The following is a 70,628-nucleotide window of genomic DNA, read 5'->3' on the forward strand; positions in this document are numbered from 1 at the left end:
AAAGGAAGAACAGAAGGGTATACAGAATGAAATAAAAAAAGATATACAGGGAAAAAAAACAGTGATGGGAAGGAAGCTGGGATTCAAAACAACAATTTGGAACAAAGAAGAAACAAGCATTCAACCAGAACAAAATGAAGAAACAAGAATTCAAAAAAATGAGGAGAGTTTAAGAAGACTCTATGAACATTAAAATGACAACAAACTCACAACTATCAACAAATGAATCTGAAAAATAAACACAGAAGCAAACTAACCAGAAAAGGAACAGAATCATAGGTATGGGGATCTTTTGGAGGGTTATCAGCTGAGAGGGGGGTGGGATAGAAAGGGGGACATTTTGCAGGGATTAAGAAGCATAATTGGTAGGAACAAACTAGTTTTGGGGATGTTAGGAATAGTGTAGGAAAGGGTGAAATTTAAGAACTTACATGCACAATACATAAATATGAACAAAGTGGGGATTGCTAGAGGTAAGGGGAGGTACCAGGAAGAGGGGGGGCAAAAGGAAAAAATTGGGACAACTGTAATAGCATAATCAATAAAATATACCAGAAAAAAAGTGTTGGGGGTAGGGGTAAGATCCAGGCAGAAATGAAGGTTCCATTAAGTGAAATAAAGAAAAATCTAGAGGGAACCGATAGTGACTGGGATGAAGCCAAGAATCAAATCAATGATTTGGAACATAAGGAAGAAAGAAGCATACAATCAAAGCAGCAACAAGAAATAATTTAAAAAAAAAAAAAAAACAAGGATAGGCTAAGTGGCCCTGTGGCATCTCCAAACGTACAAATATCTGAATAATAGGGGTGCCAAAAGAAAAGAGGAAGAAATTGAAAACTTTTTGGAAGAAATAATGAAAGAAAACTTCTCTAATATGACGAAGGAAATAGACATACAAATCCAGAAGCACAGCGAGTCCCAAGCAAGTTGGACCCAAACGGGACCACACCAAGACACATCATAATTAAAATGCCAAAGGTTAAAGATAAAGAGGGAATCTTAAAAGCAGCAAGAGAAAAGCAGTTAGTTACCTACAGGGGAGTTCCCCTAAGACTGTCAGCTGATTTCTCAAAAGAAACTTTGTAGGCTAGAGGAAACTGGCAAGAAGTATCCAAAGTGATGAAAAACAAGGACCTACAACCTAAAGTACTCTATCCAGCAAAGACAGATAAAGTGCTTTCCAGACAAGGTAAAATTAAAGGAGTTAATCATCACCAAGCCATTATTAAATGAAATGTTAAAGAGAACTATATAAGAAAAAGACGAAGATCAAAACTATGAATATTAAAATGGCAACAAATTCACAACTATCAACTACTGAATCTAAAAAACAGACTTAAGCAAACAAGCAGAACAGGAACAGAATCATAGATATGGAGATCATTTGGAAGGTTATCAGCTGGGAAGGGGAAGAGGGAGGATGGGAGTAAAGGTGCAGGGATCAAGAAGTACAAATTGGTAGGTACAGAAGAGACACAGGGATTTTACAAATAGTATAGGAAATGGAGTAGCCAAAGAACTTATATGCATGACCCATGGACATGAACTAAAGGGGAAATTGCTGGAGGGAATGGGGGTACTGGGTAGAGGGGGGAAAGGGAGAAAAACTGGGGCAACTGTAACAGCATAATCAATAAAATATATTTAAAAAATAAAACTAGGGCATCGAAGTGATACAGGTTTTGCTTTCATCTCTGCTGCCTCTCCTTGGGTTATATAGCCTTGCGGAAATTATTTAACTTTTTCATTCAAGAAACATACCATGTGCATAAATTCTAAAGACAGAGAGAATAAAAATAATCCCTTGTCCAGAAGCTTACAGACTAGAGGAAGAGACCAATAAATTAATTTTTACAATATGATAAACACTATCATAGTCAAGCACAGGGACAATAAAGGGGCATGAGAGAGATGTTTAACCTAGCCTGCGGGCAGACAGAGTAGCTAGCCTCTTAGGATAATATTGTATAGTATATATTACCCTTCTCTATACTCTGATGCTGAATCTCTAATGTCTTGAAGTAATAAAATTAAGGGCAATTATTATTTTCTAGTCTAGTGCTGTCCCATAGAAATGTAATATCTACATAAGTAATTTTGTATTTTCTAGTAATCATATTAAGTAAAAAGAAACAAGTGAAATTTTGAAAATGTATTTATAACCAACATATCTAAAATAGTATCATTTTAACATGTATTGAGATACTGTATATTCTTCTGTAAAAGGTCGTTGAAATTTATTGTGTATTTTACACTTGCCACATATCTGTATTAAGACCAAGTCACATCGTAAGTACTCAAAAGCCGGTCTAGGCACTACAATATTAGACAACAGAGATCTATTTTGGACCTATGGTTTCCAGTATTTTCAAGTATGAAGACTTCTTAAAATATTTTGAGGATATCTGTATTATAATTTGACACTTTTAATAGTTTTTGATTGATAAATCATATTGAGAAGCTCTATGAATAAATTTAACGTTTTTCCATGTATATTTATTTTACATTAACAGAGTCTACATAAATTTGGAAAATGGTACCACAGGATATCCAGCATATCATAGTATGATATGATGTAATATGCTTAAACTAATTTGAATTAGAATTTGGCCTGACAAGAGAGATGAATGACTATTTTCAGGCATGACTTAAGTTCTATTGTATTCATTCCTAATACTACAATAAGTAAAGCTGACATAGCACTTTTTGAGAGGTTCCTTATAGAGATGATTCAGATATTCAGGTGGCAGGATGATTACCAAGCTAAAGAATTTAGTCCTAAGGTCTTTTTCAGTTTATGGTGATAATTAATGTGAGTTCTCCTCCCAACTCTTTCACTTACCAGTCAAGACCTTAGGCAATATACTTAACCTCTCTCTAAGCCTCACTTTTTTTCATCTTTAAAAAACAAGAAAAGTATCTACTTAATATTTGAGCATTCTGAGCACCTTATATATATCACTTTTTTATATCCTTACCAACATCTTATGAGATGTTGCTTTATTATCCTCACTTCACACAGATGCACGCAGAGGCACAGGCTGTTAAATAATTTGCCCAAGATTGCTCAGCTGTGATCTGAACCTAAGGCCTGCACTTTTAATCCCTGTGCTGTACTGCCTTTTATAAATTGCAACAAGTCTAAAATAAGATAATATATATAGACATTTAGTACATGCACGTTCAATAAGTGTCAGTTTTATTATTTTTTAAAAGGATTCTAATGCCAATACTTTGCCTTTTTAAGATGTTCTTTCCTAAATTGAAATACCTTGCTTGATCATTCAGAAAACAGTTCCAAGTCCTACCAACTACCTGAATCTTTTTTTAACTGAGTTGATTTTTCTAAAAATTCCTTTTGATTTCTAAAGTTGGCCCATGATACCCTATCAATTATTTTCCCTTCATAATTCACCAACAGTGGTAATTAAAGAGAAAGAAATCTCTCACACTCCACCCCCACTCACAGAATGTCATTTATTCAATAGGGACTTATTCTATGCCAGGCTCTGCCCTAGGTGCTAGACATTTACTGGTGAACAAAACATGGTTCTTTTTCACATTTCAATAATAGAATATGACATTACACAAGTATAAAAATACAAATTATGTTAAGTTTTATAAAAAATAAAAAGGCCATTTGAAAGGCAGTCTAAGGGATATGACTTAGTAGGGAAAGTCAGAGAAAAACCAGAACAGTATAAGGGGAAATACTTGGCGGGGGGCTGGAGGGCATCTCTGAGGGGTAACATCTAGGCTAAGTGAAACCTGAAGAATGAGTAGGACTTTGCCAGGGAAAGATTGACTGAAAGACCATTCCAGTCAAAGACCCTGAAGCGAAAATGCTAGTCATGTTTAGAAACTGAGAAAGCCAAAGTAGCTGGGAAATAGTGAGCAAAGGGGAAGTGAAAGAAAATGAGGTTGAATACTATGCAGGGCTATGTCAGAATCTGATAAGGAGCAAGTATATTGTGCAATTTGAGAAAAATACCTATTATTTGCACAAATTCTGGGAATTAGACCTTGCCTAACTTGTTGACTAGAGAAGGGTTGGGTGTGGACACAGTTTTAAAAAAAAGGAGCAATACTAATTCACTGATAGTGTTTCAAGCATATTAATGTTGCTTCTAAAATAGTGAATTCCTTAAATATCACATCTGATAGTTTTGCCTGGAATTTTGTTAGTAAACATCCACACTGTCTGCTATGATGTGCAAAATGTCAAAAGAAGGCAAACATGGTGGAGTGATATTGCCTGTGGCCACAAAGGAACTTAATAGCTAATGTTATCAAGTAATATAAGGAAATGAATAAAAAGCGTACCGGGTGGAAGTTATAACGAGCATGGCCTAAGTATGAAATTAGGCCTGCTGCAAAAAAATCTAAATTATAACATTTATTATATATTGTATATTGAGGGTTAAAGTATCTACTCAGTTAAGGGAACTGACGGCCAGGTTGGATGGGGAGTGAAGTTGGAGAGAATCAAATGAATTAATGCACCCCAAAACAGTGCCTTACATATCAGCAAATGGAGCTACCAGTATTATCTATGGTGATTTATTTCTTCTGAAACAAAATTTCAGTTTAATACTTAGAGAAATAAGGAAACATTTAAATAAATAAGTTGGTTATGTTAGCTATAAATGACTAAAATGAGAAATGAACAAGTTTTACAATGGAGATAGAAAAGTTCAAATAGATATTATGTGTAGTATGCAATAAGAACCAGATACCAGATAAACATAGATGTTACAAAAAGGCATGTTCTATCTGAATATTTCTCCAATAGCCAAGTTACACATCATCTAAGCCAGGGGTCCCCAACCCTGGGGCTATGGACTGGTACTATTTCTTGGCCTGTTAGGAACTGGGCAGCGAGGGAAGCTCACCTGAGCTGTGACTCCTGTTTCCGTGCCCCCCTTACCAGGTCCACAGCAGGAGGTGAGAGGTAGGGAGCAAGTGAATGACACCCAACTCCGCCTTTCCCTTGGAAAAAATGGTCGCTGGAGCCAAAAAGGTTGGAGATTGCTGACCTATGCAATATTACCCCAATTTAGCCTAGTACCCCAAAAGGACCATGTGGTTAGCATGTGTCTAACCAACTGAACCTTTTAAGAGGTAAAATCAGTGACAACCCAAAGAAATAGTCTCCCAGTGTCAGAATAAGGAGATGGATTCTCTCTCCCTTACTTTCTCTGTAAAACCCTAGCAAACATCTAGAACTGGTTTAGATTTGGCCTATGCTTGTCCCCCTGCCCCCCACCAAGTATTTCCCCTTATACTGTTTCTTCAGGTTTTAAAACCCTAATAACTCCATAGAAAACAAAGGATAGAGAATTAAGAATTGGATGTGGTACCAAAAAATGCATAGGAGGAACTTTTGCTGCACTGACAGTACAGAACAAATTTATTTATAAGAAAGAGCTGTTGGATCCAAGAGCTGCTACCCAGTGTACTTTCTAAGTCCCAGAATTAATACCAAAGAGGTGAGAAATAAAACTAGAGACTTTCCCCAATGGGTAGGGTTGGCATGAGACTTTCCAAATGAATCAATAGGTAAATGAAGAGACACTGAGAGGATTATTTGATTTCATTTCAGACATCCCACTGAATCCCACTGATGAAAGCCAGGTGTGGCTGGCCCCTGTGCTCTACAAGTGTAAATGATGAAGCATCTTAAAGGGATCTAACCTGTAGTTCAATATTGAAGAGGTTTTAAGTTGGTAAGGAAGGAGGAGACTGGGATTGACTAAATTATCCAATGTCATAAAAATAAAGATAGTAAGAACAAGAGTAACTCTGATTGCTTTATTAAAATATTCCTCACAGGATTCTTTACAAAAACACCATTTTCATAGTCATTGAACAAATACCAAGACCTTCTATATAGGACACTGATTGAAAAAGGCAGATGATCCATGTTCTTGGTTCATAATACAACTCCCAAATATTTAAAATCCTGAAGTTTAATTTAAAAATCTTATATTTTACTTCACTTACAATTTCAGTAGTGCTGAAATTTTGATTTAGTATTGTACTTGTAGTGCTGTCCCTATTTCTTTGTTTGCAAGAACAAAAGCTTATCATTGTTTTGCTATCTGAAATATATCTATGTTTTAGCTATATTAATATAAATATATGTGTAAAAACAAAAGTTTCTGAGTTGTAAATAAATTTTTTAAATTATGGAAACCAAATCAAAATAAAGGTTAAAATTATAAGACATTTACTCCATTAATTCCAAAGTTTTGGACCATCTTCATGAAAGAAATGTACGCACTGTACCCTTGATTGTACCTCTACAAATAGGACATTTTCTTAGAGAAGGGGCACAATCTTTACATACTGCTAGATGACCACAAGGAATAAAAACTATAGACACTTCTTTGTCCATGCACACTTTACATGTTCTTTCTTCTTGCAGTCTCCTCAATTGTTCTTCCATTGGTAAATCTAAAAAGAGAAACATTTTTAATAAAAGGAAATTTGCTGCATCTCCCTCAATAAAAACCAAGAAAATAAAAATAATGTTTTCTACTAGTTTAAATCATTAATACTATTTTACCTGAAACATTTTCTGTGGGAATATACTTTATGTCCTGTTGCACTAAGGGAGAAAAGGAAAAAGCATTACTATGGTAAGTAAGGTTATTTAGCCAAAGAGTATATATATTTTTAAAATTTTTATTGTCATTTTATTACAGTTGTCCCAATTTTTCCCCTTTGCCCTCCTCTGCCCAGCGCACTCCTGCAGAGTATATGTTTAAACTAACAATTTAAATGGACAAATACAATAAATAATTGTTTTAATGTTAAGGCAACAAGTCTTTTGTGCAATTAATAGTTTATAAATTAGATTGGATTTTTTCAATAATCACAAATTATTAATAACACCATATTTTTAATTGACCTAGAAGATTCTCAAAACCAATTTTCCAGCACTCACCAAATAAACGCTTGTATAATATGGGGTCAATTTCTTGTAGAGAGTTTCTGAGTATGGTGGCTGCAAAATTTCCTTTTACTATAATAGTGTCAATCAGTTCTCTTGCTTGCAAATACGTCTGTGTTTTCTGTTTAATAACATCATGTTCTTGTTCATTAATAACTTTGGCACTTAGTAGACTATCCAGGATTGGAAGCACACAAGTCAAATGTTGAAAAAGTGCCATTCTATTTTTCCGGATACATGATAGATCATCTTTGTAAAAAAGAAAGCAAACACAAACATGTTCAATCTCTCTTCACAAACTTCCATATCTACACATATAACTGAATGAAAAACAACTATAATTCATAATAACGGACTGAAGTCGATTGCTAGGTTTGGGTATACCTGATCGCCTGTGCCTAATAATAATGCTACTTATTATAAGGCCTAACACTGAGCATTGTGGTAAGCACTATATGTGTATTTACTCATTTCATCTTCACAACAGCTCTTTAAGGTAGATACTAGTATCTTAATTTAACAGATGAGAAAACAGAGAGGCACAATGTGGCAAGTAAGTTACTAGAGGACACACAACTAGCAAAAGTCAAACAAAGGCAGTTTGACATCATAATCTGTGCTCTTAACCATTTGGCAATACTGCTAAGCCTTTAACCAAATAAAATTAAAAACCCAATAAAATTAAAATTCTAATTTAATCTAGTTAAACTGGGAAAAAAATAAAATCAAGAAAATTAAAATGATAAAACATTTTTTTCTTAAATTATCATTTACCTTTAAAATTCCATTTTAAGATGAAATTTTAATTATTACTATTTCCCCAAATTAGATATGATATTACCATCACCTAAATATTTTGTAGTAAAAGGGGAAAGACATAGCATTTTGAAAACTAAATCCTACTTGTAATGACACATCCTTGTCCTTTAGGAGCACTGTATTCTCCTTCAAGATCAGATTTTGTATCTATTGGTAAATGTTTCCTATTTTGAAACTCTGAAACTTTATTATCTGTTTGGAAAATGACTTATGACTCTAATAATTAATTAGTTATATAGTTTTACCATGATCCATAGAGCTATTTCTATCAAATAACTAATAATAGAAGTTGGGTTGTCTAGTGAAAAATTATTTGGGAAGGATGATAGATTTTCAGAAACACTGACTTTGGCAAGTAATAGGACACAAAAATAGAACATTTAATAAAGAATAAAATGTAGGGCTTAGTCAAAAAGTCAAGGTTAGCAACACACATTTTGAAGATAATTGAAACTCTGAGAATAAATGAGAAAGGACCAGAACCTAGAACAGTGTCTAGCACAAGGTCAATGCTCCATAAATATATGTTGAACAAACGAACAACCAAGCCTTGGTAATTTAAAGAGCAATGGGAACAAAGAAGTAATAACCAGAGTGGGAGAATAAATAGAACTTAGTTTATTCTGTTAAATTATCTATGTTAGAGAAAGAGTGATATATAAAAAAGTTAAAATATAATTTACAGTCGATGTTTAATTATATTAGTTTTTCAATCTAAAATTAATTTTTATAATTATATTTTAATTAACCTAGTGGAATAAATTCTCTGAAATTTTTGAGATTTCTAAAATTGGATTGCTAGTAGCTAAGAAAAGAAAGACTCATTTCAAACTCATAGACTGTATTCTGGCTTATAAGAGGTGAAAATGCCTTTGAAAGATATTATTCTGGAAAAATACCCTAACTGCCTCTTTATTGACACACCTGTCAAGAAATTACCCGCTATTCTTGGGAAACTATAAAACAATCAGTAACCTAAATGGAAGTATTTTCATTCACTCATTCAAAAAAGATTTCTTGAGTGCAGACACTGTGCTGGGTAGTATTGATATAATGCTGAGCTGAGAAGCTAAGGGATCTTTTGACAATGTAAATTATTGTATATTGTTGACTTGGGGTTATATCTGAAGACTTTGTTGATTTTATTTGGAGGAAATATAAATATTTTATAGCTGGATGGCTTTAGACTTCATGGGATCTATAAACAATTGTGGAGATAGGTATTCTTTTCTTTGAGCAATCGTTCACTGTTGACCGATGGCCAAGACTGAGAAAACTACAGGAAGGACTTGCAGCCTGATCTTCACTTCTCAGTGAAAAAGAGAACTTGAGTAGGGTTGACAAAGATGAATTTGGATGATTTTTCTGCTGAATTGGTGGTATATAGGACTGAATAATTCACACTTAGGTAAGTATATAATACTGTATTACAATAGTCTGATAAGTTTGCCTGGGTTGGCCAGAAGACAAAGCCACCTTTGTGGGCAGGAGTAGGTTTATTCATGAATCAAGTGGACAATCTATCTTACTGTCACTCAACCTAGGAAGAAATAGATTCCACAGGTCTTGGACAAGGATAAGGGGTAACTTCTTTTCTCCTTCTGAGCTTAGTGGATAATTGGGGACCTGAGCTTTGATAAGGGAAAACATGCTTGGGACTTCCTAGTCATTTGTATAAACTGGCCAGAGCTATGCAGAGATGAACCAGAAGTTAGGAAGAAAGATTCATGAGGATGGGCTTAGAGGCACCAAGAGAGGTTACATATAGTTACAGTTGTTAATTGCTATTTGTGCTATAGTGTCTTTCTGTTATCCCTAAATCTCCAGGAAGAGCTTGTTAAAGGTTGCAGTCTGTTTTTAGCTGTGTTGATAGGACCCTCAGATCTGGTTCATGTTGGGGAAAGACTGGAAAAGGGGAGATCATTTCTCTTTGTCTAGGCCACAGTAATGAGAACAGTCAGAGCAACCAGATGAGACTGGACATGCTCCCAGGGAGAGAGTTTTTGTGAAAGGCAATATAGTAAAGGCAACAGAGTAGCAGACAAAGCTACTATGGAAGGACATGGGTAGTTGTCTTGAGAGAATGTGAAACAGTATCCTAGGGCTCCCCTAAATACTACAGGGACACTAGGAAGGGAAACTTAGCTCTTGGGTAGGCAGGTGAGAGACTTAACCATAATTTGTAAACTAATTTATACCTACACACTAAGACATAGTGTTATGCTAATATTAAAATTAATAATTGTCCCTGATCCCACCCCAAATGGGAGTGAGCAACTAGCCTAGGGTTAAAAATATGCCTTGACTAATTATATACACAGTCAATTACCCAGAGTAAAAATATAAATTAAGGAAAAGCAGGAAAAATGCTTGCTTTTCAATATATTCATTTTCAATTTACTAAGCAATTCAAATATGTTTTAATGTGAAGACATTTTTCAGAATACTGAGCATAAGAAAAATCTGATTGATTGGCTATGAAAATATTTTCAGTAACATATACAGTGGCATCAAATTCTTATAGAGACTGTACTAATTAATATGTATACCTGATTCTTCTTCCTCAGCTGCTCTTTCTTTCTCCTCTTCCCTTATTTCATCTTCAGCATTAAGTAAATCTAATACAAGATCACTGACGACTTTATAATTCTCTCCAGTTGTTAGGATTTTACTCTGAACTGTCTGTTTTATCAGCCTTCTACTGAAGCCCATTTCCAAGGCAGCTTTAACCACGGGTGTATTCATCATGACTGCATCTTCTGAATGGTTTTCTCCAGGTCCATAATGAATAACTATATGGAATAAAGAATTTAACATATATTGGGATAATCTGAATATTTTCAAAATTGAAAGTTATTACAATTATCAAAAGCATAATGCCCCCAAAATATGTAGGCACTATTTTTTAAAAAAATATTTTATTTATTTTAGAGAGAGGCGAAGGGAGGGGGAAAGAGAGGGAGAGAAACGTCAATGTGTGGTTGTCTTTCGCACACCCCCAACTGGGGATCTGGCCTGTAACCCAGGCATGTGCCCTGACTGGGAATCGAACCAGTGACCTTTCAGTTCGCAGGCCGGCGCTCAGTCCACTCAGCCACACCAGCCAGGGCTGTAGGCACTATTTTGTATTACTAGCTTTGTTAAATTTAAAATAATGAGCCTGGCCAGTGTGGCTTAGCCGGCTGGGCATCGTCCCACAAACCAAAAGGTCACCAGTGTAATTCCCAGTCGGGGCGCATGCCTGGGTTGCAGGCTTGGTGCCCAGTTGGTGCTCTTTCACATCGATGTTTCTCTCCCTCTCTTAACCCCCCGCCCCCTCTCGCTAAAATAAAAAATAAAATTTACTTAAAATAATGATATACATTTGAATCACCAGAATAAGAATATGGAATATTGTATTCGGATACAAAATATGCATGATCTAGCATAACTATGAATGGGAGAAAGAAATGGAATGTCAGGGATCACCCACAGCAGAATAGAGGTTCTTTTTTCCCATGTTGAATGAAAAAATGAGCTTTCTAAATCAAATAGATTTCACATATTTTCAAAAGAGACCATTGTCCTCACTCACCTTCATTACTGCAATGGCCTCTTTCAGTACTGCTCCCATTTAGTTCATTCTCAACATTGCAATTAGAGCGACTTTTTAAAATCCCAAACCTGCTTGTGTCACACTCCTTTAGTTCCATCAACAATTTCATTGTTCTTAGGATAACATTTGATTGTGGATTGTAAGATCTCACACCTTATCTGGACCCGGTTTACATCTTCACCCTCTTCTCTCGCCTCTTGTTCATTCGCACTCAACACTCTAGCCCAGAAGTCACAAATTGCGCCTGCAGTTCTAATACTCTTATGCTGGCCTGATTCATTCATTTACCTGTCTGCAAATCCTACATCTGGCCATACAGAATTTGGTTCATTCCTTCAAATGTGCCTGTTATCTTTTGTCACTTAAGTCTTTCACGTGCTATTCTGTCTGCCTGGAATATCCTTTCCCCCGATTTGTCACTTGGTTAACTCCTACTCTTCCCTTTAATTCTGTGATAAGACAAATACCTCTTCTAATCTGAAGACTTTTCTGATCTTCCAAATTCTGGGTTAATTGTCCCTCATTCATTTTCATAGTACTTAACTTTCCCACCACATCCCTCTCTCTAATCTGTGTATTTATCTCTATCCCTTCACCAATTAGGTCATGAGAACAGGAATTATGTTGATCATGTTCTCTATTCTATCCTCAGAATAGCAAATATACAATAAATATTTATCGAATTGAATTAAATACTAGATAATAGAGTAGAAGAGTTTGTTCAAATATTGGCTCCATCACCTTTTTAGGTTTAAGGTGATGGGCAGATCGCTTAACATCTCTGAGCCTCCGGGTCACTATTGAAAAATAGAGCCACCCTCTTCCATTTCATAAAAAGGATAAGTGAGCAATTGAAAGTCATAGTGCATCTGTTTCTAAATGGTCTGAGAACAAGAGTTAGACTGGATGTATGTAGTTTTCAAAATAACAGCTCCTCAAGCCCCACCCTTAGATACTATGATTCAGTTCAGTAAGTTTGAAATGGAGGCTAGAAATTGGTAATATTTTTTAAAGTTCCTTAGGCAATTATGATATGCCCTAAAGTTTGAGAAATACCAACTTATTTAAAAAGCACTTTAATTTATAAATCAAACAAAAATGTACATTATAACTATTATCAAATTTCAATCTTAATAGTACCAAGTGGTTATATTTAAAAGCGGCAATTATTATCATTATACATACTTGGTGACTCTGCATTTTCACCTTCTGAGTTGTCTGAAGTAGATAAGAGCTACAGGGGAAAAAAAGTATAAAAATTAAAATATAAATCTTACCCTGTCCATTGCAAAAAAAAAAAAAGAATCAAGAGACCTATTTTATTCAACTTATTGCACACTGACTTGCTTATTGACAATATAATTGTTCATGTCAAAAGCACTATTTCATTTACATGTAGCAGTAATTTCCTAAGACATAAACTAATAAAATTTCTTTGTGTATGTGTGTGTGTATATTAACAAGTAAATTCCATTTTCATTTATTTGCCTTTCATCCCAAAGATCTTACATTTCCTGGGTCATCCTTTGGAATAAGTTGGACCTTTAAAGTTCCATTTACTATGGCTAGAAAGTGTTTGATCCTCAAACTGCTAAATAAATTCTTATTTGCTTTTCCAGGAAGATTAGAAAGAGCAATCTCTAATCTCTAATCTCTTTCTCAAATCTTTTTTAAGAAAAATTAATAGAGTAAACCATTATAATTCTATTATCCCATCCAATTTTTTCCTCAAATAATTTTCTTGCAACTTTATTAGAAAAATACTTAAAGAGAAACATAATTTAAATATTATTTTTCAGGAGATTTTAAATTCTGGATCTGTTTGTATCTTAAGAATAGTATCTCTAAATCACACTGGGTATTATAAAAAAGAAAATGTATTTTTAGAGCAGTCAAGTACTATTCTGTAATTATTAGAAAATAAGTTATCTGTTGTTAACCAATTATTTTAAAAAAATTAAGTTCCTACCTGTTCAAGTAGATAAGGGTAACTGGCTTGAATTCGACTGATGAACTCTTGTCCTTTAACTCGTATCAAGTACTCACACCTAAAATGTAAACAAAATTAAGTTTGGGGAGTTATTTTAATCTGACCTTTTGTAGACTGGTAATATTTTTAAATGACATAAATATACATATAACTGCTTGATTATTCATTCAGCATATGGGAAGTGGTAAGAGATACTGAAATCAAAGGCAACATGATGTAAACAAGAGAAAGGCTATAATGGTAATTTCCCAAGGCTGATGAGGATATGAGCCACAGAACTCTCAGTCTACGGTCAATGAGTTAGGCGGTCTCCACTCAGAGCTCCTAGCTGCTCTCTTCAACTATTCTAGGGTTCCTAAAATCACTCTGAACATTAAGAGCAGAGCCAAAAAGACAGGTGAGAAGTTCTCTCATAATTTATATTGTTGATAAATAAGCTTCATATGTTTAAAAAATGAAAATATACAAAGAAGGACAAGAGAGAAAGAATGAGGAAGGTGAACAAATTTTCTAATATGTCAGGTATTCACAGGTTTAACATTTCCTAGAGAGTACATATCCATTGTCAAATTTAAGTGCAAAATGAATTCATGATAATAGCAAAGCAAATTTACCATTCCTTTTATCTATTCACAAAATTACCAGAATGGAAAGTTAGCAACGCTTTTCTTAAAAGACCTATGTAAAGTGTTTTTTATAATCTTCATAATTTTTGAAATCTGAAACATCTGGGGAGTACAAAGTTTCTGTAAATGAAGATGCAGTATTATAATTTTAAATAACATATGTAAGGAAAAGAAGTTAGGATACCAAGGTTAGTAATCAACATTAAAAATACTAAAACTTTTGACCATGAAAAATATAATTATAGGCCACATGATTTTGATTTAAAAGAAAAGGAAACTCATTAAACAAGTATGGAATAACCAAAAGTGTTAAGATGTGACATTAAAATGCTATGTAATGATCAAAACAGAAGAGATGGGTCTATATTTACCCTGATCACCCTATTTAATATTGCAATCTGCCTGGTGCTCCTCATCTCCCTACCCTGCTCTCTTTTTTTCTTTTTATCCATAGTACTTATTATTTTCAACATGCTACATAACTTACTTATTAAGTTTATAGTGTCTGCCCTCTCCTGCTGTAAAAATCAGCTTATGATACCAGAAGTCTTGGTTTTGTCCCACTGAGTATTTTAAGCACCTGGAACAATGCCTGGCAATAGATGACCAATTAATATTATTGAATGTTGAACAAACAGAAATATATGCAAACATAATGTTAACTGAAAAAAAGCTTCAAAACAGTATATACAATATCTAATTCATGTAGTAAAATTATATACATTTATCTATATATACACATATGCATAAAGAGATTCTGGAGGGATGTTCACTAAATGTTAACTAGTCCTCTTTAGGTTGTGAGTTCTGGACATTTTTATTTTTTGTTTCTGTACTTGTCTACAACATGTGATTCTGGTTTTATAATGAGCATATATTATTTTAAAATAAATATTAATTACACAAAAATTCCTAAACCTATTTCTTCCTTGTCTTAAATTTTCATCAAAATCTTTTAAGTAATTATGTATTTGTGAAACAAAGAAGAAAGTAACAGCTGATTATAAGGTACACATATATAACCCATCTCGTGATAATCAACCCATTTGCAAAGAGAATTTCAAAACAATTACCTTGGAAACCATTTGGCATGTTCCACCCATGGGTCATCTCCAGGTTCCCAACACCTCAGTCCGCCATCACAGCAAAAGCATTTGACATCATCATTATAACCTAAAATTAATTTTGGACCACAACTTATAAATACATATAATTTGCCTACTAAAATGTATAAAACAGGTTGGATTTTTGAATTAGTATTATTAGATTATGTTTCTTACCCATATAATAAAAACCGGCACTTGCAAGCTGCTTAGGATGAACTGGAACACTCATGGGCCAGTTACAGAATGTTCTAAAACGGGCTGCCTGCGTCTGCATGCTCAGATTAGAAACACTGTATCTTGAAGTGTCTTGAGGCTGACTTTCTAAAAATGGGCATTTGGGGAAATGTCTCAGGTGTTCTGACATAGCATCATCATTTGGTTCCCAATTGCTCAATTTTCCACCACAGGCAAAACAAGCAACTCTGTCTCCAGGTCCTATGTAGTAAAAACCTGCTTTTGCCAGATCTGTTGGTGACAGAAAGGTCAATGGCCACATCTGGAAAGTAAGTAATCTGGCGTTTTCAGTATTCATTAGGCAATGGTTGGGACTTCTCAAGGCAGAAATATCTTGATTTGCTTCAGAATTTACAGGACTTGAGGGAAAGCTTGAATAAGAACCACTGAAATAACCAACGTTTTCTGAACTTGGAAGTAATAAATGTGTGGAATTTGTTACTGAAGAAGGCAAATTAAGCTGAGAGGTGGCTCCCAAAATGGTACCTGAATTTAGTTTCTGAACAAAGCTACAGCTTGGATACAACTTTTTATGCTTTTCAATAGGGTTGTCTCCTTGTTTCCAGTTATCCAGCATCAGGCCACAACAGAAGCACTTGACCTTGTCATTCACACCAGTGTAATAAAAACCAGCACGAGCAAGACTCCTTTCGGACACAGGAACACCAGTGGGGAAAGTCGAATATGTAGACATTCGGAATAGTTCACATGAAAAGTCGTATTTCAATTCAAACATGTTGGCGTTTTTCATCAAATTTGACAAGAATTCACTATCTTCTACTATGTTCATGAAAAAATGGATGGGGAGGAAAAGGGACTAGCCTTTCTCTAGGGAGGTAGTTTTGTGCATGACTTAATTTTTGTTAGTTTTAGCACTAGGTCGAACACCTAGAATGGGAAATCTTCTGTTCCCTTTTCTCCTGTCTTCAGGGTTTCAGCACAGTGAGATTAAAATCCTATACTGATACATCTCAGGGGACAATTGTGCATAAGAGCACCTTTATAACATGACACAATGTAAACATGATGCTACACAGTACCTTGTGATGAAAATTAAAACCCTTCTTAAAAGTGTAGAGTGCTTTAGGTCATCAAGATGCCATTTAGTGTCAGGAATTCCTCAGGTAGGTCAACTTCTCCACTAGAATGCTTCAGTGACATTCAGCCATCCTAAAGATAAAATGTTAACTAACACAGCTAGCTTGCTTTCATGGGGGAAAGTTATGCTCTATAAGTACTCTACAGAAAAAAGTATTCAAACTATGTTTATTTTGCTTTATTTAAATTGTGAAACTTGGTAGCCAGGAAAAACATTAAGAGGAAAATAATGCATTACCATATTTCACTGATTATAAGATGTATGTTTTAATATATCTGGTATCAAGGGGTATCTTGCAATTAATGCCATATCACATTTAATTAACAGAATTTTTATTTCTAGAGGTATATAAAATAATGATATACCTTATAATTGGTGACATCTTCGATTCAGTGAAATATGATACATCCCAAATCTTGCTCAAATTAAGTAATTTTTCTTCCTACAATCACTTTAACAGGGAGAACAAATCAATCTAAAATTTTCTTCCAGATAGAGCTTAAGTAGTAACAGAACTGACTGATACATCCAAAGTCCTGGTTTAAGATTTATTAAATAATAATTATTTCCCATAGACAGTAAGGAACCTGGTTGCTTCATAATAGTGATATCATTAAATCTTAGCAAGTTAGACATTCTATCTTAAATGAATTATCAGAGATGAATGTATTTGCTCAACAGGTCTTTTAAACTCAGCTTCATGCCATTGAGAGCCAGTATCAAATCTTCTACTCAGATAGTGGATTTATTTTTAAAACAGTCAAAAATCAAGAGTGCTGAGTCTATAGGCTAAGTGGGATAAGCAAATGGTACAAATATGGCTTTGGTCAAAAATTATTTCACAGATAGCATACCTTGAACTGGGATTTATCAAGAAAAATAAATAAATTTATTTTGTCACAATCTACTCCTTTTGAACAACAAAGATCTTCTAAAAAATTAGAATATCTCATTATGAATAGCTTTTAGTGAATAGGTTCTGAATCAATAGTATCAGCAATGACCAATAAACAAGTCATTACGGTCTTTCTAGCAGTGATTTGCAAGCATGATTTCCTGGCCCTACAAATGTTGGGATTTTTCTTCCTTCCTTTTTTGTTAACTTTATTTTTTTAATTAATTAATTTTGAAGGGGACCCCCAATCTGTTTTTTTGTTTTTTTTTAACGCTAGGATTTTCTACTGCAGACGTTAAAGCTTTGTTTCCAGGTGGCAAAAGAAACATATCTCAAAGGTGAGTTATTATGTCTAATTTCATCTTTCCTTTCACTGGTCAAATTTTATACATTGTTATAAAAAACTTCTTGGTGTTTATTATCTCCGTAAATTTTCTTTCTGAATAAGTTTGTTCCTTTATTAAAATGTAACTGTCAAGCCATCATTCTTATTCTTACCATTCTCAGAGATAATAACCCATTTGAACAAACTAAATTTTAGACTTTTCAAATACTAATGGTCTCATAATGGTTAGATTTCTTCACCAATCATCAAATTCATCTTTCCTACTTTCTCTAAATCTGTTGTACCTATTAAAAAGTTTTGTTTTGGACATTTCTTTGTCATTGTAGAAGTCAAAGTTCTCATTTGCATTCTCTAATCTAGCAGAAGGCTGAATATAAGCTCTTTGTGTCAGATAACTGTCATTCATTTTTAATCCTTAACAAACACAAGCACTTCTTTTTACTCTACACAGCAGCCAGTGGGAGACTGCCCAGCCAGTTTTCAAGAGCGCTTCAACAATGTGTCCCAAGGGCAATTACTTCTCCACAGTCAAATTCAAAATCAAACTCAATATTGCTTTATGGTTATACCTCATAGAATTAGATCATATTTTTAAAATTAAAACATTCTTTGGTTGCCACAAACTCTAGTTAACTACTTAATTTGTTGATTCATGCACAAAACTACCTCCCATAGATTAGACTAAGTCCCTTTAAAGGTTTTAGGCCTCCATTCTGAGCTGTTTTGATTTATAGAAAAAATCTGGGAAAAATCTAGAAGTAGAACAGTTCACCTCTTTGGTAAAACCTGATTAAGAAAAAAAAAAGAAAAGACAGTTTTAAAGGTCAAATAATTCACAGAAGTAACAAAACAACTTTTAAAAAACCACATTTTCTCCAAAATAGAGCACTAGTATTTCCTGATTGTGCACTGTATGCCAGGTACTGTACTAGGCACAGCAGAGGCCAAGAAATCCCAGACAAAAACCAGAGAGCCCAAACTGGGAGCCAGTAGAGGGATTATGTCTGGCTTGCACAGAACTGAACTATATTTTACTAAGTTTTTTAACTTTTTTATTTTGAAATTAATTTATACTTAGAAAAACCTTACAAAAATAACAGTTCTCACATACTGTGTACTCGACTTCCCCAAAGTTAACATCTTACATAACCATAGTACAACTATAGGAACCAGGAAATTAACATTGATACAATGCTGCTAATTAATCTGCATGCCTTAAATGAATTTCACCAGTTTTCCAAATAAGTACCTTTTTGAACCACAGTATTTTTAGAAGTTTTAATTAAAAAGTAAGGAATTTCCCATAACATTCTAGATTCCAGCTTCTCTTGACAAATCTGCACCCCCTGAGCCTATAACCCCACATGACCACAATCAGCCAGCTCTGAGCAGCAACTGTACCTTTTAGAGAGGGCACATGCTTTCCATTTTGGCACCATACCTTGACTCCCTGACATGGAGATTCACTGTCAGTTGCTATCACAGTGAGCTGTAACAATTTATTTTCTTACAGTAGAATTATAAGGAAAGTGAAACTGTTCTAATGCCTGTATCTATCAAAAGTAACAAAAATGAAAGGTAGACAAAGGGGAACATGTGTTTAGAGAAAAATTAGAGCACCATATTTCTTTGTGAAAAGGAAGAATATTCCTACATGGTACATATGTAAATCAAGTGTGTTTTTGTTTAAAAGAGACACCCATGGTTCATTTACATCACCAAACCTCCTACACAGTCTTTAGCCTAAATAAGCTTTGGTGAGGAAACAAGGCATATGTCTGTGGATATTTAGGCAATAGTTCTAACATAAATATACAGAAATATGCCTAGATGCCAACACTGGATCAATTCGAACTTTGTCTTAATCATTTCCAATACTCAGACCTCCAAAAGCTGCTAGGGGCTATCTGGAAGCTTGCAGACTGGGACCTACACGACTTCCAAGGCACCCACCTTAGCTGGCCCTGCGTCACCTCTAACAATTCCACTTATCCCTCGTCAGCTCCCTACCCCACTGCCCTGTGCAACTCTTCTAAACCTTTATTTCTTCCTCAAAGTTCTCCTCCACTACTCTCCATCCTGCTTTGAGTAAATAGCAGTGCCTTCTATTTCTCAAAGAAAAGAGACATCACCGAGCAGTGATCCTTTGACATTCTCAAATCCATGCCTTTCGCTCACAGCCCACTTGCTACTTTAGAAACCAACACTTGCCCCTTTACAGGTCCCATCCTCTCCCACTACCTTGGAAATCTTGCCCTTAACCACATCCTCCTCATTTGTTCAACTCCCACTCTCTGTTGCTCTTTTCCTTCAATATCACAAGCATGCTTAAGTCTGTCCCAGCTCTCAAATAAAAACAAACCAAAAAATAAATAAAAATCGTCTTTGAACCTCACTTTCCACTCTAGCAACCATCCTGCATCTCACTTTCTTTTCACAGCCAAGTGAATTGAACAGGTTTCCACGGTTATGATCTCCCACTACAATTGGCTTTAGCCTGCACTACTTAAAACTAATCTCATTATTAATAAAACCAATAGCTCTTTTGCCAAAACCAATGGAAATTTTTGTCTGAGTGTCCATTTCCTCTTAAAAATACCCTCTTGGATTTCTATTACCACTCTATTGGAATTCCTCTTTCCTTTCTTGTGGTTCCTTTGCAGTTTGACTGAAGTCCCCAACTTCTCCTTTTACTCTTATAATTTCCAGTGGGCAACCTCCCTCAGTGCTGTTGGGTGTCTCTACCCTCTTGGGCACTTAGCATATCCATGTCTCTTGACAGCGGAGGATATTTGCCTTTTTTCTTCTCTTTTCCTGCTTCGCTATGGACTGTGAACTCCTTCAGATCATAACCATGTTTCAACAATGTATCAGCCCTCCCAAACACAGTATCTACACAGCCTGGGATCTAATGAAGACACTCAGACATTTTGTTGAAATATTAGCAAACTTGACCGAGCCCTCCATGACCACAATACCCCTCATTTGCATGGTATTAAGGACATCAATTTTATATTAATGACCACAGTGTCTGCCCAGTGATGGTTCAATACCAGGCTTTGGAGTCAGACATCTTGGGCTTCCAATATCATTCAGTCTCCCCCACCAGGGTGTGTAACGCTTGGGCAAGTAAATCTCCCTGAGCCCAAGTTTCCTCATAGTTAATAGAGCTGATTATGGTAGCTGCTTCTTAAGATTGTGAGAACACCTGTAAAGTCTTGGGGGGGGGCGGGCTAGCATATACTAGGTATTAACAACACCTAATAATAGCAATAAATAATAGCAAACTAAGTTATTATTGTTAGTTACTTAGCATCAGACAGATGCCTCCAGCCCTTTCCTTTACTCATTAGAGGACTAAAGAATTCAGATGCTGGGAAACCTAAAATATTCCCCTCAGCCCAAACTAAGTATAGTGGACAAAAGGGTTTTGGATGAGTGTGACGTACCTTGCACACCTTCCTCCAAAGAAGCCCCTTTTTCCCCTAATGTGGGACATTGAAAAATTAATACCTGCCTTTTGTCATCTAGTGGTTATGGATTGAATGATGCCTTTTAATCCTGTTGCCAAATCTGTTGCCCCCAGAGTACAACAAGAATGCCAGCCTGTTAAACCGAGCATGCCATTGTCCGGGGACAGCCAACTGACCTGGAGTCTGCACGATCCTTCCCCATGTGGGAAGGCCACCCTCCCCTCCATACCCCAACTCTTATTAGGAATTTCTGGACCCAAGGGTAGGTAGAATGATGCCCATGTCCAGTTTGAAGCAGCTAGAGGAGTTCAGGACCTTCACCCACTGTTCTTTATAAGATTAGAAAGGGTCTGAAGTCTGAGAGGGGGGGATTGTTATTTTTTAATGCTATAAAAAATTAATTTTTTAAAAAATATACTAATATAGGAAAGGGTGAAGCCAGGGAACTTACATGCATGACCCATGGACATGAACTAAGGGGGGTGAGATTGCTGGGGAAGGGAGGGTGCTGGGCAGAGGGGAGCAAAAGGGGAAAACGTTGTAACTACTCTAACAATATAATCAATAAAATATGCTTTAAAAAAAAAGAATTCCCATGCTGATCACAGGAAAACTATCAAAAATTGGCTTTCTGCCACCACGTGGGAACATTCTTCCATTTATTCATTAAATATTTTACTGAGTTCTTATAATGCAAAGCTCTGCTTTAGGCTCAGTTCTGAAGCTTATTTGGCATAGTCAAATACTTGCTGATACCTCTTGGCAAGCAAATTAAAACAGATAGCAAAGCTTCCCCAATCCCAAAAGTAAAACAGAACTGCGCTCCAGGCGGGAAGGTGGGCCGAAAGTGAGCGTCTGCTGAGGCAGTGTGGGGCTGCCGGCTCCGCAAGCGCCCCGGAACCCTGCGGCCCGCGCCCAGCGCCTCCTGGAGGATTGACAGCGAAGGGAAAAGATGGCACAGGCTCGCAGGGAACCCACTCTTTCTTCTGTCCCTGGTGCGCTCGAGAGCCGACCTGGAGTGGGCCTCTGGGCTCTGCAGAGCTGTTTATGACTGTGCCACCCTCTGACCCTCGTCTTCCGCCGCTGGCCCCGCGCGCTCTAAGCCAGCAAACGAAGCGTCTTCTACCCGGGCTGGACGTTGGGGAGGGCTCCCCACGCCCGCGCACGAGCACTCAGCCTCACAGCAGCCCTCGTCACCTACCTGCTTCCCCAAGGCTAATGCGCACTAGCAAGACCTGCCTGCCAAGTCTTCTCGATGACAACTGGCGCCCCGACTGTTCCGTAAGGGTTAGAGTCTCACGCCGCCTTTTAGCATTTCACCCCGTTCTCCCCAGCCCCACCTACGCATACCCGACACACCCGGCGTCCTAAACTCCTCCCCGTGGTTGGTGCTTTCCTCTTAGGACTTAGGGGAACTCCAGCGGTAATAACCACAGACACTTCCCCTCAGATCACTCGCTCGGGGATTTCCATGACCGTAAAAGCGCGATTATCTCTAAACCTCGGTGTATCCGCGAGGCATTTTCTGAAAAGCTAAGCTCTGCTTCATTGTTCGTAGGTCAGAGGAAATAGTGATAACTTATGCAAAGAAGATGTTCATTGGTCATCTTGACTGGAAATAGTCCATCTCCCTAATCTTTTTTTTTTTAACCCCATGAAACTTGGTGAAACCTTTCTGATAATTTTTGCTTTTGGGTCTAATTGAGAAAGTAAGGCATGAATGGAAATGCAGAGGCATGCAAAAAAAATCACAATTGTCCTTTTCAGTTTATTTTTACTGTTTTAAAAACTGAGATCACCTTATTAGTTTCCTACAGTGAAACTTTTTTATTTTTATTTTTATTTTTGGTTGGTAGGTTGTTTTTATAACTGGGGTACAGTTGGCTATAAAAAATTCCACCTTTTGTTGCACCGGGAGATCGCTAAATTAGGGTGATATTCACATGGAAACTTGAAGCCTGAGTCTCCCTGCACTGCCACAATTTCCTCAACGTTCCTTATCTAAACAGTAAATGTAAGTAATTTTTCCTAAGGACAGTGCCTGCCAGGGTAAGAGATGAACTGGGAAAACTCACCTGGTTTTCCTGTCTTCTAGTAGATCAAAGATAATCAGGAGCTAATGGCAGAACCCATAATACTATTCATGAATTCATCGGAAAGGATGCCCATTTCATTCAGTACAGCTAAAATAAGCTCCAGTTAGAGGTTCAGCTGGAATTTTATCAAAAAAGATTATCATGTAGAGATTTCAATACACCTTTGAGCCTGCTTAGTCAAAACTTTCTAAGCCATTTTCAACTCATCTTTGAGGTGATCAAAAACATTTTGTGGTCCTTATACGCTTTTGATCATATACTCACCAAAAGTATTTTGAAAAACTATATCCTCCTGCAGATTTTTAACTTGACATTAAAACATAAAAGTTGTCATAATTGCAAAGGGATTGGATTACAAAGTGGAAAATATTGATATTTTAGAATAAAACTGATCCAGCTCTCTTTTAATGTATTCAATGGACTACAAATATCATAGCCATTTGATTCCCACCATCATCTCTTCAATAATTAATGTATCAGTTCACATTTAATAATCAGACTTTTTATATTATTGCTTTTTATACCTGAATATTGTACTTCCCCCACAGAATTTTAATATATATTCAAAATGGGCATCTTTATAATCACTGTAGCACATATTTCTGAAACAATGCATGTATAAATTAAAATTAAAATTTTTTTACTGTGATCTAAACCTCTAAGTATTAAAGAAAAATTTATCCTTGATTGCATTATCATTTAATTATTTTTGACACATTACACAATTGGCCAAAACAATGTAAATATATTGTAAATGTTGACAATTATTAAAGATAAGTAAAATTCTATTACAAATGCAATCTTAATGGGTTTCAGGTTATATTTTATAATTTATTCAAGTGTGTGTTCACGAATATTACCTATTACTGGACTATGATAGAGTTCACATAGATTCAGTTCCTTTTTCTCATTTCTAAAGACTATAAGTGTTGAACTTTTTTTCCACATAAGTAGACAGGCCCAGAATGAATGTTATTATAGCAATCTTCTCACATTTTTTTAACATTTGTTTCATAGCCCAAAAGTCATTCACTGGTCTTTAATCCAAAATTGTAATTAGTTATCAGTAGAGAGCTCAATTTAGTTTAAATCAGTGATTTGGAAACTACAGACTTTTGCTATGTTGGGTTGCCAGAGTTAGCAAATTAAAATACAAAACACTTAGTTAAATTTAAATTTGAGATAAATAACAAATCATGTAATTCATTATTCACTGAATACATTATTTATTGATTATCTGAAATTCAAATTTAACTGGGTGTCCTATATTTCATCTGGCAATTCTATACTAATATATTAGAGTCATTGATTTTTCTCAACACTAACAAGGAATATTTCTAATTGTTTAGGAAATTTTTACACCCATTTTATTTTTTTATTTTATTTTTATTTATTTTTTAAATTATTTAGTTATTTATTGTTTTTCTATTACAGTTGCCCCACTTTTTTCCCCATTGCTCCCCCTGACCCACCCCTTCTCCCATAGTCAATCTGCACCTTGTTGTACATGTCTATGGGTTATTTATACTAGTTCCTTTACTAAACCCTTCCCCTACTTACACCCGTTTTAAAACCCAAGACGGGTGAGAGGTGAGCCAGTATTTTTTTAAAAGAACCACTGTGAAAACATTGGTGAGAAGACAGAAGAAACCTGGCAACTATAACTCTTGTTTTCAGGCAGATCAATTTTAGGAAAGACTACTTGTGGAAAAATAACATGTGCAAATATAACATCAGATTGTTAACCCTCTGAAACCTAATTGAGTTACCACTTTCACTCAAGGAAACACTTATCCCAATTGAAAGGCAATGGCCTAAGAAATCCTGAACTAAGATTCCCAAGTTCTCTCAATTAATAATGATTGTTGTGATCAGACCTGTCAGAATCTGGAGTAGATCAATATGTCTCCTAGGCAATATCTTACACAACTCTAACTGCTGACTTTTTTAAAGTACAAAATTGTTTACTTGTAACAATTCTAAGTTGCATATGAGCAAGGACTGTATATATTTTGTTCACAGCATTCTGCTAGTACTAGCAGGGCAAATAGTAGCTCCTCAATAAATCATTGCTGATTTACAAATGGAATCAATCTACCCATTAGGGCCTACTTTATTCTCAAACTGCACCCAAAATTTTAAGTGTAACATTTCCCCCTCTAATCCTTTAAATATTCCTAAATATATTTTCTCTCCAAATATTCTTTTAGAGACATAAAAAAAGGAAGGAAATGTTTGAGAAAAGTGACAAGGTAGACACACAGGACCATTACCACCTCTAGTTCTCCAGTTTTCTTCTACTGTCAATGTGTAAGTAAGGTACAAGTGTGTGAGAGGTTTTTTCACTCCATTCCTGGTTTGGAATTTCGATAACTTAACAGCAGTATGTTGTTAATATCCTATTATTAAATAATCAACTTCAAAGTATTTTTTCTGTTGAGGATAATCATGCTAAAATTTTTTTTTCTCTGAAAGAAATTTCAAATAAAAATAATGTGGTAATAACTTCCAACCTAATGCTACTGCACTGTAAGCTTTCAAAATTTTTAATTAAAGAAATACATAAAGATTCTACCCAGGAATCTAGAAGTGAAAGTAAAAGTGAAGTCTAACAAAGGGAACATGCAGTTCTGATTCCAAATATAAGAGTAAATGCCAGGAATCTCCTAGTCTGTTGATGACTTTATATCTTGCAAATAAAATACAGCTACATCAGCCTTGAACAAGTGTTAATGAAGATATTTACAAATAAATATTTTTAAAATAGACAGACTTATTTTCAACTAATGAAGTTTGCCCTTTTAAGTGGTGGCCTACTTTTTTAAAAATTGATTTCAGAGAGAGAACAAGGTGGGGCGGGGGTAGGGAGAGAGGGGGAGGGAGAGAAACATTGATTTGTTGCTCCAGTTTTTTGTGCATTCATTGCTTGATTTTTGCATATGCCCTGACCAGTGATCAAACCCACAAATTAGATGTATTGGGACTTTAACCAACTGAACTACCTGGCCAGGGCAACTGTGGCTTACTTTTCATTTTCGTCCTGACAGTACTTTAGTAACATATAATGTAGATAACTTTAATAGCATAATTTAGATAATTTAGATAGTCTAAAGTGCACACAATTTAAGTGCACAGCTCATGAATTTTAACAAATGTATACACTTAGGTGACCTTTCACAACAACATGCACAGCACGGTGTCCTACAACGGTGCAACCTCTGAGGCCTTCCCAGTCAGCAGCGGAGTAAAGCAGGGCTGCGTCCTCGCGCCTACGCTGTTCGGAATCTTCTTCTCCATGCTCCTCCAATACGCCTTTAAGGACTGCAGCAAGGGTGTCTTCATTCACACCAGATCCGATGGCAAGCTCTACAACCTGGCCCGTCTACGAGCCAAGACCAAAGTCAAAGAGGTGCTCATCCGTGAGATGCTCTTCGCCGACGACGCAGCCTTGACATCACACTCTGAAGAGGGGCTCCAGCAGTTAGTCACTTGCCTTTCCCACGCATGCAAGGAGTTCGGACTAGCCATCAGCCTGACGAAGACGAACGTTATGGCTCAAGGCACGGGGACTCCCCCATGCATCACCATCGACGGATACACCCTGGAGGTTGTCAACGATTTCACTTACCTCGGGTCCACCATCTCGAGCTCTCTGTCAGTCGACTTGGAGGTCAATCGGAGAATCGCCAGGGCAGCCACAGTTATGGCCAAACTGAACCGGCGAGCGTGGAACAATTCCAGCCTCACTGAGAAAACCAGACTGCGCATCTACCAAGCCTGCGTACTCAGCACTCTCCTCTATGGCAGCAAGATGTGGACCACCTACGCAAGGCACGAAAGGAAACTCAACAGCTTCCACATGAGGTGCCTGCGACGCGTCCTGCATGTCGCCTGGCAGGATAAGGTCCCCAACACCGAGGTGCTGAAGCGAGCCAACATGAGCAGTTTGCATGCAGTTCTTAGTGAGAGACGCCTCAGGTGGCTCAGCCATGTCAAAAGAATGGATGCAGGCCGTATTCCCAAAGACCTCCTCTACGGCGAGCTAGCAGAAGGCCAGAGGATGACAGGGCGCCCCAAACTGCGGTTCAAAGACATCTGCAAAAAGGACATGACACAATGCTCCATCAATCTCAACACATGGGAAGTTCAAGCAGACGACCACCTAGCCTGGAGGCTCGCGGTCAGGCAAGGTACGTCACGCGCGGAGGCTGCGCGCAACGAGGAGGCGGTCCAGAAAAGATCGAGGCGGAAGCAGCGTCAGCAGCAGCAACAACAGCCATCTGCCTTCACCTGTAACAAGTGCGGCAGGGATTGTCACTCCCGAGTCGGACTGCACAGCCATTCTCGGCGGTGCAGATAGACTCTCAAGAAGCTACGCCATCGTCTCTCGAGACGGACGGCTGCCGACGAGGTGACCATAAACCAGACCAGGACCAAGAAAATTTTCCATCACCCAAGAAAAAATTTTTATGCTTTTTCCTAGTCAATTCCTATCAAATCCACCATGTTCCTACCTCAGTCACTATTCTAATTTCTATCACCATATGGGAGAGACTCTGGGTCCCTCGGAGTGGATGAAAAAACTACTTAGACACTCTCCATCTGAGGAAGGAAGGAAGGAGGTTTTCTCTAGTGGAAAATCGCCCTTGTTTCTTTATTAGCCAGGGTTTTTATCCACTTTCCACATGCAGAAGTACATAAGGAAAGTATGCAGCCCTTCCGCAAATGGTAGGGAGTGAAAGGGAAATGCAGATCAACATAGGGTTGAAACATCCAGGTATTTTACACAAGTTCAAAAGCATTTCCTCTTACTTAATCATTCTGTTCTTCACATTTTACTGACAAGGATTTGAGGCTTTACAGAGAAAAACAGAGCAGGTTCCCTTTTCCTTAAAAGCCACTTTGTATTTCTATTCTATCTTTAAAATCCCCTGGAGAGTGGGATTCAGAGCAGAACTGGAAGACAACCTACTGGCTATGGGCCCAGCTGGGGGCAGCTCCGCACAGCGGTCAGAGTCTTTTAAACCAAGCCTGTCTGCTTCCCACATCTCCCCATGCCTGTCTGTCCCCCACAACCATAGATTTCTCTGTTCTTGAACTTCATATAACTGGAATCATATGGTGTGTACTCATAAAGGCTTCTTTCACTAACATTTTTATTTTCATCCCATTGGAGTGTAGCAGTGGTTTGTTCTTTGTATTGCCATGTAGTATTCCACTGGATAAATAAACCATAATTTGTTTATCCATTCTCTTGCTGATGGATATTTGGATTTCCTGGTTTGATGCCTTATGAAAAGTAAAGCTATAAACATTTCAGTTCAAGTCTTCTTGTGAATCTATTATTCATTTATGTTGTATAAATAACTGGACATGCAATTGCCATTGACTATGTGTATATTCATTTTTATTAGAAATTGCCAAAAACTTTTACACAGTGTTTGCACCATTTTACACTCCCACCAGCAATATATAAGAATTTTAGTTTCTAAACATTCTTCCTAAGACTTAGCATTGTCAACTTTTAAAATATGAGCTCTTCTTTTCAGTTTGTAATGATATCTCATTATGCTTTTAATTTTTATTTCCTTAGTGATTAATGATGTTGAATATATTTTTGCATGCTTTTTGATGATTTATATATCATCTTTTGTGAACTCTCTGTTCAAATCTTTTGTCCATTTTTAAACTGAATTGATTGACTCGGTCGGCAGCCGTCCGTCTCGAGAGACGATGGTGTAGCTTCTTAAGAGTCTATCTGCACCGCCGAGAATGGTTGTGCAGTCCGACTCGGGAGTGACACGGTATCTGTCTCCTCCCGTGTTGAATCGACATCTTGCGATGACGCTGGAGTGTCCTCTCCAGTGAAGCTGAAGCTACAGAGCCTGGGCAGGGTGATATGGAGGGTCTGCTGTTGCCCATGCAGCAGACTCCCCCTCTCTTCGCAGCTGAAGGGTCCAAGGGAAAGACGGAGTCAATACAGCTTGGCTTCAGGTGCGCCGCAGGAGTTGCTGGTGTTGACTACAACGTCAAACCGCCTTAGGGACTCCGGCTCTGGATTTTCTGTCGGGGTTTACTCCCTTAGCCTTTCCCCTGAAGAGGTATGCCGCAAGGCAGCGGAGGTTTTTTGGAGTCAGAGTTTTCCTTCTCTGATGTGCCCTGACTGGAAGATCAAACCAGCGACACTTAGCTCGCAGGCCGACGCTCAATCCACTGAGCCAAACCAGCCAGGGTACGAATTGATTGACTATTTATTATTGATTTAAGGGAGTTCTTTATATTCTGGATATGAGTCCTTTGATATATGCCTTGTGAATGTTTTCTTCATGTTGATGGCTTGACTTTGCCTTTGTGAACAGTTTCTTTTAATGAGTAGAATATTTTAATTCTGATGAAGTATAATTTAACAATTTTTTCATGTATAGTACATTTTATATCCCATTTAAGAAATATTTACCTACTTCAAGATCATATTGTCTTCTATGGTTTCTTTTTGAAGCTTTGTGACATTAGCTTTTATACTTAAGACTGATTTATCTCAAGTTAACTTTTGCGTAGGATGTGAATTGAGGGCCAATATTTATTTTTTTCCTCTAAATATTATTCCACTACAATTTATTGACAAAACCCAATTCCCTATTGAATTGCTTTAGTGTCTTTGTCAAAAATCAATTGAACTTATATCTGGAAGTTTCTTTCTGGACTTCATTCTGTTTTATGAGTCTATTTGTCTACCTTTATGCCAATACTATAATGTATTGATTCCTGTATCTTTATAGTAAGTGTTGATACCAGATAGCATAAGTTCTCTAACTTTGTTTTTCTTCAAAATTGTCTTGGCCATTACAAGACCTTTAAATTTTTATACAACTTTTAGAATTGTTTTGTGAATATCTTTTTTGCTGGGAATTTGATTAGCATTATGTTCAAGCTATAGATAAATTTGAGAAGTATTGATATTTTATAGTTATTGAGTCTTCTATCTCATTAGTATAATATATTCATCTATTGGCTTTCTTTAATTTATTTGTTTTCAATATAAAAATCTTTCTCATTTTTTGTAAATTTAATTCTAAGTATTTCATATTTTGATGCTATTGTAAATACTGTTTTTAACTTAAATTTTTAATCGTTAATAGCATTTTTTAATTGCATGCTCAGTTATTTGTTGTTAATATGTGAAAATAAAATTGATTTTAGTATAAGAATCTTTTATCCTGCTACCTTGCTAAATTCACTTATTGTAGTCAGTTAGATTCTTTTGGATTCCTTAAGCAAACTATCATGTCTATCATGTCATTTACGGATAAAAAATTTTATTTCTTTCTTTATGATTTTTATTTATTTTATTTTTCTTGCTGTGTTGTACAAGTCAGTTCAGTGGTGGCTAGACTTAATTAGAATCAACATCTTCACCTTATTCTCAATCTTAGGGAAAAATTAATGTTAACCATAGATTTCTCATAAATATTCTTCATCAGATTAAGAAAGTCTCTATTTCTAGTTTACTAAAAGGTTTTGTTTATTATTATTATAAATGGGAGTTGTATCTATAGAGACAGTCATGGAGTTTTTCTTTTTTATTCTGTTAATATGGAGAATTACAGTAATTTATGTGTATTAAAGCCATCTTGCATTTCTCAGATAAACTACACTTGGTCATGATATAATATTATATATTGCTGGATTTAATTTTGTTTAGGATTTTTTAATTGAATGTGGATAGGAGAGCGATAAGGGGGAAAATGGAAATAGGATAATGAGATACCACAAGAACTTGGAACATGACTAGAACAAAATATTTAAATTTGGTAGAGAAGATTAGAATTTGAAGCCAACAATTTTTATTAATCACAGTTACTGTATCACTGAATGAAGAGAAACAGATTATAAAATATACTTATTGCATTGATCCCATGAAGTAAATATTACTAACAGAATTTTAGAGCTGTGGAAGATGAGGTAGTAGCCTCAGACTCACAACAGTCCCCAGTAAGTCTCTGAAGTCGGTCACAAGTGTAAGCAGTTAGCAGTTCTCACAGTACGTATTTGGGTTTTGGTTCATGGGGAGATAAAGCAGGCCAATTAATGACGGAAGGCTGAAAACCACTAGGTGTCTACTCTAGGTCCTGACCAATTCTCACAAGCAGCCAAACCAGCTGAACACATGACCCCTCTTGAGAGTGAAAGTGTTGGGACTGCCAGTCCCCTAAGCTGGCTAGGAAACAGAATTCTCAGACCTGGGAAAGCTTGGTTACAGCAAAAGAACTGGAAGAGGTTACCGAGAGACCTATTTAAAGAGCTGTTTGTATGTACGTGGACTCTAGTGATGACTTGTTTTCCCATTCTCAAAGTTTTCCAGCCTTCCATTGCCAACGCCATGCCGGTGTAGTTTGAGCACATTCCTAAGGCCAGAAGCTTTAAAAGCTGAAGTGATTCATAATAGATGGCGACCGCCCTGGTCCTACCCTTTGCCCCACTGATAAGATATAGGAAGAGAAAGAGAAGTACCAGGGCACTTAGCGCCAAGCAGACTCCCTGTTGTCTGAAGAGAGGGTTAGAAGTATAGCCTCTCTCCCAGTGGAATGGGGGCAAGTCAAGACAGGCATATAGGGCACAACAGTTAAGGGGGCGCTCACTCTAAGTGTTGTGTACCCTAGTTCTGGCCCTGCGCAAGTGCAAAATTTGCATTGAATAGGCCTCTCTGAATTGGGAGCAATGGAAGCAAGAGAATTTTTGTTGATCTTGCAACCTCTAAATTGCATGGGTATAAAATTTTCTCCAGACAAAAAAGCTCTAATCTCTCTAGAAGATGGGAGGCTGTGCTTGGTTTGCCAAATCAGGGGCATCCTGGTGGACAGCGCTTGGAGGCGTTTGAAGGCAGCAGTGAGAGTTCACAGCAGGCCTGCAGTGGCAGCAGGGCATCTCTGGAGCCAGGTGATCTGGCTTTGAACCGCACTCTCCCTTTCCTAGTTGTGACTGTAGCGACACTGTGGGTACTCAGCCCAGATCCCCTTTACCTCCCAGTACACTCTTTTATAGCTGGTAATAGATTACACCTGTGACCTACTCTGGTGAATTACCTTTGGTTGATGTGAGTCTCCAACCACTACTACAGCTATTACCACTGCAATGCTCTGTCCTTCCTGCTGTGGATAAGGCTAAGGCTAGACTCCTTCCTTGCTCAGGTCATTCCCATGCTGAACATTGCTGGCTTCATTGGCTACAGGCTTTCCTGAAGAGCAGTACACTTTCAAAATAGACGATGAGTTTCTGAATCCCTGTGCTAGCTTCTGCTTCCAGAGAGGCTCATACAGTGGTGCCTTGAGCAAGTTACCCATTGTATATCAATCTGTACTTCAGTTGTAAAATGGGGATAATAATAGTACACACCTTTTAAGAGTGTTGTGAGAACTTAAATGAGTTGATAATTGTGAGATACTTTGAAAGTGCTTGATACACAGAAAGAAAAAGTTTAGTTCTTAGTATGAGAGATTGGTACCATTTTATATAAAGATATTGCAGTTATTTATTTTTTATATATTTTATTGATTATGTGGTTGCAGTTGTCCCAATTTCTTTTCCCTCTGCTCCACTCCACCCAGTGACCCCCCCTCCCTCTAGTTGTCCCCCCCACCTTAGTCCATGCCCATTGGTTGTGCATGTAGGTCTTCTCAACATCTTCCTATCTACTCCATTCCCTCCTACTATGCTTCTTAATTCCTGTACCATCTCCCTTCCTTTCCCCCTTCCTGCTGACCTCCCCCCAATATGTTCCCCATACCTATAATTCTTTTCCCACTCTCGTTGCCTACTTAGTTTGCCTTTGTTTCAATTCTCTAGCTTCTGTTGTTGGTTGTTGTGATACAGTTTTCATTTTAATGTTCATAGTTTTGATCCTCCTTCTCCTAAACAAGTCCCTTTAACATCTCACATAACAGTGGTTTTGATCTGATGAACTCCTTCAGTTTTACTTTGTCCTGGAAGCACTTTCTCTGCCCTTCTATTCTGAATGACAGCTTTGCTGGATAGAGTATTCGTGGCTGTAGGTTTTTGCTTTTCATTACTTTGAATATTTCTTGCCAGTCCCTTCTTGCCTGCAGAGTCTTCTTTGAGAAGTCAGCTGATAGTCTTATTGGGAGCCCTTTCTACACAATTCTCGTCTTCTTTCTTGCTGCTTTTAAGATTCTTTATCCTTAATTTTTGACATTTTGATTATAATGTGTCTTGGTGTAGTTCTCCCTGGGTCGAGTGTATTTGGAACTCTCTGTGCTTCCTGGACCTATAATTCCATTTCCTTCCCCAAGTTCGGGAAGTTCTGCTTCATTATTTTTTCACATAATTTTTCCATTTCTAGTTCTTATTCACCTTCCGGCAACCCTATAATTCAGATGTTGGCTTGCTTATAGCTTTCCCAGAGGTTTCTGAGCCTCTCCTCATTTTCCTCACTTTTTGTTTCCTCTTTCTGCACTGGTTGACTGTTTTTTCCTTCCCTATGTTCTGATTTGTTGATTTGATCCCTGGTTTTCATTCCCTCACCACTTGTTTCGTATGTGTTTTCGTTCATTTCAGCAGGACTAGCCTCATTCCTTCCCCGTCTTGATTGAGATCTGCTGTTAGTTCTGTAAGCTGTCTTATAACTAACTATAGCTCTGAACTGAACCTCAGAAAGATTATCTATCTGTTGGTCCAATAAGTCATGTATTTGCTGTCTGATCAGCTGCGTGATTGGGATTTCTATTATGATCCCTGCCATCCTGACAGTTTTTGTTTACCTTTCCTTCTTGGGTGGGGCCGTCACACCCCCTATGCTATCAGGGGCAGAGCCCTGTGCACTCATCACTACTGGGCGACCCTTCTCACCACGCTGTGACGTTTTGTGTGGGGGCAGGTGTCCAAGATGGATTCTTGCTGTTCACTTTCCGCTGAGAGACCGGGAGTCTCCTCCTCCATCCCCACACCCTCTGGGCCTCACAGTCAGAGGCAATGGGGATCTGCCTTCCCCAGCATTGGAATCACAAGCTGACGGGTTTGGTCTGCAGCTAGGGGTGCTCCCAGGTACTTCTTGCCTCCCCTTAAATACCGGTGTCTGTGCTTACTGCAGCCCCGCCGCCCGTCGCCGCAGCTGCCACCGTCAGCACAGCTTGACCGCTCTGCCATGGCTTCACCCCTCCTAACTGTCCAGATGAGGACCACTTGTTTATAACTTTATATGTTGGACTTCCGTGTAGCTTTATTTTCTGGAACTTCTGGTTATTTCTGGTTTTGCAGTAGTTGTAGTCCTTCTTAGTTGTGGAGGGAGATGGAGCGTGTCAGGCTAGGCCTCCATCTTGGCCAGAAGTCCTCCTGCAGTTCTTTATAATACATTTCAGAATGGCTAATTATTACAATTGTTTTAGCAGTGATGCATCTCAAGCCAAGTTAGTGTTTGCTTTTTCCATTAGTCACAAAAAACATGTTAAGTTGTGTCAATATTTTGCAGCAACCCATCGCTACAACTGAGAAAAACAAACTCAAAGTGTAATCCACATAATTAGAGGAAATACACAATACTTTTTTGCATCGCCCCCCAATGTCTATGTCAGTGGCAAAGTAATTGACTATATTGGGTGTGCCAAAAAGCCATTATTATTATTTTTTTTTTTGTAGAATGGCTCTAGTAGTGCATAGTTGTCTTTAACTCATTCAAAACAATTTGGTTAGATTGTATTATGGCAGCTGTCATATCAGTATGCATTTAAAAAAACTTATACAAATTGGTGAATTTCTGTGTAGCCATTTTAATATTGAAGATGGAAAAAGATTCGCAACGTTTTTGTCATATTATGCTTTGTTATTTCAAGAAAGGTAAAAACACAACCAAAACGCAAAAGAACAAAAAATGATTGTGCGGCGTATGGAGTTCGTGCTGTAACTGAACATGTCAAAAGTGGTTTGGGAAGTTTCTTGGTGCCATTGACATTTTGGCCAAATTCTTCTTTCGTGGGGCTGTCTTATGCATTGGGAGATGTTTAGCAGCACCCCTGGCCTCTACCCACTAGAAGCCAATAGTAGGAGATAGCCGCATACTCAAAATATCCAAGTCAGTAAAGTTATTGGTGAAAATGGAAAATGTGTCGTTTATTTTATGGAAAAAAACTAAACAGACTTTTTGGCGAACCCAATACATAAAAATACTTCAACTCTGTTAGATTTTTAAAAATTCAAAGTTGAAAAGGCATATTCATATATCCAAGTTATTCCAAACATGCTTAACATTGCTACACATGCTAAAAGATGACAGACTTTGACATGTCCCAACATTACACACCACTTCAGAAGAACTAACCATTGCTAGCCATGACCTTCAGAACTTTTGATCCAGCTGAACATATTCAAGCTCAGAGTGCAGAAAAACTGCCTTCTTACTATCAATGGTACTGTATTTCTGGTGGGTTGTGCAGATCATGCAAGGCTGTTAGAATCCAGAGAATTTGATTCACTAATGACAGATGAAACCATTTCTCATGTGCTTATCCTGATTCTTGGGAATAAGATCTATAGACCTGAAGCCATCAGTGAGGAGAGTTTATAAGAAATGTTGGGTTTATATTGTCAGACAACATGAAAGAGAAATGTATTTCTGAAAAAATGAAATGCCAACCCTTAGTTTTTACAAGCACTGTGCTCAGAGGACAATGTTACCAGGAGGGCTTCTGCTGCATGGACCAATACATTAATTAACACCAACCTGAATGGGTTCTAGGCCTCGTCATTCAGGCCTACTCAGAGTTGATACATACAAAACTTGAATTCAGTAGGTTTTTGTTGGTTATAAAACAGATTAATTTTTTTTTTTTAGATTATATTGTTATATCAACTTGGTTCAGGTAGGTTTGAATATCACAATGTTAGCATGCTAATTCCATAAAATAATTAGTTTTTCTGTTTATAATCTGTTATTACCACCAGCACCATTATAAAGCAGAACTTCCCAGCAGTACATTTTAAGCACTTTTTAAAAACAAGAAACTACAAATATAAATCATATTAAAAAGCTCACCCTGTTATATTTTTGCGTGCTTTTCTGAAACTAATTTTTAAATTTGAGATTATATGTCTATGTACCTTAAGGGGTTGGGGAGATGGGTGAAAAGTGGAAACGGATTAAGAAGTACAAATTGCCAGTTTTAAAAAGTCACAGGGATGTAAGTATAGTCAGTGATACTGTAGTAACTGTCTATGGTGCCAGATGGGTACTAGGGTTATTGAGGTGATCACTTTGTAAGTTATATAAGTGCCTAATCACTATGCTATAAGCCTGAAACTAATACAATATTCAATGTCAACTATAATTTAAAGTTTTTTAAAATTATTTAAAAAAAATACATCAGACCAAACCAAATTGGGAGACACTCTACAAAATACCTAATCAGTAATTCTCAGAAGTGTCAAAGTCAAAAAAGACGATGAATGACAGAGAAACTGTCACGGACTAGGGGAGACAAAGAAGATCCAACAACTAAATATGACATCGCATCCTGGATTAGATGCCGAAACAAAAACCAAAAGGGGCATTAGTGGAAAACTGGTAGAATCTAAATAAAGTCTGTAGTTTAGTGAATAGTATTGTACACACATTTGTTATTTATTTTTAATAGTTGTACCATGCTCCTGTAGAGAAAGCTGGATGAAGAACAGACAGAAACTCTCTGTACTGTGTTAGTCATTTCTCTATAAGTCTAAACTTTTTCAAACTAAAATGTTAAAAATAAGTAAAAAATTATATCTATATCTTTTAAGATGTAGTTATATTTCACAAGAAAATATTTTACACTGGTTCATTTAAAAAATTTTCAATATAAGTTAGTTAGAATTAAACTGAAATTAAAAATCCAGTTTCTCAGTGGTGCTACCCACATTTCAAGTGTCCAGGAGCCCATGTGGCTGGTAGCCACCACATTGACCAAAATAACCTTATACTTCATTTGTTTGGTCCTGACTCGCTTTTGAACCTTACCTTTGACCTTCTCCTTGCTATGCATTAGACCCTTTGTTCTTCCATTAGCTTAGCCTCTTCTTGCCATCGCTCACTGCTCTACTAAATTAGGCTGTCCTGCTTTAGCTGCGGCTTTTTGGTCCCATACTCTGGCAGCGTTACTTGGTTATGCCCCTCCCGTTTCAGCCTGAATGCCCTGCAAAGGGGTGGGAATAGAATAAGGCAAATATCAGTAAGAAGGAAACAGAGGTCAATTTGAATGAGGAGTCTCTAAAATGCAAGTAGCAACTCTAAATAATTTTTTTAAGTATATTTTATTGATTATGCTATAACAGTTGTCCCAATTTTTTTCCCATGGCCCCCATCCACCTAGTACCACCCCTACCCTCCAGTAATCCTCCGCTCCTTAGTTAATATCCATGGGTCATGCATATAAGTTCTTTGGCTTCTCCATTTATTTTACTATTCTTAACATCCCCCTGTCTATTTTGTACCTACCAGCTATCTTCTTAATCCCTGCACCTTTTCCCCCATCCTCCCCTTTCCCCCTCTCCAGTGATAACCCTCCAAATAATCTCCATACCTATGATTCTGTTTCTGTTCTAGTTGTTTGCTTAGTCTGTTTTTTGTTTTTTAGATTCAGTTGCTGATAGTTGTGCGTTTGTTGTCATTTTTGCTCATAGTTTTGATCTTCTTCTTTTTCTTAAATATGTCCCTTTCACATTTCATATACTAATGGCTTGGTAATGATGAACTCCTTTAGCTTTGGCTTGTCTGGGAAGCATTTTATCTGCCCTTCCATTCTAAATGATAGTTTTGCTGGATAGAGTAATCTTGATTGTAGGTCCTTGTTTTTCACCACTTTGAATACTTCTTGCCCATTCCTTCTTGCCTGTAAAGTTTCTTTTGAGAAATCAGCTGACAGTCTTATGGGAACTCTGCTTTTCTCTTGCTGCTTTTATGAGTCTCTCTTTATCTTTAACCTTTGACATTTTAATTATGATTTGTCTTGGCATGGCCCTCTTTGGGTCCTGTTTGGAACTCTCTGTGCTTCCTGGTCCTGTATGTCTATTTCCTTCACCAAATTAGGGAAGTTTTCTTTCACTATTTTTTCACATTAGTTTTCAATTTCTTGCTCTTCCTCTTCTCCTTCTGGAACCCCTATGAGTCAGATGTTGGCACATTTGAAAATGCCCCAGAGGCTTCTTATACTCTTCTCATTTTTTTGAAATCTTGTTTCTTCATTCTGTTCTAGTTGAAAGTTGATTTCTTACTTGTGTTCTAAATTGTTGATTTGAATCCCACTTCCATCCTTTCACTATTGGTTCCCTGTGTATTTTTCTTTATTTCACTTAGGGTAACCTTCATTTCTTTCCTTATGCTTTTGCCATATTCAATGAGTCCTTTGAATATCCTGATCACCAGTGTTTTGAACTCTTCATCTGTTAGGTTGGCTATCTCCTTTATTTAGTTCTTTTACTGGAGTTTTGATCTGTTCTTTCATTTGGGCCATGTATCTTTGTTTTCTCATTTTTGCAGCCTCCCTGTGTTTGTTTCTATGTATTAGGTAGAGCTGCTTTGACTCCGTATCTTGGTTATGTGGCCTAATGTAGTGGGTGTTCCACAGGGTCCAGTGGCATAGTCTCCCCTATCACCCAAGCTGGGTACTCAAAGTGTGCCCTTCGTGTGGACTGAGTACACCCTCCTCTTGTAGTTGAGCCTTGGTTGCTGTTGGCAGGTCAATGGGAGGGATTTACCCAGACCACTCAGCTGCAAGAATTGACTGTGACCACTGACCACCAACCTTCTCCCTTTGTGGATGATCAGCTGTGCAGGAGCAGGGTGGTGATGCTCCAATCTGGTCTTAGCTGTCCACTGGGTACACTGGCCCTGGGATTTCCCAGGTGGTGTGCCAAGGTCAACCCCCACCTGTATTTCCCCCAGGGCCACCCTGCCCAAGTTATAAAGCAACCTGAGATGGCTGCTACTTGTGCTAGGCTTGGAGATTCCCACACAAAGCCAAGCTATTGAATTTAAGCTGGATGCTGCTAGTGCTGGTCCTAGGGCTCACTAAAGCCAGCTATTACTTCTTTGATATGATTTAAGAACTTGTGCAGCATGAGCCAAGACAAGCCATTCATATGGAAAAGAAGCTTGGGTGGGGCAGAATCTCTGGGGATCCCAAGGAAAGTCAAACAGTGTTAGCCAGGTGATGGAGTCTCAGATATGGCACCAGCTTGCTGGCTCTGTGAGGGGAAGGTTTAGCACAGGGACAACAGCTTCTGCTCACCTTGATGGGAGACACCTCACTTCCTCCCTGTATACCACTGGTGCATTTCAAGCTAGTACCCGGTGCTGGAGCTCAGAGGGAGTGAGTCTGAGTAGGAGAGTCCATGTGTGTGTTCTTTAAGATGAACTGCTTGGGGCTCCAGTGATTTCTTCCACTGACTCAATCCCCAGTGTTTTTTGCAGCTAGAAGTTGTGGGGACTTATTTTCCTGGCACTGGAACCCTGGGCTGTGGTCCCTGGTGTGGGGCTTGGACTCCTCGCTCCTGAGATATCCCTCCCAAATTTTTGTCCCCCACAGGTGGGTGCGTGACCAGTCTGTTCTACATCTGCGCCCCTCCTACCAGTCTGGGTGGGTGTGGTTTCTTTAATTCTGCAGTTGGCAGACTTCAACTCAATTTCATAGTTTTCTGACTTACATTCCACTTGATTCCTGGCAGTTCTGAGTGATGGCTGTTTTATATTTTTCATTGTAATTTTGATGTTGTTGTGTGAAGAGGCAAGCCCTATCTGCCTATGCCACCATCTTTGGGTCAAAAGCACAACTCTAAGTAATTCTTATTTCTCATTTTAGACAAATAACTTTTTAAAGAACTTGAAAAAATATTATTTAACCATTGATATAATTATTTTTGAAAACACAAAAACTGCAGAAGATATGAACCAGAGGCATGGAAACAAAGGTCAGACTGACAGTGGCCACAGGGGAGGGGTGAGGTGGGCAAGGGTCAAGTCAAAGAACTAGTATAAATGACCCATGGACATGGACAACAGGGCAGGGATTGACTGTGGGAGAAGGGATGGGCGGGACAGGGGAGAGCAACACAAGAAAAATGGGACAACTGTAATAGAACAACAATTTAAAAAAATAAATTTAAAAATAACTTGAAAAGTATTATTTAACCATTGATATAGTTATTTTTGAAAACATACAAATGGTGGAAGAACTGAAAATGAGTCAATATCCTAATTTTCATAAGGAAAATAATGAAATTTCTGCAGACAGTTTAGAGCAAATAAATTTAATAATCATCTTAAGCAAGATTCTGTTATGAATTAGTCACAGGGTAGTATGTAAGCTTTTAGAAGTCAACATTATGAGGTTATTTGTAATCATAAGGAACAATCTGAATCTGACACACCCATTTCCTGTTTTGATAAGCTTATGAGACTGGTGGCAACTACAGATGTTTGAATCCCATCAAAGCCGTTGGCAACGACTCTCACAATATAAAAACTGGCTGTATGATAGGATAAGTGGCATTGATATGTATCTGATGTTCAATCAAACTTGGTGTTTGTTGAACAGATTCTTTTCTCCTTGCAGATTTTGATGATATGTCTAAAGAGATGACGCCTCAGGGTCTGATCTCAAATTTGTCCTTTGCAACATTTTAATGACTCTAATTAAGAATATATTTGATAAGTGTCACCTGTAATTAAAAAAAAAAACTAATAAAAATAATAGATTGGATGACGATACTGCTCATCATTTTTGTAAGTGGCAGAAATCTAGGATCAATAGCCAGTAAAATAGATAATAGTCTTAGAATTCAGGATCTCAGTGGGTGAGATTTGTGGTTTAAATTGACCTCACCAAGGCATCAAATAGCTCAAGAATAGAATTGCAGAGGTGCGTTTTGTAGTGTAAGCTGTGTTAACCTGGCCATAGCAGAGTGGGGTGGGGAAGGGTGAGGTGAGAGGAGTACATACAGTTCCAGGACAATGGATCATGAGAACAACAGTCTGTTTACTCTGATTACTGGAACTCTAGACCCATGCAAATCCCTTCCCCTGGGTAGCACCCTGGGTGGATTCCCCTTCTTCCAGGGACTAATAAAGTTCTCCTCAACAGCTGGCTCTGATCGAGCATTGCTGCTTTGTGGCCTATGCCCCTACTGGTTGCTGCTGTCACTGCCACTCCTGCCTGGACAGTCCCAGCAGCTCCTCTCCTGCACTGCCTGCCACCTTATGGCACCCAGTTTGTGGGAAGAAATCTTCTGCCACCAGAATTAACAAGTACTCAATTTCCACAGTACCATGAAGAATAATGATCTTCAAATATAAAAACTGTTTTCCTCCTGAGGAAGAGTTTCTACTCCAGTGAACAGAAATGGAGGTTAGAGGAATCTGCAGCTTTGTATCTGCTTTGCCAGTCTCTTCGTGGCACCCAAAATGTTGACATTGGAGTGCACGGAGCTCTTATCATGGATACACTCATCATCAAAAGACATTCATGAGTTCACAGCTCACTAATTTGTATCTCCTGTCCATACTCTCCCCTGAGGTTTATTTCCTTCTTAGTATTTGCCAGTATAGTATACTTAGCATATGTCATTACACAACCTGGCATAGTATATATCTTTTATTCATTTAGTCTTTGCACTCTGATGAGAGCAAGACTTTGTATCCCCAATACACAGGACAGTGCCTGGTACATAGTAGTAGATGCTTAATAAATATTTGATAGGTGAGTGAATTAATGACACTTTTAGTTTAATAAGAAGAACTTCCTAAACACAGAAGTTTTCAAAAATGGAAAGAACTTCCCCCAAAGGCATTGAGTTCCCTATGACTAGAGATAACTTCTAGTCAGGGTTATTGGGCAATATGTTCAACTACTAATTGGAAGCAAGGAGGAAACCAGAAGAGAGTCATTTGCCTGAAATGAGACTATTATATATATATATATACCTGGCTGGTTTGGCTCAGTGGATTGAGCGTCGGCCTGCGAGCTAAGTGTCGCTGGTTCGATCTTCCAGTCAGGGCACATCAGAGAAGGAAAACTCTACTCCAAAAAACCTCCGCTGCCTTGCGGCATACCTCTTCAGGGGAAAGGCTAAGGGAGTAAAGCCCGACAGAAAATCCAGAGCCGGAGTCCCTAAGGCGATTTGACATTGTAGTCAACACCGGCAACTCCTGCGGCGCACCTGAAACCAAGCTGTATTGACTCCGTCTTTCCCTTGGACCCTTCAGCTGCGAAGAGAGGGGGGGTCTGCTGCATGGGCAACAGCAGACCCTCCATATCACCCTGCCCAGGCTCTGTAGCTTCAGCTTCACTGGAGAGGACACTCCAGCGTCATCGCAAGATGTCGATTCAACACGGGAGGAGACAGATACCGTGTCACTCCCGAGTCGGACTGCACAACCATTCTCGGCGGTGCAGATAGACTCTTAAGAAGCTACACCATCGTCTCTCGAGACGGACGGCTGCCGACGACGACGATATATATATATAAATGGAGTTGGATTTTTCATAAGCACAACTGATTTCTATCTCCATTCCTTAGTTCTCTTCCCATATTTGTGATACCTCTCTCTACCCTACTCTCACTTTCTTCCTCTATCTTCGTCTCTCTTTTCTACCTTCCTCTCACTCTCCCCTCCTCACTCTTTCACACGCACATGCATATACCACACACATCTTTAAGTAGCCTGGATGCTGCTACCTGGAGTCCTCATTCCTTTTGTCCCTTGAGCTCTCAATGGTCTTGAGCCCAGGTTTCATGGCCTAGGGTGCCCCAGATTTCTATGAATCTCTGGAAATTTATGTGGTCTCATGATCCCCTTTGCCTCAAGAATTCTACATCTACACATGCCAGCTCTGTCCAAGCAGTATCAACCTACATGTGAAATCCAGCCTTTTCAGCATTTTCCACCAATCAAAGTAGATAGACTTTACAGAATCACTGGGGTTCATTACATCACCTACTGCTCAGAATGGCTTGGACATTTCTATCAAGTCCTGTGCAGACTCCCTTCTTCTAGTCTGGCATCCAGGCTCTTTCTCCTATCGCCTCCTTCTTCTCCCCTCCCTTCTTTTCACTTCTCTTACTCTCCCTTCTCTCTCATTCCTCACTTCTCCCCTCAACGTTCGCCTTTTCTCATCTTTCCCCTCACACCGAAGAGCATCAGTTCCTATTCTCTGTAAAACACTAATCAAATCAACACCCATTTTCTGGTATCCACCATTTACTGAACATTTACTTATGTAAGTGTCCTTGTTTCAAACAAACTGATGTCCTACCTAGGAAGAGCTGTGGTGTAAAGCGTCTATATGATTATTATACCAGCAACATATTTTGAGCTCTTGCTATATGCCAGACCTTAATAATGTTTCTTGTTTACCCTTTAGCCTGTACTGACACCATGGAAACTAGTGCTGAAATTAATCCATAAGTGAATTCTTGTTTTAAAAATTAGACATCAAAGAAACCTGATCATTTAATTTTCTAGGTAAACAGGAATTGACTTACTATTCTTATAAATGGGAATAAAACCAATGCCCTCCTCCCTCGTGTGTAGTGCACAGCACTACTGAAAGTGATTTGGAAACAAAAGCACAGGCACTCTGAACAGTGATAAGGGAAAAATGCTTTATTAGGGGAAGAGTATAAATCAATAGTAAGACGCAGGGAAAGGCAAGGGATAGTTTCAGGGGCATTACATCACCAACCAAGCCATCAGCATCTGAAGTCACAGAGCAACGTGCTGGGGAGTCCCTGGGGTGGTGGTCCTTTGGAGCCTTGGTGGGAACACTAGGGGTCCTGGGCACTTCATCCACTCCATGGGTGAGGCTTCAGACGACTGCTCCCTGCTCCCTAGCTTATATAGATTTTACTAACAATAATTATATGAAGATAATTGCTCTCAGTATGACAATAAACGCCTAGTGAGTCCTTGGCCACTGGGAACTGGCCAGATTCCCAGAGTACACAAGCCACCCTCACCCCTTTCTAGTGTTCAAGGTCCATACAGTCTTGTTTTTCTGGGATGCTTATATAATAGCTCTTGGCACTCTTCCATTCTGGGGTCGTATCCGAAACCATGTCCCTAGTTCACTTCTAGGTCTTAGTAGTACATCATGTGAACCATCTTTTCTTAAAAAGAGGTGCTTATTATCATTTCTGATCATAACATCAATATGTACACACTCCTAAAATAAGATGCAGACAGTTAGGGTAGTTTTTATGAAAACTAATATTTTTGAGTAGTTGTTATGTCCTCAACACAGTTCTAAGTGTTTTACATATATTACTATAAAGCATCATTGCCTCTATTTGCCACTAATGAATCTGAGAGGTACAGGGAAGTTACAGTCTCATGATCAAACAACCAGAAAATAATAACAAAGAATTATGCCACCTGGAGATGATCATCATTCCAGTGAGTTTTTAAAAAGACTTTATTTATTTATTTATTTATTTATAGAGCATGGTGAAGGGAGGGAGAAAAAGAAGAAGAGAAATATTGATGTGAGACAGAAACATCAATTGGCTGTCTTTCCCATGTGCCTTGACCGGGAACTGAACCTATAACCCAGGCATGTGCCCTGACTGGGAATCAAACCAGTGACCTTTTGCTTTGCAGGATGATGCTCAACCAACTGAGCAACACCAGTAAAGCCTTCACCATCATTTTTATGATCATACAGTGTTCCACTATGTGGAGATGCCATAATATAGCCATTATATAGTATTTTTTTAATGTTGAGATAAACATCTTATTTACTCATTTTTCTGTTCATTTATCTGATATTTTACCCTTGTACAAATTTCAAAAATTGTCATTGAGCCCAAGAGTACAAATCAGGTTACTTTAATATATTTGAGAGACTAAGAGATAATTTTTTGTATGCACTTCTTTATATTACTTTTCTAGATTGAATGTTAATAACAAAATTTATGATTTGGTGTTCTCCCATTAGAGCAAAAATAGACCTTTATATGCTGTCTCTTCAAATCAAACTACTATCAGTTGATTTTTCAAAAATAAACATGTAAACATATTTTTTTGTAGGCTCACTGGGCTTCTTTACATACATTGGTCACACTTGACCAGTGAACATGTGGTAAGAAAGCAAAACGAGGCCATGGTGATTCAGGTTTGCTGAAGCTTTTTTTTAAATTAAAAAACATAAACATAATTCATAGTTTCATGGTGTTTTTACTTTTCTTTTGTTAATATAGCCTCAAAGATTATGAAACTTCAAAGAAGAAACTAAAATATTTTTAAGTCAATTCAGAGCATAATTTCATCATAAATATGAAACCATGAATTGTAGTTTAGTTTTTATAAAAGATCAAGGCATTTCAGGAAATTTAGGCTGTTTTTAATGGTAAATTTTTACATCTCAGATTTTTAAACAGCTACTTAAACTATAATTGTCTTTTTATATAGATTCCAGCTCAGCATTATGCTGACTTATATTTGGACAGAAATGCTAATAAGTTAGTATTGCACTAATTCACATCCATCTGACAACAAGAATAGAAGATGTGACATTGCATGCTTAGTAACAAAAGAAAGAAAATGCGGCCCCATCAGGACTGCACCCTCCTGTTTCTCCCAACAGCATTCCCTGCACTGGACCATACGACGGGTCTGTCCTTGCATTATGGTGAGGCAGTTTAAAACACCACTATGAAGACTTACTTCTCCATGTGGTTCAGAAATCTGGACATAATTAATCTGACATTTCCCTTGTAAGTGAAATCTTCTTAAATTTATTTTAGTTGCTTAGTACATTAAAAATGTTGTAGAGGGTTTTATTGTCCTGAGAACTGGATCTAAGAGTATAGGAGGTCCACGACCAGGAGTGGATTTGAGTGTAAGAAAGCTTTAAACTGCCTCTTGCTGTGTCCTGTCTGTTTCCAGAATGTTCCTCACCACCAGAAGCTCAGGTAACCTCTCTCACTCTTCTTGACACAACAGGGAAGGCTGCGAGAGGTACCACAGGACACATGAGAAGTTCATCTAAGGTTGGCTCGAAACCACTCTTCATAGCAGAGAACATCGTGGCTACATATCTTGGAGGGAATTGTGGGATCTGCCCCTTCCTTCTGTGAAGGCAGTGTTTATAGAAAGAATAGTTGTTGCTACACAGAGGTTGTTCACTTTTTATTACTGGTATCTTTCTCTGCATCTACAACTCATATATTCACCTATCAATGCAACAATATTTACTTAGGGGTTGCAGGGACGGATGAGGGATGAGGAAGGATGCAGCCATGAACAGGGACAGGCAAAGTGCTGCTCTTGGGGAGCTTATACTGTGGTTGGGGAGACAGACAATGCACAAAAAAATGAGTAGCAGATGTGCTCTGAAAGAAAAGAGAGCAGGATGGTGATTATTCTAGAGAATTAGCTAAGGATATCTGATATTTGCACTAGACTTGAATAAGAGAGTGGGCCATGTGGGGAGGTCTAGGGACTGGGGCTGCACAGGGCGAGAGCAGGTGGAGAGGCCTCGGGTGGGGGTGGAGGGAGCCCAGGGCTCTGGAGGAACAAGAAGACTGTGTGTGGAGTGCAGCCAGGGCTGAGTGAGCTTGCTGAGCACAGGTTAGGGGGGTGAGCAAGAAAGGTCATGAAAAGATGGATGTTTACATTTAAAATTTTATTCATAACTCATTTTTATAATGAGACATACTACATTAGCAAATATTATACAACAATCTCCAAAAAAAAACCTTTGATGACTATAAATTTGCAACAATCTAGATCAAATAAATGACAAACACCACACTGTAAGTAAACTGTCATTAAATTAATTCTATAAATATACTCAGGATTTAGCTTCCCTCCAAACCAAGGCATCTTCTGGATAATGTCATTAATTCATCCAACAAGTACGTTTTGAGCACATACAAAACACTCAGCACTTTGCTAGTTGCCGGGAACATGGTATACGGAGTGTGAAACATGAGACAAAGAATGACAATAAATAAATAATCGAAATAAATATGGGCTTGCACACTGTGGTGAGCGTTGTGGACAGACGAAATGAAAGAAGAGATTAAGAGGGACGTTTCTTGGGCCCTCATCAGTGTGCTCTCTGACAAAGTTGCTTGTGAGCTGAGACCTAAGGGAGGACTAAGGCACCATTGGAGGCAGGATGCTAGGAAGAATAACGTGTGCTGAGCGCTGGAGGGTGAAAGACCTACGTATATCTGAGGAAGTGCGGTTGAGTGTCGTGAGTGAGGGGAGAGGAGCAGTAGACTAGGCTGGGTAGGGTTTCTTAGGCTCAGCTCCGTTGGCTTTTCGGGCTAGGTCATTTCTAGTTGTTAGGCTGGCCTGTGCACTGTAGGATGCTTAGCAGCATCCCTGGCCTCTGCCCACTAGATACCAGTCACACTCTCTACTCACGATGGTGACAAACTCCAGAAATTGCCAAACGTCCCCTGGGGTGGAGGGGGCATGTAGCATCACCCCTGGTTGAGAAGAACTGGGCTAGGGCCTCAGGCGGGGCCTTGGAGGCCACAGTAAGTAAAGTGCCTGCACTCTATTTCAGTGGGAAGCCATGTAAAGTTCCAAATAGAAGAATTATGTGATTCCAGTTACACTTTGTGCTACCTTTGAACATTTCCTTCCAAGGTTATCAAATGACCATGGTCACTATCACTTTAACTAGAATCTGCCAATTCCAGTTTATCCTCAATTTATGCTTGTCTGCATCCTTATCTCATCCTAGGTCCATGACCTGGAGTAACTTCTGCCGATTCAGACAGCAGCTGCCACTGGCCTTGCCTAAGCAGGCTGCTTGGGAGGAACGTGGACTGAAACACACTTTACTCATCTGTAAAGTGGAAATAGTACCCATCTCACAGGGCTGCTGAGAATAACAAAACAAGTGTCTGGCATAGTGTCTGGGCATAGTGGCACTCTGTAAATCTTAGAAGGAAGTAGAACGAAATACCTCTTGTGACAGACATGGAGGCGTGCCCCTCAGATCACATTTCAGAAAAAATCTTGCTGCTCAGCTGCCAAGAGTGTGGTTAGCTGACAGCCTCCAGCTGTTACTGCTTTCAGCCTCCGTGATACGTTAGCAGAGGTCATTCTTTTCCTTGGAGAGCATGAACATTTCTGGATTTCTCTGCCAAATTGCAGAACTCCTGTAACGGACACTTTTATTCCAGCGTCCCCTGGTGGTTGGCCACAGAGCGTCAGATCTGCACTGTGGTCTGATACTCTCCCATCCAATACTGCTTCCCCAGTCCCTTTGATTTTTTCATAGACATTGCTTTCCAATAAGCCTCTTGCACTCCTAACTCAGACTCTGCATCTGCTTCCCAGATAACAGGTGAGGTTGGGAGACGCACCTCCCTAACTATTTGCTGCCTGGAACTTTCTCCTTCTATGCCTCCAAATTTCCCTTCATCCTTCCAGTCCCACCTCCAATGTCACTTTCCTTGCAGAGTTTTTGGGAAACTCTTATAGTTACTACTCCTTTCTCTGTGATGCTACAAAATTTTGCTTATACCTCTGTTACAGGGAAGGGAGAGGGAACTAGTATTTATCTTACCGAGGGCAGGGAACTGAACGCTATTTTCACAGTAGACTGGGAGGTAGGCATTAGCATCTGTATTTCGAAGATAAAGGTTCAGTACTGCAGTGATCTGTATTCCAGAATAATTTTTCACTTTTGTTTGACCAAAGACCTCCTATTTATTTTCACTATATGATAATGCTTTTCCTGTATTTTATTGTATCTTATCTGATTGCACTTCTAATTTTTGAGAGTGGAAATGCCCTATTAGTTTTTATAGACAAATATAGAGCCCGGTTCTATGTAATATTATGTAGTAAATGTTTAAGAAATGAAAGAATGATGGCTAGATTGGACTTGTGCTACTTCTATGTAAAAAGGTGCATTTTGAATAATTGTTAAAATACATGGGAATGCGAGTGACACAGAATCAGATGTAGCAGAGCTGGTCTGGTGCTGTTAAATGCTGGATTAGATAAAGTAAAAACTCCTAAGTTCCATGGAGGCCATGGGAAAAAGTCAGGTCAGCTGGGCCCGAGGACGAATGGAAAAACAGATCACGCTTAAGGACCAAAATGTCAGAGCTGGTTGATTTTCAGAAAACTTCTCCAGGAGTGAAAAAGCAAATAGGACTGCCTCGCTGGACTTCCTGGGTCAGCTAGGACAGAACAGGAAATGGGGTAACTGCAGTGGTGGAGGTGTGAAGTCACTGCTACAGAAAATTCTGGTGGCTTTTTTCTTTTAATAAACCAGTAGCTCAGTGTGTTATCTTCATTTTTGGCTCCCACATTTGAGACATCTGAACTAAATTAATTGCTGAGGGCTACACCACCACTTGTGGGGCTTAGGTCTTGGCAGCCCACATTGAACTGAAAATTTGGGAGTTCGAACAGCTGAGATCTATGATTACTTACAAGGGAAAAAATCCTGTAATTCTCTAACCTGTAGCATTTAGGAGGTGGGTGGGAATGAAGGGGCAGCCATGAGAGGACTGGATGAGGGAGGTTAATAGCATTCGTGGTTGATGTGATGATCCTGCTGAGACTCTTTTGATCCTGTGAAGATTTGTAGCCCAGATCTAGGTAAACATTGCCCCCTAGTGGCAAATCACTCGAACTAACCATCTATCCACCGTCCATCCATTCAATATTTATAAAGTGTCTACTATGTGACAAGTACAACTTACAGCAGGGAACAAGAGAGACTCTAAGTCTAAGCGCTGGTAAGGCACACATTCTAATGGGGCCAGACAAACCCCGACCCCCACGGTAGTAGTATAGTCCTCAGCAATTGGTTCAGTTCAGATATCTCAAACTCGGAAGCCAAATATAAAGATAATACAGTACACTGAACTACTAGTTCACTTTTTTTTGAGGGAAAGTTTTTTTTTTAATAGAGAAAATATAGATACATTGCATGTTAGGTGAAGGAACTTCTTAATGAGCCAAGTTGAAAGTTCATTTTGTATGCTATTTTTAACTACTTTTTACTATCTCAAGTACTTTTCCTCAATTCTTGAATGTGCTTAAGTGGTTTTCTTAGGTTATTGAACATCATGGGGAAAATATAATAAGCTTCAACTTCAAAGGTAAACATTTTATTATTCATGAACATGAGATTTTAAAAGCTTCAATTCTTATAATAGTCTGACTCCATTTTGGATGTTTGACTGCAGACAGCTCTCAAGCCCCACCACTTACCTTTCCTTCTGCCTCACATCTAGGCAAGCTGATAGAAAAGTGCTTCCTCCTCTGGCACTGAAGGAAAGTTCAAACCACGTAAGCCCTGGTCCACTTCCTGACCACAATAAAAGCAGAGTCAGTTTTCTTTCCCTGCCCTCCCAAGCCATTCTTGGACCTGCTTGGCAGCTGCCATGTTTCCCCCCAGCAACCCTCATTATGTGCTTAACAAACATTTCCAAACAATCTTGCTAAGAAAATAAAAGTCAGGAGGCATCGTGCTCCCTGATTTCAAAAACACTAACTCAAAAAGATACATGTACCCATGTTTATTGCTGCATTATTTACAATAGGCAAGGTATGGAAACAACCTAAGCGTCTGTCGACGGATGAATGAATAAAGAACATGTGGTATATATACAGTGGCATATTGCTCAGCCATTAAAAAGTGGAATCACCATTTGCAACAACATGGCAACAAGGATATTATAGTAAGTGAAATAAGTCAGACAGGGAAAGACAAATACTACATGATCTCACTTACATGTGGAATCTTAAAAAAAAACTGAACTCACAGATACAAAGAACAGATTGGTGGTTGCCAGAGGTGAGGGGGGGGGGGCAAAATAGGTAAAGGGGGTCAAAAGGTAAAACTTCTCATTATAAACACATAAGTTACAGGAATGTAATGTACAGCAAGGTGACTATAGTTACTAATAGTGTATTGTATATTTGAATGTTGCTAAGAGAATAGATCTTAGAAGTTCTCATGATAAGAAAAAACTATTTGTAACTGTGTGTGGTGACAGATGTCAATGAGGCTTATTGTGGTGATCATTTCACAATGCATACAAATATCATATTATTGTATTGTATACCAGGACCTAATATAATGCTATATGTCAATCATACCTCAATAAAATTTTTCCTTAATTATATTTTATTATGCTATTACAGTTTTCCTAATTTTACCCCCCTACTCCCCTACCCCCTTGCCATCCAGTACGCTCCACTCCCTCAAGCAATCCCCACACCATTGTTCATGTCCATGGGTCATGCGTATAAGTCCTTTGGCCACTCCATTTCCTATACTGTATTTACATCCCCATGGTTATTCTGTAACTACCTATTTGTACTTCTTAATCCTCTCACCTCTTCACTCATTCCCCCGCATCCCCTTCCTTGTGACAACCATGAAAACACTCTCTGTATCCATGATACTGTCTTTGTTCTTCTTCTTTACTTGTTTTTAGATTCGACTGTTGACAGGTATGTGTTTATTGCCATTTTATTGTTTATAGTTTTGATCTTTTTCTTTTTTTTCTTTTTTTCAGATTTAATGTGTTTTATTGATTAAAATATTACATTTGTGCCAATTTCCCTTCCCTCTGCTCCCCTCCACCCGGTGGCCCCCCTCCCTCCAGTTGTCCCCCCCTTTTAGATTATGTCCATTAGTTGTGCATACAGTTCCTCCCAACCTCTCTCCGTCTATTCCATTCCCTCCTACCTTGATCCCCAATTCCTATATCATCTCCCTCCCTTTCCCCATTCCCCCTCCCTGTTGACCTCCCCCCAATATGCTTCCCGTACCCACAGTTCCTTTTCCACTCTCATTGCCTATTTAGTTTGCCTTTGTTTCATCTCCCTAGCTTCTGTTTTTTTAAACCAGTCCCTTTAACATCTCATATAACAGTGGTTTGGATCTAATGAACTCTTTCAGTTTTATTTTGTCCTGGAAACACTTTCTCTGTCCTTCTATTCTGAATGACAATTTCGCTGGATAGAGTATTCGTGGTTGTAGGTTTTGGATTTTCATTACTTTGAATATTTCTTGCCAGTCTCTTCTTGCCTGTAGGGTTTCCCTTGAGAAGTCAGCTGATAGTCTAATTGGGACCCCTTTGTACATAATTCTTTTCTTCTCTCTTGCTGCTTTTAAGATTCTCTCTTTATCTTTAATTTTTGACATTTTGATTATAATGTGTCTTGGAGTGGTTCTCCCTGGGTCCAGTCTCTTGGGAACTCTCCTTGCTTCCTGGACCTGCAAGTCTATTCCCTTCCCCAAGTCTGGGAAGTTCTCCTTTATTATATTTTCACTCAATTTTTCAAGTTCTAGTTCATCTTCCTCATTCTCTGGCAAACCAATGATTCTTATGTTGGGCCTTTTATAGCTGTCCCAGAGGTTTCTGATCCTCTCATTGTTGCTTGCCATTTCCTCTCGCTGCATTGGTTGACTGCTTGTTCCTTCTCCATATTCCAGTTTGTTGAAATGAACTCTGGATTTTTTCTCACCTTCTATCTCGTATGCGGTTTTGTTCCTTTCGTTATGAAATTTTTTCGCTTCTTTCTTATCTTTTTCCTGCTCTTTTGTGAATTCTGTAAGCCACCTGATAACAATGGCCCAGAACTGAGCCTCTGACAGGTTTCTTATCTGTTCATCTGTCAGGTTCTCTATCTGCTGTCTGGTGAGTTGTGTCACCGGGATTTCTATAGTTGTCTGCCTCATTTTGACAGATGCGTTTTGTTTTCTTGGGCCGGCTGTCGGGGGCAGTGCCTGTGTACTCGTAATGACCCAGCGACCGGCGGGCGCCGTTTGGCGTCACAAATCAGCGACCGGCGCCTGCCTGTCCGCGACCTATTTCGCAGCCCTGTGGTGCTTTCTTTGGGGGTGGGGGTCCAAGATGGATTCACACAGTTATTCAGCTAGGAGACCGGGATCCGTCCTCCCGTCCCCCTGGGCCTCACTGTTCAAGGCGATGCGGCGGCCGCTCTCCCCAGCGCTGGGGTCGCGCACTGCCAGAGGCTTGCGCAGCCGGGATTCCTCGCCGCCCGCCGCTCCGGGTGCGACCGCAAACAGCACTGCCCTCTTTAACTCTTACCTGCCCAAATGGCACCGCTGGTTTATAACTTTATATGTTGGACTTCCGTGTAGTTTTATTTTCTGGAATTTCTAGTTATCCTTTGTTTTGAAGTAGTTGTATTCCTCTCTAGTTGTAGAGGGAGACCTAGCGTGTCCGTCTAAGCCTCCATCTTGGCCGGAAGTGATCTTCTTTTTCTTAAATATGTCCCTTTAACATTTCATATAATAATGCTTTGGTGATAAAGAACTCCTTTAGTTTTTTCTCATCTGGGAAGTTCTTTATCTGTCCTTTGAGTCTAAAGGATAGCCAAGAACAATCTTGGCTGCAGGTCCCTGCTTTTTGTGACTTTGAGTATTTCTTTCTAATCCCTTCTAGCCTGCAAGGTTTCTTTTGAGAAATCAGCTGATAGTCTTAAGGGAATTCTCCTGAAGGTAACTAACTGCTTTTACAATTTTCTCTTTATCTTTAACCTTTGGCATTTTAATTATGATATGTCTTGGAGTGAGTCTCTTTGCAACCATCTTGTTTGGGACTCTGTGCTTCCTGGACTTGCATGTCTATTTCCTTCACCAAATTAGGAAAGTTTTCTTTCATCATTTTTTTTCTAATAGATGTCCGGTTTCTTGCTTTTTTTCTTCTCCTTCTGGCACTCCTATGATGCAAATATTGGAATGCTTGAAGTTGTCCCAGAGACTACTTACACTATCCACGTTTCCTTGTATTCTTTTTTCAGTTTGTTGTTCTGATTGATTGTTTTTTGCTTCCTTATGTTCCAAATCATGGGTTTCATTCTTGGCTTCATCCATTCTACTATTGTTTCCCTGTAAATTGTTCTTTATTTCAATTAGTGTATCCGTTGTTTCTGACTGGATATTTTTTATTCTGTTGAGATCCTCACTAAGTTCCTTGAGCATCCTTATAAATAGTGTTTTGATTGCTTATCTCCATTTTCTTTAGTTCTTTTCCTGGAGCTTTGATCTGTTCTTTCATTTGGGCCATGTATCTTTGTCTTCTCATTTTTGCAGCTTCCCTGTGTTTGTTTCTATATATTAGGTAGAGCTGCTTTGACTCCTTGTCTTATTACTGTGGCCTAATATAGTAGTTGTCCTATAAGTTCCAGTGGCACAGCCTCCCCTATCACCCAAGCTGGGTGCTTGAGGTGTGCCCTACACGTCGGCTGAGTACACCCTCCTCTTGTAGTTGAGCCTTGGTTGCTGTTGGCAGGTCAATGGGAGGGTTTTACCCAGACCAGTCAACTGCAAGGACTGGCTGTGACCACTGACCACCAACCTCCACCCTCCATGGAGAATCAGCTGTGCAGGGGAAGGGTGGTGGTACTCTGACATGGTCTGTAGCTGTCTTCTGGGTGTGCAGGCTCTTGGGTTTCCTGGGTGGTGCAGCCAAGGTCAGCTCCCACCAGTGTTTTGCCTGAGGCCACCCTGCCGGAGTTATGAAGCAATCTGAGATGGCTGCTACTTGTGTTGGGTTTAGAGATTCCCAGGGGAAGCCAAGCTGTCAATCTAGGCTGGCTGCTGCTAGGGTGGGGCCTGGGGCCACTTAGCAAGAGATATTGGAGATAAGGGCTGGAGGTTTACTGAGGCTGATTGTTGCTTTTCGATAGTATTTAGGAAGTTGTGATGCATGAGCATAGACCAGCTGTCCACATCTTGGGTGGGCCCATAATTTTGGTGGGACAGAATCTCTGGAGATCTCCAGGGTGGGGCAAACAGTGTTAGCTGGGTTGATGGAATCTCAGATATGTCATTCACCTGCCAGCTCTGTGAGGGAAGGATTCCAAAAAGGAACAATGACCTCTGCCCACCTTTCTGTCTGAAAGAAAGCAGTCTCCTAGCTCCTGCCTTGATGCCAGACACTTCAGTTCCTCTCCCTATGCCACTGAAGCCTTTCAAGTTACTACCCTAGTGCTGAGTAATGTTGTGTGTGGGTTTTTAAAGAGGAACTGCTTGGGACGCCAGAAGTTTCTTCCATCGACTCAATCCCCATTAGGTTTTGTAGCCAGAAGTTATGGGGACTTATCTTTCTGGCATTAGAATCCTGAGCTGGGGGGCCTGGTGTGGGGCTGGGACTCCTCACTCCCAAGATAGCCCTCGCAAATTTTTATGCACCACGGGTGAATGTGGGACCAGCCCATTCCGTGTCTCTGTCCCTCCTACCAGTCTGAATGAATGTGGTGTCTTTAATTCTGTAGCTGTCAGACTTCCATTCAACTCAATTTCTGACAGTTCTGAGTGATGGTTGTTCTATATTTTAGTTGTAATTATGATGTGATTGTGTGAGGAGGTGAGCCATGTTTACCTATGCTGCCATCTTGACCAGAAGTCTCCAAAATTGTTTTAATAAAATAAAAATAAAAGCTACTTCATGATAGCAAATTAAATAAAAACTTTTCATATCATTTTGGTGCAGACATGGCATAAAAATTCTACACACCCAAACCACATTTGGAGGTAAAGGAAGGTTCCATCCTACCTCTATGTGGTAGCCACAACAATCCAACTTTTTGAAATATGAAAACATATTATACATGATTATAATTAAACACTAATAAGCATAATCTACAGATTATATATTATAATCTATATAAAAACATCCATTAAAGGTCAAGTAGCAAAGCACAATGTTTTAAAAGGTTGGAAGATGCCTTTGACAAAATGATTTGCACCTTTATTCACAGAATCTAAAGAACATTTTTAAAATCTAAATATTTTTTAAAAAGGGAAATACCGTTAGATAGACCAGGTAGCCCTGACTATCACATGTAAACCTGAGAAATACATTCTGAAGAACACTAGTTGATTAACTAGAATCCCCATTCTTCACCTCTGCGCATGCCAGTATTTTCTCAGACACTTTAGATCTTCCCCTCCCCACACTCCCTGAGTCCAGAAGGTATATGTTGCTAAAACAAAAAATTATCTTTATTTGTATTTTACTAAAAATACTACCAACAGCCCTAGCATGTGTGGCTTGGTTGGGCATCGTCCTTCAAACCAAAAGGTTGCCAAACAGTTGGAGCACATTCTTGGGTTGCAGGTTCAGTCACAGTTGGGGTGCATACAGAAGGCAGCCAATTGATGTTTCTCTCCCTCTCTTTCTCCCTCCCTTCCCTTCTCTCTAAATGAATAAATAAGTTTTAAAAATACTACTAACAAGTATCATTATGTTAAGTGATATTAATAAATGAAAATGCAGTGACAAATATTTTTTCAAACACACGTGTTAAGAAAGAAAATACCTTGTGTGGCTTTTCTCCTTTAATTCCTTGGTTACAAATAGAGAGACTGTCAAACCATCACTTTGGTATAGATTTTTACTACAAAATTTAGTCACTTCAACTTCCATTCGGTTATGGATTTTCAAGCCAAATAAGAGACAGTAAGTAGAAATCCCAGGCTCCATGCCAGTTTCACTAGCATCTACCCTGGCTTTTTTAGCTCCATCTTCCCAGAGTTCAGAAAAACCAAAGGCTTGATACTTAAAGGTGCACTGACACTCTTAAGAGGGGTTGGTTCTATTGGCACGTGTTAATGCGCCAATGTTTACCCATAAAAGGAAAATTGCTTTAAAATCAGATTTGTGTTATTTGTGATTTTAAGATCAGAAAATTGTATAGAAAACATGAAATCTGTAATTTGTATACTTTCTTTTGCTTAGCACCCTGAGACTTCAGTATTTTATCAGGTACGATTCTTGGTGTTTCAGAAAATGACAAAACCCTGAAGCAAAATGAGTTGTAAGAGTCTGAGTTTGCCCTTGGAAAAAGAAGCTGAACAAGAAGCATCAACAAGGTTCAGCACCGACAACCTGCTCCTTACACCTGTAGTTCAAAATTCCAAATTTTTAGAAAAGAGGATTTGAGAGATCGGGGTCTGTTTCATCCATAGACCAATCCGCGATGGCCTCAGGGCAGTCCTACAGCACTGCCCATAGGGGCAAGACCTACAGAGGGCGGACCGATTTCGATCAGAGAGCACTCAGCCCCAAAAGGCACCTGCCTACATGTGAATTTCAACTAATTTTGCTAAATTCCTTCACACAGTACATATGAATATATCTCTGAAGTCCAACAGCTAGTTTTCCCGAGGTTTAATCCCGAGGATTAACTCAGTTATAGAACTAAATGCCTGTGATATGTGTGTGAAAACAAACATAAACAAGCATAACAAAAAAGGCAGAAGAGGTATTTCCTTTCATAGTATAACTTCCAAGAAGAGTTTTGTGATGTGTGTGTAGTTTCTTATCCACTTCTCAGTAAAACAATCTATTTTCCTGATATGACAGCCTATGCCAGCACTTTATGTCCATAGTCTTTAATTAACACAACTCTTTGTAGTGTATTGAATAGTATCCTCAAAAAAAGTCATGTCCACCTGGAACTTCAGAATATGACCTTATCTGGAAATAGGGTCTTTGCAGGGGCAGTTAAGGTAAGGGCCGAGATGAATCATAGTGAATTACGGTGGGCCCTAACTCCAATGACAGCACCCTTTACAAGACAAAGAGCAAGACATACACGGACACAGGGAAGACAAGGCCGAGTTTGGAGCACTGGGCCTACAAACCAAGGAGGGCCAAGGATTGCCTGTGATGAGGTTCACAGCACACTTCTCCAAAATACGGCCCCTTGCACAGAATGGATACTTTAAGCAGAATGAGTTTGAGAAAACAAACAGGACCTGCCCCATGCCCCACCCTTCTGCCCTGAAGCAGGTCGTAAAACTCTCATGTGAGAACTGACTTCCCTATACTCAGAGGAAAGGGACACCAGGAATCCAAACAAGCAGGCCTTGCTAAGCTCCCCCCAGTTCACTACACATACCTCCTCCTCCTCCTCCTCCCCGGCCCAATTTTATCTTTCCACTCTCCATCAAACCTGACAGAAAATGCACAAGTTTAACCATTTCTTCAGGTCTTTATTTCCTCATAATGGTTCCTGTATCACATAAAACTTGTGTTAAATAAATGTGTATGCTTCCCTCTAATTAATCCTTCTTTGTCTGTTTAACTTCAGACCCAGCCACAGACCCTACAAGGGTCAATAAAAATGTTTTCTTCCCCTCATCCATAAGCTAGGAGGGAAGCAAGACACTGCTTCCCCCTCAGAGCGTCCAGCAAGGCAACAGCCCTGCTGACACTTTGATGTCAGACTTCTGGCCTCCTGACCTGCCAGAGATCATATTTAGTTCTTCTGAGCCATCCAGTTTGGGGTACTTCATTAGGTCAACTCTGGAGAGCATACACTCTGCAAGGCAGATATCATTAAGTCATCTGCCCAAAGGTACGCAGCTGCCATGTTCGGGTAGGGACCACTGGTTACCTACCTGAAATCCATTCTACTTTTTCCTTACCAGCCGAGAAAAGTTGTATTTGGCTTGGTAAGTTGTCTGTCCTAAATACTACATTTCCCAGCCTAGGCATGGTCAGTGAAAGAGAAGCAGAAGTCGCTGGGAAGACTCTTTAGAGCAAAGTGGATTTTTCCTCCTGGGGGCATCATGGATATCATGACTGGAGCCCCCGCAGCCAGGAGAACGTGGGGAGGGAAACGGCACAAGGAGGGCGGAGCAAACTGATGGAAGGAGCTTAGGTCCCTGATGGCTATAGAGTTACCATATCAACCCTGGATCTCTTTATCACATGAGAATAATAAAAATAACCTTGCTTTGTTTATATCACTGGTATCTAGGTGAAATCTAGCCCAAAGTACTACTGCTTCTAGGTACCAGAACTAGGATTTGAATCTAAACATACATTCATTCTATTACCTCACTTGCTTTCCCGCTGGAGGATATAGAAAGTCTGGGAACAAGCCCTGATTCTGCCACTGATGCCTAGAACAATACATACTCAGCAATATATATGACAACATATATGAGTCATATGCTATTCTAGGCCCTGGGATACAATAAAACAGACAAAAATCCAAGGGAGTTTATATTCTAATAAGAGGTGACATATAATGTTTTAAAAAATATGTCACGTAGGGTATATTAGGTAGTGATAAGTGCTATTAAACAAAGTAACAGCAAAGTTGTCTAGGGAGTGCTAGGGAAAAGGGTTTTGGTTTTTGTTAGGGTGGGCAGGGAAGCCCCAGCCAGGAAGGTGGCATCTTAGCCAACACCTGGAGGAGGAAAAGATTAAGGCGATGGCAGTTAAAAAAATATTAATACTTTTCCTTCCACCCTGTATGTTCTTCTAGGCTAGGCTAATAACCAAATTAACAGAGACAGATTAACAGGAGAAAACCAAAATTTAATACATGCACATGAGGAGCTCACATAGGCATGATAAATCCATGAAAATTCCAAAGATAGCGAGGCAACATTGGGTATATAAGATCTTTGGGGGCAATGGGGAAAGGGGGCCTTAGATTTCAGAAATGAGAATGCATTATTTACAGGTGGTTCAGGAAGAGTGGAACCACAGGGCAGGGAGATCCTTGCATAGCAAGCTCAGATACAATGGGTCACAGGGGGTATCTAGCTAACAGGCTTTGAGGAAGCCCTCTTCTTAACCATACTTAATTCAAATTAGGCTAAGGCAGCATCCTTAAGATCTCCCACCTGGAGCAGGTTTCTCTGCCTGAATATCCTGGGTGGAAAAGGAGCACAGGGTCAAAAGTTATATCTGATTCTTATTTCTTAATAGATAGTTTGAAATTAATATCCCAAAAAGGCATCTTCAGGGTGGCAAAATTTTGGTCCCTTCAAGATCTACAGTTGACAAGTGGAAGGCTTTCCCGCAGAAGAAACAGCAAGCTCCATTTTCCAATCTAAAATGAGACAACTGGACACAAGGATCCCAAACATTCCGTAGACGTGCCATGAGCACTGTGGGAGCATGTCCAGTCAAAGAACTGGCTATACCCTTGCTCGAAAATACCTCCCACTGCAGGGAGGTCCCAACTCAAAACTCCTAGGCAAGGATGTCTTTTAACCCAGTGGATGATTATAGGTGTACTGTAAAAGAGAAAGGAGTGGCGAGAGATTGTTCTGAGATCAAATAAGCTTTAGGAACGGGCTAAAAAATGGTAAACAGGATTTACGGACTGCAGCACTTCTCAGATCCTTTAATATGTCAGAGTAGACCACGATTACCTGGAGGTGAGTCTGGCATGCACACCCTGCATGCACGGAAGCCTTTTTTAATGCAGAGCACCTGGTGAGATCATTACATAGGAACACTGTGAGAACTAATACTCTACATGAGGGGCTGGCCAACCTTTTCTGACAAGGACAAAATAGTACATTTTTAGGCTCTGTAGCCAAAAGGTCTGTTGCAACTATTTGATTCTGCCATTCAGTCTTGAAAGCTGGCACAGACAATATGTAAGTGGATGGGCATGGTTGTGTTCTAAAAAACTTTGTTTATGGAGACTGAAATATAAATCTTATGCAATTTTTATGTGTCATAAAATATTATTCTTCTTTTGATTTTTATTTTGTTTTAACCATTTAAAAATATAAAAAGCCCTCTTAACTCACTGGCCATGTGAAAACAGGAAGTGGGCTGGCTTTGACCGGCAGGCAATATACACTTTGCCAACCTTTGCTTTAGAGAGATGTATTATTATCCTACTTTTCTCTTAATTGGCACTTTTTAAAAAATGCATGCTAATGATATACTACTTAAAGACACAGTGTCGGTGCTTGATAAAAAAATAAAATTAAAATAAATAAAATAAGGTTGTTGCAAATCACATTCCCAAAATGCATTTGAGGAAGAAGGTTGTTCAGAAGAAAGCCACATTTTAGACATAGCTCTTTTATAATTACTTCTTGATAGAAAAATGGAGTTTAACTCTGCACTTATATTCTAATTCTACATTGATAACAAAACCACAGAAAAAAATTAGCATATATTTTTCTAGTATTGGTTTTTATTTTCCTCTGTGTAATTTCAAAAAATCTAATTATCATTCCTTCTCTAGAAGTCACTCAATAAATGCATTTTGAGGGGGGTGGGCAGGGTAGGGGAGAGCAAAGGGGTAAGAATGGGGACAACTGTAATTGAACAACAATAAAACATAAATAAATACTTTTTGAATGAATGCATTCTCCCTTCCAATAAAAGGGAAGCATTTGTTGGGAACAGAAAGAGGCTTTGCTGGGGCAATGGGCGCACGATGCAGTGTGCAGAGGATGTTCTACTGAGCTATACACTTGAAGCCTGTATGGTTTTGCAAACCAATCTTAAAAAAGGAGCGGGGAGCATTCGCATTCTGCCTAGCGTTAGCCAAAATTGTAATAAAACTTATCTTGAACTTTTTCCTCCATATGTGGTATGTCTACTTCCTATCACTATTGTTTTTAAACCAGCCTTACCCTTCCCTTCTCCAGACCCCAATACTTTCACGCTCCTTTCTCTTCCAACTTTTGTTAACACCAATGCTCAGTATAAATAAGACTCTTAACCTGAACCAAAGCCTAAGCACTTGATTCTGGTCCTTGTTTTCTTATCACCCATCACTTATCACTGTAAACATTGAGGGAATTACTGTGTGTTGCCTTAGCAAACAGAGCCTATATATACACTGTACAATGCGGGGTGGGGGTGGGGGACTCTTACTCTCATAATGACTTACAACAGCAAACAGTTCTAACTATTTTGTTGGGTGTACTTGCAGAAGGGATAAAACTTGATATCTGGTAGCCAGTAGGTGAGAAAAACATTTCTTCCAGGAACTTCAGGTAAACTTCCACTCCTGAAATCACACCCTTTAGGAAGTTACCTCCTTCACACATGAGGAAAGACAGTGCCCTGTCACTGGGTGGACACAGCTTGCTTGTAATCATGCATGGTCCCAGAGGTGCCAGGCAAGGCTAGACTCTACCTATATCTGGGGCAGATTGGGCAAATAGTGCCCTCCAAGAAGAGTCACAGAAAAAGGACAGTGATGGTTTTCTGGATTATACTCTAAAACACCTATAAGGGAGGAAAAATTATTTTCCCTCTACCCTTCTGAGTTCTTGGCTGAGACTTCTTAAAGGAAAACAAAAATAAAAAACATTAAGAGAAAAACACATAGAAGTTTTTATGTTTACATATATAAACTTCATGTATATATGAGAGAGACTCAGGGAAAAATATGTAACTCACTGAGATGGCCTAAGCCACCAGCTTAAATACCATCTTCAGCTGAAGACAAAAGAAAAAGTGGTATGGAAGAGGGAGTCCAGCTATGGGGAGGTTACCACAGAAAGGGTGAAGTTTATTATAAGATTTAAGTTGGGAACTTCTCTACTGATAAGTCCCTCTTCTGATTTAGTCAGCTCTTATCCTGGTGCAGAGAGGGACGCACCCTAAAAAATAATTTCCTTTATAAATGTAAAAGTTCCTTATTAAAAGGTAACTCCTACTGCTTTCATGTACCCGTTGTTTCTCAAAATAATCAGCTCAAAATAATTCTTATGCCAAAGAAGCATATTTTGGGGTGGCATATTCTGCTACCCTTCACATTAACACACTAAGACTGATCTTAGAAAAAAAAGTGTCTCACTAGAATGTTACAGAACAGACTTCAAAGCCAAGCACCCCTCTCTGCTGAGGTTCTAAGCCCATCACATAAAGGGAAAGACTTGAGATGCGCAGATAGCAATAGAAAAAATGGCAAATTTGTGTTCTGTCACTACCTTTGGATCGTTGCTCAAAAAGAGAAACAATTATTTAGAGCACAGACAAACTCTCAGACCCAACCAGGCAACATAAAATTCTTATCCAAGGACAGTGTAACCTGATTGCAAATATAATGGATAATATGTATTGTACTGCATTTCTTTCTCCCTATGTTCATCTGCTGCCACTGGGGATGTGATTCTGAAACTCTGTGCTCTTTATGTGGATGGTTTGCAGGGAACTGAGGGAGAGTAAGAGCTGAAAAAGAAACAAGACCTTGTGTTCTCACATTACATTATACTTTCCAACCATTTGAAGTTAGTGTAACCCTTCACTAAGTACTTGGCAAACTTTAAACCATACATCTGTGAGGCTGGTGTTCTTTTTTTTTTCCCCTCCACATTACCTTTCACCTACTTTAAAAGAAACCATTCATTGTTCAAGAGGGAAAACTCAAATTTGTTTTTCCAAAGTAATCTATAATGGAGTAAAACATTGCTGGAAGGTTTGCAATTAACTAATTTACTGTGCAATAAATCTCAAAGGGAATGCAAGTTAATGAGGGATTCATTTTTCAACCTTCAATATTTAGGCCTCTATTTGCTTTTTTAAATTAACAAAATGTAAACTCTTTTTTAAATAAGGAAAACATATGAACCTGATTTTCTAAATGTTTAAACTATATAGAAACATATACAATTAAAGGGAAAAAAGTGATAGCCTGCTTTCTTGTGTATCTTGATTTGTTTTAATATTAAAATAATGGAAGCAAATGTATGGAAATAAGTTTGTTTGCAAATTTTATTAGATTTAACTTTTAGTTTCACCTATATTTTTCTGGACTTTATCACTCAGAGATAACAAAATATTTTAAATATGATTAACAAAATATAAATATAAAGCCCACTGTGTGCTCCATATGGTGTTATAATCTAGAGGTGATACAGGATGAATAACCCAGTATCTTTAACTCTGTAATAGACATTTGTATAAATAAAATAGAAACTTTCTATCTGGACTGCTAAGACTTTTCATGATGTCAGTTTTTTTTGGTTTCCATCACTCTGTCTTACATGTGAAGGGAACCAAAGTTTTGCCATCCTGAAGTTACCTTTTGAGGATATTGATGTTAAACTGTTTTTTAAGAAACAAGACTGACTTCTGGTCAAGATGGAGGCATAGGAAGTCATGCTTTGCCTCCTTGTTGCAACCATAGAAAGAATTACAACCAGATCTCAAAAATGAACAACAACCAGAATCATCATAAAATTAACCTATATGAAAGCTCACAATCAAAGATTTAAGAAGCCACATTCATCCAGATGGGTAGGAGTGGGGGAGTCAAAGATGAGGTGGAGAAGTGGTGTGTCTCGGAAAAGCAGTGGCACTGTAGGCAGCAGAATGGATGGTCCCACACTCATGTGTGGTAGATAAAAATCTGGTGGAATACCCTGGGAGCGATCGATCCCAGCCCCAGGCCAGACCACACAGCCCAGGGTTCCAGCTCAGGGAAGATAAACCCCAATTACTTCGGCTGTAAAAACCACTAGGGGTTGGGGCAGCAGAAGAAACTGCCAAATTTTTTCCACTTAAAGAGCCCTCGTGGTCTTAGAACATAAGCAAACCCCAGGGCAGCAACCAGAAGGACGCCAATTGTGTAGGGGAAGTGGGTAAACTGACAGGAAACTGGGAAAGTGCTGGGAAAATTGCCAGAAGCCCAGGCAGCAGCATTGTTCCTTCTCTGAGCCCTCCATCACAAACAGAGCCACAAAGCAGTGAAGTGGGTGGCTTGGTCCTGGCAATTATCCTGGCTCTGCCCTACACAACTTACAGATGCCTTTGCTACATTGGACATGCTGCTAAAACAGGGAGAAAAAGCAGCTCTACCTAACACACAGAAACAAACATAGGGAGGCTGCTACTGAGGAGGCAAAGAAATATGGCCCAAACAAAAGAACAAAACAAAACCACAGAAAAAGAACTAAACAAAACAGAGATAGCTAGCCTATCATATGCAGAGTTCAAAACATTGGTGATAAAGATGCTCAGAGAACTCCTTGAGTACAGCAAAAAAAAAATAAAGGAAGAAATGAAGGTTACACAAAGTGTAGTAAAGAAAAATATACAGGGAACCAAAAGTGAAAGAAAGGAAGCTGGGATTTAAATCAACAATTTGGAACAAAAGGAATAAATAAACATTTAACCAGAACAGAAAGAAGAAACAAGAATGCAAAACAATGAGGAGAGTCTTAGGAACCTCTGTGACAACTTTAAATGTACCAACATCTGAATCATAGTGTTACAGAACCCCTGGGCTGCTCCAGTTGAAAACAAACCCACGGGCTCTTTAGTTAGGGGCCCGATTGCCCGCCGCCAAAATTATAACTCTCAATACCAGAGTTTGGTGAAAAGAAAAAGAATTGTTTATTTAACAGTTATATAGATTTAGTTATTTGCAGATTTCTGTTGTTAAGTCTTATGCTCTTTAAAATACCCACAAACACATATCCTTGCCTCCTCCCCCCTTCCAAACCAGGCTAGTTTTAGGAAAGTCAGAGAAACTGTTTCCCTACTTTCCAAACACAGTTCAGCTTTACCAGCAGCTGCCAATCATTCAATCTGATTGGGGAGGTCCTTTCTGTGCTGTGGTGCCCTCCAGCTCTCAATGCAGAACCACCTGGATTCTCAGCCTCCTTGCAAACTGCCTTCTTCCTGCAAACCGCGTGGATCTTCTCTCCTTCTCAGAACTGCATGGCGAGAGCCTCTTAATGCAGCCTGGAGACCCCTTCTCCAAGCCACATGGAGAAGGCCCCTTCACCAAGCCACGTGGAGGGTGCACACAAGAGAGCGAGAGAGCGAGAGCGAGAGCGAGTGCGAGCGCGCCAGAGAGAGAGTCAGAGCGCCAGAGCCAGAGCGCGAGTGAGAACCCGAGTCAGAGAGCGAGAGTGTCAGAGTGAGAGCACGAGCGAGAGTCCGAGTGCCAGAGCCAGAGCGCGAGTGAGAGCCCGAGCGTGCCAGAGAGAGTCTGAGAGCGAGAGTCTGCAGCTGCTTATATATCCCTGACTGCGTCATCTGATGCAGTGGGCGTTGCAAACAGTTCTGACCATTCACAGGTCCTTACGTAGGCTCTGTGTGCTTTCTCCATACCGTCCCCTGGTTCAAGACTCCTCCCATCTGCCTGAGGCTTTGGATGCATTAAATCCATTTGCATAAGAAAGACAGTAGTCACCAGCCTCAGGCATGTGGAGGCATTCTAAAAGCTGCTTCCTTCTCCCCATCCCCCAGCAGCAAACTCTGGGGATTTTTGGACTCCCCTGTTTCTGTAACAATAGGGGTGCCAGAAGGAGAAAAGGAAGAGCAAAAAATTGAAAAGTTATTGGAAAAAATAAACAAAGGAAACTTCCTTAATTTGGCAAAGGAAATAGACATATAAGTCCAGAACACAGAGAGTCTCAAAGAAGCTAGACCCAAAGAGGACCACAACGAGACACATAATAATTAAAATGCCAAAGGCTAAAGATAAAGAGAGAATCATAAAGGAAGCAAGAGAAAAGCAGAAAGTTACCAACAAAGGAGTTCCCATAAGACTGTCAGCTGAATTCTCAAAAGAAAGTTTTCAGGCAAGAAGGGGCTGGAAAGAAGTATTCAAAGTGATGAAAAGCAAGGACCTACAACCAAGACTACTCTATCCAGCAAAGCTATCATTTAGAATGGAAGAGCAGATAAAGTGCTTCCCAGACAAGGTAAAGCTAAAGGAGTTCATCATCTTCAAGCCATTATTATATGAAATATTAAAGAGACTTATTTAAGAAAAAGATAAAGACCAAAACTATGAACAGTAAAATGACAACAAACTCACAACTATCAACAACAGAATCTCAAAAACAAAAACAAAACTAAGCAAACAATCAGAACAGGAACAGGATCATAGGTATGGAAGTCATTTGGAGGATTATCAACTGGGAGGGGAAAAAGGGAGGACAGGGGAAAAGGTGCAGGGATTAAGAAGCATAATCAGTAGTTACAAAATAGACAGGGGGATGTTAAGAATAGTAAAGTAAATGGAGAAGCCAAAGAATTTACAAGCACGACTCATGGACATGAACTAAGGGGTGGGGGGATTGCTGGAGGGAAGGGGATTACCAGGAGGGAGGGGGCAAAAGAGGAAAATTTGGGACAATTGTAACAGCATAATCAATCTAATACACTTAAAAAAAAACTCAATAAGACTCTTTGACTCTCCCCCCTCTTTTGCCCGAGAGATTCAGACAAAGAAACCTGGTTCAGAAAGGAGATTTTAGGGTGCTGCCTTAGCCTAATTTGAATTAAATATGTTAGCTACATGCCTGCGTGTCCCACTGTTTCTCAGTTGTCTAGCAAGAATTTTCCTGCCAGTGTGTCCCCCTCTTCCTCAACTACCTGTAAACCTCCCATTCTCACTTCTGAAACCTAATACCCCTCCCCCTTTCTTCTTTGTCAAAAAATGTCATATGTACCCAACGTTGCCTCACTTTCTTTGAAACTTTTATGTTTATGTGAAGTCCCCATGCGCATGTATTAAACATATTTTTCCTCCTTTTAATGTCACTGTTAATTTTATTAGCATCCCAAGTAGAAGAACTTGGAAGGTGGGAGAAAAAATATTAACTTTTTTGAGTTCCCACATATATCTTGCCCTGGAATCATATGAAACTATTTGCAATAATTCAAACATTCTAACCTTTTTTATGCTTTTCTGCCTTTACAAACACTAATCTCTCTACTTGTAAAGCCCTTTCCCTCTTGGAGTACTTCATGAAATTTTAGAACTCCTTCAAGTTTCAACTCAAATATCACCTCTTCTTTAATTACTTCCCAAACCCCTGTTAAATAAAAGGTAGTTACTTTTTGTCCCTGAATCTACAGTACCCTAAGCACATTTATATATGGTGAATGTTTTGTAACTATCGATTTCTGTTTCTGTCTGGGGTGAGCTTCTTGAGAGCAATGGGTGGGAATTTGTCATCTTACACTCCCATCAACTATTCATCATGCATGGATGGGCAATAATAAAAGCGCAATGGAAGCGCTGAAGAATGAGTGACTTTCTCCTTCTGTTTGTTGGGGGAAGACTTCGCAGGAGTTGACACTTGGCTTTGACCAGGAATTTCTCAGGAACTACAAGTAAAGGAAACAGCATGTGCAGAAGCATGTGACTGGGTATGGAAGTCGACAAGGCTTTTAAGTGGGCTGGAACGAGGCTGAAAGGTCCTATGTGACATGCTGCGGAGTTTGTCAGCAGATAGTGGGCAATCAGGAAGGTGATGTGACTAGATGTAGGGAGAATCATTAGGAAATGATTCTCAGAGTCTAGGTGAGAATAGGTCACAGCCTAGAATAAGATTTTAGCAATGAGGGTGGAGAGAACATTAATGTTAGAGAAATATGTAGGGAATAGAGTTGAGACTTGATTTGATATGGGATTCTGGGGTTGAGGCAGAGTTTTAAGCAGTGAGTTGTATGATGAGATTTATACTTGAGAAAGATTACTGGCCACTGCTGTGTAAAGAGCAGATAAGATTTGGGGTGCAGGAAGAAGGGGGGCCATTTATAATGGGACTACCACCAGCCCAGATTCAGCTAGATTATGTGTTAAATAGATTTTGGGGGGCCAGCCCATAGACTCAAGTTTCACTTATTACATGGTTTCCATGGGAAAAGTGATCTTTGTTACCATTGGTACTTAGCTAATTATTTAGAAAAGAAAGAGGAGCACAGGGACTTAGACATAGAGCTTAATAAATTAGGAAGCATAACTGGTTTGCTTAACCTGGAAGCTGCAGCTTTTCACACCCCAGAGGATTACAGCATTGCTCTACCAAGGGGATTGACACTCCTCTTAACCCCTTGGGTCCTGGATTGTTGTGGGACGCTGGGGGACATGGTGGGCCATAGCAACCTGCCAGTCTACCTAGTGGGTGTGAACCCATCCAAAGCCCATGAAATCCTGGGAAGTTCACTGGACAGTTTGAAAAAGCTTCTTGTCTTTTTCAAGCCCAAACTGAAATAATCCCAGGGGAACAAAGTAGCGCTCTCCCTGCCCGCTCCAGTGATGGGCACTTCCCAAATACACCCCGTCAGCCTCGCTCCACAGCCATGTGGCCCTAGCAGCCATGTGGCCCATAGCCATGCAGACTCCACACGCAGGGTCCAGGAGGGACCCTGAATACCACAGCACAGCAGTGAACTGCAACTGGAAACACATGCTAAGCTAGCTGGATGCTGGACTGCACTGGACTTTAATATGGAGCAAAAATTCTGGCCAGTGGCCTTTATACTGGCCCTACTGAAGACAAGATTGGGCTTTTTCCATGAGGGGATGAATGGAGATAAAACACAGACATCAGAAGGGGGACCCCCTTAATTTTATTTCATTAATAAAATTCACCAAGGAGCCCCATCCTCCCATGCAAGTCTCAGGACATTCATTTCCTCTCGACACTGCAAGAACTCATTTTCCACCAATAAAAGAATGAGTCCTAAGCTGATTTTCAAACATGGTTTTGTAATATAGCTCATATGCAGTTTGGGACTCGCTGTTCTGAGAGATAGGATAGGGAGCCAGGGCTGAAGCAACTAGAATACTAGTCTTAGTTAACTTCACAGTAAGGATAAACAAACAAGCAATGCTGTGTATCTGGAGAAATTACCACTTTGTTGCATCAAATGAAATTTGTACCATTCTACTTCTATTAAGTGAATACTACCAATTTGCTAGTTAGTAAAAACAGATCAACTTTCATATTGCTTTATTTGCCTGCCAATAAGTCCAGAAGCTATCCATTTCTAGTAAATAATAAAAAATATATGATGATGGGAAATCACAGCATGTGTACTGTGAAAACAAATGAGTGATGATATGGAAATTGAAAATCAGGTGTAAAGAGGTAAAAATAGTGGTAACAATTTGAAGGAAATGCCTTCCATTGCCTTTAGGCTAAAATTTTTTTAGACTATTTGTCATCACTGCACAAAATATTATCAGGAAAAGGAACTGTAATTATATAAACTGTTTATAGTTAAACTCCTCAGTGTTCTCTGGGAGATAGATCTTGGCTTAACTGTATGGTAATTAATATTTAGGGGGTTTTACAGATTGCAAAAGGAATAGGTTCCTAGACATTTATCCACCTTCCACAAATTCTGGAAATGAAATGGGCATGTACTCTGGATGGAAATAATGACTATTGGGGCCAAAAATGATTTCTAGAATCCAGAGCTTCCCCTGGATTTTTCAGCCCTTTATGGTCAGAGCTTATCTTTCAAAGCAAACAGGAGCTAGGGCATGAAGCCGGTTAATTTTGCTCATGAACTACAGAGCTTAGAGCCAGGAAATATCAGAAAGACAACATCCAGAAGCTGAAGTTGAAAACTAAGCCTAATTTGTTAGGCTTCAACTAAAATCGAGACATGGAAAGAAAACTGTGCACAGGAGACAGGAGCAGATCCTGAAACCCTGGAAGTCAAGAGAGGCCCGCGGGCACCGGGCTTTTAGTCAGGGCACCGGGCAAGCTCGAACGCAGACACCATAGAGGCCCAATGCAGCAGGCAGCAAGTGGACAACATCCAGGAGGGAGAAGTTGTCTATAATGGAGGCCAGGTGGGAAACGTGGCTTGTGATTGGTAACTGACTGCTGGAGTGAGCCTTTATCA

The 70,628-nt window shown here is 39.1% G+C and overlaps 1 protein-coding gene and 1 pseudogene across 2 annotated transcripts; one reads left to right on the forward strand and one right to left on the reverse strand.

Moving 5' to 3' along the window:
• Window positions 1–5,800: 5,800 nt before the first annotated feature.
• On the reverse strand, window positions 5,801–22,457 carry BIRC3 (baculoviral IAP repeat containing 3). 2 transcript variants are annotated; one of them, XM_090265817.1, is made up of 9 exons: window positions 22,343–22,457; window positions 15,269–16,498; window positions 15,062–15,161; window positions 13,342–13,420; window positions 12,558–12,606; window positions 10,327–10,569; window positions 6,953–7,207; window positions 6,572–6,613; window positions 5,801–6,459 (listed from the first exon to the last, which is right to left on the reverse strand). In XM_090265817.1, the coding sequence occupies exons 2-9, from the start codon at window positions 16,116–16,118 to the stop codon at window positions 6,266–6,268; spliced, it is 1,812 nt and encodes a 603-aa protein (XP_090121943.1). In that variant the 5' UTR covers window positions 16,119–16,498; window positions 22,343–22,457; the 3' UTR covers window positions 5,801–6,265. The 2 variants fall into 2 exon arrangements, with proteins under 2 accessions (XP_090121943.1, XP_090121942.1); XM_090265816.1 differs by having other exon boundaries at window positions 15,269–18,454.
• On the forward strand, window positions 22,189–35,960 carry LOC150018721 (small COPII coat GTPase SAR1B pseudogene; annotated as a pseudogene).
• Window positions 35,961–70,628: the final 34,668 nt, after the last annotated feature.

This window comes from Furipterus horrens, unplaced genomic scaffold, assembly GCF_987537825.1.
Source record: "Furipterus horrens unplaced genomic scaffold, mFurHor1.1.pri manual_scaffold_2, whole genome shotgun sequence".
In the NCBI taxonomy this organism is placed as follows: Eukaryota; Metazoa; Chordata; class Mammalia; order Chiroptera; family Furipteridae; genus Furipterus; species Furipterus horrens.

Bases quoted from the DNA above. Each gene is read 5' to 3' on its own strand.
- BIRC3 (XM_090265817.1), bottom strand. From the start codon at position 16,118: ATGAACATAGTAGAAGATAGTGAATTCTTGTCAAATTTGATGAAAAAC. The intron at 13,421-15,061 runs GTAATTGTTTTG...TTTACATTTTAG, and splicing joins CATGCCAAATGGTTTCCAAG to GTGTGAGTACTTGATACGAG. The intron at 10,570-12,557 runs GTATGTATAATG...TATTCCATATAG, and splicing joins TGAAAATGCAGAGTCACCAA to TTATTCATTATGGACCTGGA.